At 45.4% G+C, this 72,089-nt stretch overlaps 1 protein-coding gene across 1 annotated transcript; it reads left to right on the top strand.

Moving 5' to 3' along the window:
- Positions 1-37,963: 37,963 nt before the first annotated feature.
- LOC123123129 (indole-3-acetaldehyde oxidase) lies at positions 37,964-49,800 on the top strand. The gene is made up of 7 exons (XM_044543580.1): positions 37,964-38,328; positions 42,630-44,237; positions 46,806-47,068; positions 47,194-47,403; positions 47,489-47,707; positions 47,935-49,095; positions 49,178-49,800. The coding sequence occupies exons 1-7, from the start codon at positions 38,166-38,168 to the stop codon at positions 49,589-49,591; spliced, it is 4,038 nt and encodes a 1,345-aa protein (XP_044399515.1). The 5' UTR covers positions 37,964-38,165; the 3' UTR covers positions 49,592-49,800.
- Positions 49,801-72,089: the final 22,289 nt, after the last annotated feature.

The raw sequence follows: 72,089 nt of genomic DNA, 5'->3' as shown, positions 1-72,089 counted from the left end.
ATCGGTGCAAGCAATAAAAATTGCTCTCTAAATATGTATGACTGATTGGTGTGGAGGAAATAAGCTTTATACGATCTTGTGATGTGGAAGAAATAAAAGCGACGGACTGCATAATAAAGGTTCCTATCACAAGTGGCAATATAAAGTGACGTCCTTTCGCATTAAGATTTTGTGCATCCAACCCTAAAAGCGCATGGCATCCTCTGCTTCCCTCTGCGAAGGGCCTATCTTTTATTATCTTCTACCTTATGCAAGAGTCAAGGTGATCTTCACCTTTCCTTTTTACATTTTATCCTTTGGCAAGCATAGTATGTTGGAAAGATCCTGATATATATATCTAATTGGATGTAAGTTAGCATGAGTTATTATTGTTACATTACCCTTGAGGTAAAAGTTTGGGAGGCGAAACTATAAGCCCCTATCTTTCTCTGTGTCCGATTAAAACTCCGTAACCACAAGTATTGCGTGAGTGTTAGCAATTGTGAAAGACTAAATGATAGTTGAGTATGTGGACTTGCTGAAAAGCTCTTACATAGACTCTTTCTGATGTTATGACAAATTGCAATTGCTTCAATGACTGAGATTATAGTTTGTTGGTTCTCAATAAAGTTTCTGATTCATACTTTGCATTGTGAATAGATTATTACTTGAGCATAAGAAATCATATGACATTATCCATATATGTTGCTGTTATGAAAATAATCATGATGCCCTCATGTCCATATTTTATTTTATCGACACCTCTACCTCTTAACATGTGGACATATTTACCATTATTTGGGCCTAGAGGAAGGCATTGGTAAGTAATAAGTAGATGATGGGTTGCTAGAGTGACAGAAGCTTAAACCCTAGTTTATGCGTTGCTTCGTAAGGGGCTGATTTGGATCCATATGTTTCATGCTATGGTTAGGTTTACCTTAATACTTTTGTTGTAGTTGCGGATGCTTGCAATAGAGGTTAATCATAAGTGGGATGTTTGTCCAAGTAAGGACAGCACCCAAGCACCGGTCCACCCACATATCAAATTATCAAAGTACCGAACGCGAATCATATGAACGTGATGAAAACTAGCTTGACGATAATTCCCATGTGTCCTCGGGAGCGCTTTTCTCTATATAAGAGTTTGTCCAGGCTTGTCCTTTGCTACAAAAAGGATTGGGCCACCTTGCTGCACTTTATTTACTTTTGTTACTTGTTGCTCGTTACCAATTATCCTATCACAAAACTATCTGTTACCTATAATTTGAGTGCTTGCAGAGAATACCTTGCTGAAAACCGCTTATCATTTCCTTCTGCTCCTCGTTGGGTTCGACACTCTTACTTATCGAAATGACTATGATAGATCCCCTATACTTGTGGGTCATCAAGATTCTTTTCTGGCGCCGTTGCCGGGGAGTGAAGCGCCTTTGGTAGGTGGAATTTGGTAAGGAAAATTTATATAGTGTGCTAAAATTTACTGTCACTTGTTACTATGGAAAGTAATCCTCTGAGGGGCTTGTTCGGGGTATCTTCACCCCGACCAATAGAGCAAAGAGTTGCTCCTCAACCTACTGAACCTACTGAAAATGAAAATGTCTACTTTGAAATTCCTTCGGGTATGTTAGAAAAACTGCTAGCTAATCCTTTTGCAGGAGATGGAACAATGCACCCTTATGAGCACCTAATCTGTGTGGATGAAGTTTGTGGATTATTTAAGCTTGCAGGTATACCCGATGATGTTATTAAGAAGAAGGTCTTCCCTTTATCTTTGAAGGGAGATGCATTGACATGGTATAGGCTATGTGATGATACGGGGTCATGGAACTACAAACGATTGAAATTGGAATTTCATCAGAAGTTTTATCCTATGCATCTTGTTCATCGTGATTGCAATTATATATATAATTTTTGGCCTCGTGAAGGAGAAAGCATTGCTCAAGCTTGGGGGAGGCTTAAATCAATGTTATATTCATGCCCCAATCATGAGCTCCCAAGAGAAATAATTATTCAAAGTATTTATGCTCAGCTTTCTGATAACAAACGCACCATGCTCGAGACTTCTTGTGCTGGCTCTTTTATGATGAAGACTATTGAATTCAAATGGGATTTATTGGAAAGAATTAAACGCAACTCTGAAGATTAGGATCTCGACGAAGGTAAGGAGTCAGGTATGACACCTAAGTTTGATTGTGTTAAATCTTTTATGGATACCGATGTTTTCCGTAAATTTAGCACTAAATATGGACTTGACTCTGAGATAGTAGCTTCTTTCTGTGAATCTTTTGCTGCTCATGTTGATCTCCCTAAGGAGAAGTGGTTTAAGTATCATCCTCCAATAGAAGTAAAGGTAGCTGCACCTATTAAAGTTGAAGAAAAGACTATCACTTATAATGATCCTATTGTTCCTACTGCTTATGTTGAGAAACCACCTTTCCCTGTTAGAATAAAGGATCATGCTAAAGCTTCAACTGTGGTTCGTAAAAGCAATATTAGAAATTATACACCTCCTGGGCAAGTTAAAGTTGAACCTAATATTGCTATTGTTAAAGATCTCTTGTCTGATAATATTGATGGGCATGTTATTCATTTCCGAGATGAAACTGCTAGAATTGCCAAACCTTGTGCTAAAGATAAACATAGACCTGTGGTAGGCATGCCTGTTATATCTGTTAAAATAGGAGATCATTGTTATCATGGCTTATGTGACATGGGTGCCAGTGCTAGTGCTATACCTCATGACTTATACAAATAAATTATGCATGATATTGCACCTACTGAGTTAGAAGAAATTGATGTCACAATTAAGCTTGCCAATAGAGATACCATATCAACCATTGGAATTGTTGGAGATGTTGAAGTCTTGTGTGGGAAAACTAAATATACTGCTGATTTTCTTGTTCTTGGTTCCCCACAAGATAGCTTTTGTCCCACTATATTTGGTAGACCCTTCTTGAACACTGTTAATGCTAAGATAGACTGCGAAAAGGATGTTGTTACTATTGGTTTGGGTGATATGTCTCATGAGTTTAATTTCTCTAAATTTAGTAGACAACACCGTGAAGAGGAATTGCCTAGTAAGGATGAAATAATTGGTCTTGCTTCTATTGTCGTACCTCCTAGTGATCCTTTAGAACAATATTTGCTAGACCATGAAAATGATGTGTTTATGAATGAAAGAAGGGAAATAGAAGTATTCTTTAAACAGGAACCTATCCTGAAACACAATTTGCCTGTTGAAATCCTAGGGGATCCTCCTCCACCCAAGGGTGATCCCGTGTTTGAGCTTAAACCATTGCCTGATACTCTTAAATATGCTTATCTTGATGAAAAGAAGATATATCCTGTTATTATTAGTGCTAACCTTTCAGAGCATGAAGAAGAGAGATTATTGAAAACTCTGAAGAAGCACCATGCTGCTATTAGATATACTCCTGATGATCTTAAGGGCATTAGTCCCACTCTATGTCAACACAAAATAAATTTGGAGAAAGATCCCAAACCAGTTCGTGATCACCAACGACAGCTGAATCCTAAGACGAAAGAAGTGGTAAGAAAGGAAATACTAAAGCTCCTTGAGGCAGGTATAATTTATCATGTTGCTGATAGTCAGTGGGTAAGTCCTGTCCATTATGTCCCTAAGAAGGGAGGTATTACTGTCGTTCCTAATGATAAAGATGAATTGATCCCGCAAAGAATTATTACAGGTTATAGGATGGTAATTGATTTCTGCAAATTAAATAAAGCTACTAAAAAGGATCATTACCCCTTACCTTTTATTGATCAAATGCTAGAAAGATTATCCAAACATACACATTTTTGCTTTCTAGATGGTTATTCTGGTTTCTCTCAAATACCTGTGTCAGCCGATGATCAATCAAAGACCACTTTTACTTGCCCTTTCGGTAATTTTGCTTATAGACGTATGCCTTTTGGTTTATGTAATGCACCTGCTACCTTTCAAAGATGCATGATGGCTATATTCTCTGACTTTTGTGAAAAGATTTGTGAGGTTTTCATGGACGATTTCTCCATTTATGGATCCTCTTTTGATGATTGCTTGAGCAACCTTGATCGAGTTTTGCAGAGATGTGAAGAAACTAATCTTGTCTTGAATTGGGAGAAGTGCCACTTTATGGTTAATGAAGGTATCGTCTTGGGGCATACAGTTTCTGAAAGAGGTATTGAAGTTGATAAAGCCAAGGTTGATGCTATTGAAAAGATGCCATGTCCCAAGGACATCAAAGGTATAAGAAGTTTCCTTGGTCATGCCGGTTTTTATAGGAGGTTCATTAAGGACTTCTCAAAAATTTCTCGGCCTCTGACTAATTTATTACAAAAAGATATACCATTTGTCTTTGATGATGATTGTGTAGAAGCATTTGAAATACTTAAGAAAGCATTGATCTCTGCACCTATTGTTCAGCCACCTGATTGGAATTTACCTTTGAAATTATGTGTGATGCTAGTGATTATGCTGTAGGTGTTGTTCTAGGGCAAAGAGTTGATAAGAAATTAAATGTTATCCAATATGCTAGCAAAACTCTAGACAATGCTCAAAGAAATTATGCTACTACTGAAAAAGAATTCTTAGCAGTTGTATTTGCTTGTGATAAGTTCAGACCTTATATTGTTGATTCTAAAGTAACTATTCACACTGATCATGCTGCTATTAAATATCTTATGGAAAAGAAAGATGCTAAACCTAGACTTATTAGATGGGTTCTCTTGTTACAAGAATTTGATTTGCATATTATTGATAGAAAGGGGGCTGAGAACCCCATTGCAGACAACTTGTCTAGGTTAGAAAATGTTCTTGATGACCCACTACCTATTGATGATAGCTTTCCTGATGAGCAATTAAATGTCATAAATCTTCTCGTACTGCTCCATGGTATGCTGATTATGCTAATTATATTGTTGCTAAATTTATACCACCTAGTTTCACATACCAGCAAAAGAAAAAGTTTTTCTATGACTTGAGACATTACTTTTGGGATGACCCACATCTTTATAAAGAGGGAGTAGATGGTGTTATTAGACGTTGTGTACCTGAGCATGAACAGGAACAGATCCTACGCAAGTGTCATTCCGAGGCTTATGGAGGACACCACGCTGGAGATAGAACTGCACATAAGGTATTGCAATCCGGTTTGTATTGGCCTACTCTCTTCAAGGATGCCCGTAAGTTTGTCTTATCTTGTGATGAATGTCAAAGAATTGGTAATATTAGTAGACGTCAAGAAATGCCTATGAATTATTCACTTGTTATTGAACCATTTGATGTTTGGGGCTTCGATTATATGGGACCTTTTCCTGCCTCTAATGGATACACACATATTTTAGTTGCCGTTGATTACGTTACTAAGTGGGTAGAAGCTATTCCAACTAGTAGTGCTGATCATAACACTTCTATTAAAATGCTTAAAGAAGTTATTTTTCCGAGGTTTTGCGTCCCTGGATATTTAATGACTGATGGTGGTTCACATTTTATTCATGGTGCTTTCCGAAAAATGCTTGCTAAATATTATGTTAATCATAGAATTGCATCTCCTAATCACCCATAGTCTAGTGGTCAAGTAGAATTGAGCAACAGAGAGCTCAAATTAATTTTGCAAAAGACTGTCAATAGATCTACAAAGAATTGGTCCAAGAAACTTGATGATGCATTATGGGCCTATAGAACTGCATATAAAAATCCTATGGGTATGTCTCCGTATAAAATGGTTTATGGAAAAGCATGTCACTTACCTCTCGAACTAGAACATAAGGCTTATTGGGCTATTAAGGAGCACAACTACGATTTCAAACTTGCCGGTGAGAAGAGGTTATTTGACATTAGCTCACTTGATGAATGGAGAACCCAAGCTTATGAGAATGCCAAATTGTTTAAAGAAAAGGTTAAAAGATGGCATGACAAAAGAATACAAAAGCGTGAGTTTAATGTAGGTGATTATGTATTGCTATACAACTCTCGTTTAAGATTTTTTGCAGGAAAACTTCTCTCTAAATGGGAAGGCCCTTACGTTATCGAGGAGGTCTATCGTTCCGATGCCATAAAAATCAACAACTTCGGAGGCACAAATCTGAAGGTGGTGAACGGTCAAAGAATCAAACATTATATCTCAGGTAATCCTATAAATGTTGAAACCAATGTTATTGAAACTGTAACCCCGGAGGAATACATAAGGGACACTTTCCGGAACGTTTCAGACTCCGAAAAGGAATAGGTATGTGGTACGGTAAGTAAACCGACTCCAAAATAGTTCTAAAGGAAATATTTCTCCGTTTTGGAATATTTAGAAAAATAGAAAAATAAGAAGCAGTCCGGGAAGGACACGAGGCCTCCACGAGGGTGGAGGGCACGCCCCCTACCTCGTGGGCATCTCGTGTGCTCTCCGGACTCCGTTTTCTTGCACGATACGTATTTTGGTCGGTAAAAATTCATTATATAATCTCCCGAAGGTTTTGACTCCTGTATCACGCAAATATCCTCTGTTTTCGTTTTGAGCTATTTCTCTGACAGATCTAGATCACCATGACGTCTTCAAGCGCCCCCAAGGACATGTTCTTCGAGAAGGTCATCAACCCCTACCTCGCGGAGGTGCTGCAACACCCTCAAACCATTGAGATGCGTGATGGGTTGCTGCACGTCCGCGATGTTGAGGGACCAAGGAAGACCGGAAGCATGGAGACAAGGCTCGAGGCAATGGAGCAACAAGTTTTCAAGTGCCAGGAGATGGTGGAGCGTGGACTTGACTTCAATCACATAATGATCACGGAGTTCACCAACAACCACAAGCTAGATGCCAAGGATATTGGGGAGGCCATCTTCAAGCTCCACGAGAAATCGAACACCTCCAAGCCCAAATCTATGACCTGCAAAACCAAAACTGTGAGTATGAATATAGATTCAAAAGAATGAGTTTGGCTGCAGATTTGAGGATCCCGGAGACTCGATCATCCTTTTATGATGGTGAGCCCATGCCTTGGAAGATGGACGACAAGCCTACTTCATCAACAACCCCATCACCACCACTTCTGAGGAAGGAGACATAATCATATGGGTACGAGCACTCCCCTTGGCAACTGCCAAGCTTGGGGGAGATGCCCCGGTATCGTATCACCACCACATCTCCTATCTTTACCGTTTTTCTTAGTTTGATCCTATTAGTAGTATCTTGATCTAGTAGAATAAAGTTTTGGTATGATCTAGTTTTGAATTTTGCTTTATGATCCCTTTTGTAATCGAGTCCGTGAGCTATATAATAAAGATTAGTGTTGAGTCAAGGGATTGATTATCTTGCTATGATCTTGAGTAAATAAAAGAAAAGAGAAAAGAATAAAAAGAAACAAAGAGATCATATTGATTTTATGGAGAGTAATGACTTCACATAGAAAGAGTATGATGATTAAAAGTTGTTGAGAGTTGACAAACATAGCTTTGGTCATCGTTGCAATTAATAGGAAGTAATAAAGAAAGAGAGGTTTCACATATAAATATACTATCTTGGACATCTTTTATGATTGGGAGCACTCATTAAAATATGACATGCTAAAGAGTTGATGTTGGACAAGGAAGACAACGTAATGGGTTATGTTTTCTTATATCTGAGATAAAGTATATTGTCATGGATCATCCAACATGTTGAGTTTGCCTTTCCCCCTCATGCTAGCCAAATTCTTTGCACCAAGTAGAGATACTACTTGTGCTTCCAAATACCCCTAAACCCAGTTTTTGCCATGAGAGTCCACCATATCTACCTATGGATTGAGTAAGATCCTTCAAGTAAGTTGTCATCGGTGCAAGCAATAAAAATTGCTCTCTAAATATGTATGACTGATTGGTGTGGAGGAAATAAGCTTTATACGATCTTGTGATGTGGAAGAAATAAAAGCGACGGACTGCATAATAAAGGTTCATATCACAAGTGGCAATATAAAGTGACGTCCTTTCGCATTAAGATTTTGTGCATCCAACCCTAAAAGCGCATGGCATCCTCTGCTTCCCTCTGCGAAGGGCCTATCTTTTATTATCTTCTACCTTATGCAAGAGTCAAGGTGATCTTCACCTTTCCTTTTTACATTTTATCCTTTGGCAAGCATAGTATGTTGGAAAGATCCTGATATATATATCTAATTGGATGTAAGTTAGCATGAGTTATTATTGTTGACATTACCCTTGAGGTAAAAGGTTGGGAGGCGAAACTATAAGCCCCTATCTTTCTCTGTGTCCGATTAAAACTCCGTAACCACAAGTATTGCGTGAGTGTTAGCAATTGTGAAAGACTAAATGATAGTTGAGTATGTGGACTTGCTGAAAAGCTCTGACATAGACTCTTTCTGATGTTATGATAAATTGCAATTGCTTCAATGACTGAGATTATAGTTTGTTGGTTCTCAATAAAGTTTCTGATTCATACTTTGCATTGTGAATAGATTATTACTTGAGCATAAGAAATCATATGACATTATCCATATATGTTGCTGTTATGAAAATAATCATGATGCCCTCATGTCCATATTTTATTTTATCGACACCTCTACCTCTTAACATGTGGACATATTTATCGTTATCGGCTTCCGCTTGAGGACAAGCGAGGTCTAAGCTTGGGGGAGTTGATACGTCCATTTTGCATCATGCTTTTATATTGATATTTATTGCATTATGGGCTGTTATTACACGTTATATCACAATACTTATGCATATTCTCTCTTATTTTACAAGGTTTACATAAGGAGGGAGAATGCCGGCAGCTGGAATTCTGGGCTGGAAAAGGAGCAAATATTAGAGACCTATTCTGCACAACTCCAAAAGTCCTGAAACTCCACGAAAGTTATTTTTGGAAATAATAAAAAATACTGAGCGGAAGAAATACGTCAGGGGGGCCTCCACCTGTCCACGAGGGTGGGGGCGCGCCCCCCTGCCTCGTGGGCCCCCTGTTGGCCCTCCGGTGCCCATCTTCTGCTATATGAAGTCTTTTGTCTGAAGAAAAATCATAAGCAAGCTTTCAGGACGAGAATCCGCCGCCACGAGGCAGAACCTTGGCGGAACCAATCTAGGGCTCCGGCAGAGCTGTTCTGCCGGGGACACTTCCCTCCGGGAGGGGGAAATCATCGCCATCGTCATCACCAACGCTCCTCTCATCGGGAGAGGGCAATCTCCATCAACATTTTCACCAGCACCATCGCTTCTCAAACCCTAGTTCATCTCTTGTATCCAATTTTTGTCTCTAAGCCTGGGATTGGTACCTGTAGGTTGCTAGTAGTGTTGATTACTCCTTGTAGTTGATGCTAGTTGGTTTATTTGGTGGAAGATCATATGTTCAGATCCTACATGCATATTAATACTCCTCTGATTATGAACATGACTATGCTTTGTGAGTAGTTACGTTTGTTCCTGAGGACATGGGAGAAGTCTTGCTATTAGTAGTCATGTGAATTTGGTATTCGTTCGATATTTTGATGAGATGTGTGTTGTCTATCCTCTAGTGGTGTTATGTGAACATCGACTACATGACATTTCACCATTATTTGGGCTTAGAGGAAGGCATTGGTAAGTAATAAGTAGATGATGGGTTGCTAGAGTGACAGAAGCTTAAACCCTAGTTTATGCGTTGCTTCGTAAGGGGCTGATTTGGATCCATATGTTTCATGCTATGGTTAGGTTTACCTTAATACTTTTGTTGTAGTTGCGGATGCTTGCAATAGAGGTTAATCATAAGTGGGATGTTTTTCCAAGTAAGGACAGCACCCAAGCACCGGTCCACCCACATATCAAATTATCAAAGTACCGAACGCGAATCATATGAACGTGATGAAAACTAGCTTGACGATAATTCCCATGTGTCCTCGGGAGCGCTTTTCTCTATATAAGAGTTTGTCCAGGCTTGTCCTTTGCTATAAAAAGGATTGGGCCACCTTGCTGCACTTTATTTACTTTTGTTACTTGTTGCTCGTTACCAATTATCCTATCACAAAACTATCTGTTACCTATAATTTGAGTGCTTGCAGAGAATACCTTGCTGAAAACCGCTTGTCATTTCCTTCTGCTCCTCGTTGGGTTCGACACTCTTACTTATCGAAATGACTATGATAGATCCCCTATACTTGTGGGTCATCAAGACTCTTTTCTGGCGCCGTTGCCGGGGAGTGAAGCGCCTTTGGTAGGTGGAATTGGGTAAGGAAAAATTTATATAGTGTGCTGAAATTTATTGTCACTTGTTACTATGGAAAGTAATCCTCTGAGGGGCTTGTTCGGGGTATCTTCACCCCGACCAATAGAGCAAAGAGTTGCTCCTCAACCTACTGTACCTACTGAAAATGAAAATGTCTACTTTGAAATTCCTTCGGGTATGTTAGAAAAACTGCTAGCTAATCCTTTTGCAGGAGATGGAACAATGCACCCTGATGAGCACCTATTCTGTGTGCATGAAGTTTGTGGATTATTTAAGCTTGCAGGTATACCCGATGATGTTATTAAGAAGAAGGTCTTCCCTTTATCTTTGAAGGGAGATGCATTGACATGGTATAGGCTATGTGATGATACGGGGTCATGGAACTACAAACGATTGAAATTGGAATTTCATCAGAAGTTTTATCCTATGCATCTTTTTCATCGTGATCGCAATTATATATATAATTTTTGGCCTCGCGAAGGAGAAAGCATTGCTCAAGCTTGGGGGAGGCTTAAATCAATGTTATATTCATGCCCCAATCATGAGCTCCCAAGAGAAACAATTATTCAAAGTTTTTATGCTCGGCTTTCTGATAACAATCGCACCATGCTCGATACTTCTTGTGCTGGCTCTTTTATGATGAAAACTATTGAATTCAAATGGGATTTATTGGAAAGAATTAAACGCAACTCTGAATATTGGGATCTCGACAAAGGTAAGGAGTCAGGTATGACACCTAAGTTTGTAGTGGTGCTTCTATTTGTTAGTGTATGTTTCATCAACTGTTCCCACTATTACAGTAATCTCACTCTCTCAATATGTGTGCCAACAGGGATGCTCGATTTTGGTGGAACTGCACAAAAACTTTGGGTGCTTCATTGCCTCAACTGCTTCCTGCCTTTCCTGTCATTCGCATATCTCGGCTTGCTTCCTTCCTTTCCTATCAGCCGCTTCGCTTATCTCGGCTTCCAGCCAAAGGAAATAGTAATTGATATGCTACCTCACACAGGTTGGTACCGGTCTTTATCCTGATTATTGTGCTGGTCATATGTATTGGTAATTTGGTATTGTGCTACTGTTTACTGATTTCATAAAGGAGTAACTTGGAGCCTGAACTGGCAGGCAAATCATTACATTGGGCAATTTCAGTAGAACTGCACAAAAAGATCAGATGGAGAGATACTTATGCTGTTGCTATGTAGTCCAAAGTTCACTCAGAGAAGCATCGATGTTGACAAGAAGAAGTGCCTATATTCATTCGAGTATTAACCAGCATCAATCATTTGTCAAATCCCAAGTATTAGGAGTGTGAACGCCAAAAATATTGCTTGGCGCATAGCCCGGAAAAACGCAGTCCAGTCTTTGGTCCCAACTTGTGCCTTTTGGTTATCGGCACATATTGTAGCGAACTGTATGGCATGGAGTCTAAAGATTCTAGACAAGTTGGTTGACGCGTATATTCATCTGGCACTTAATCATTCTGCATGCCAGGGATGCTCCATTTCAGTTGAACAGCACAAAAAATTTGGGTGGTTCATTTTATCAACCGCCTCCTTTCTTGTCTACAATGTAGAATATTGGCGAGCTACAGGACCAAGATGAGCTAGTAAACTAGTTGGATGAAAGTAGTGGCCAAGTTGCTCAAACCTCCCTCGGCACGAGGCCACTATTTCGAGAATAAACCTACAAGCAAAGTTCAGATTGTCTGTGCTGCCTCTTATGTACTCGAAAGTTTACTCGTACAAGCATTAATTTTAGCAAGAAGTACCTCTGACTGAACATCATTTACCAGTCTGTACCCTAGGTAATTAAAGTTTGTCCATGGATGATATTGGCTGTGATCTCAATCATTTGGATGCATAAACATACTGAACATGTGTATATCTGAATCTTTTTGTGAATTATCTATGAATATTGTCTTGTGATCTATCAATGATTTGGATGCATAGACATGCTGAACTTGTGTATATATGAATCTTTTGAGCTGTTGATTGTGAATGTTGGCTATGAATATGAACGTGTCCTGTGAACCTGAGTTTGATACGAATCCTTACCTTTTCTGTTGTACTTGTGTGTGAACTTGTTAGTATGTCTACTGTGGGATTTGTGACGTGTGGGTGTCAACGGCACACCTTCTTCCAGAGAAGAATTGCACCTGCTTGTTAGGTTAGCAACGGCGCATCAACTCTTTTTAATCTTTTTGCTCTGTCTTCCCCCTCCCCCACTCAACCCTTGCCGTAATGTTTTCGGACTCAAAACAAACATAGTACTGCGTTGTTTTTGGGGCTTGATGAAAAATCGAGTGCTGCTTTCTGTACGTCCATTTCGTCCCTAGTTTAATCCAGTTCACTCCATCCCCCAACCGGCAGCACGGGACGGAAGTTTATTTCCCCCTCGCGCCTGCCGGGGGATTGATGAAGCGCGGCATCGAATCCAACACCGGTGATGGCTGCTTGTTCAAGTGATTTTCAGATAAGGAACTGCATGTTTGAGATGCAGAGCATTTAAATCAACAAGCACTTTTCAAACATGGATAACAAAATGTTGGAAATTTTATTCATGGTAAAAAATGGAACTAACAACAAGTTAACATCATGCTGATCAACATTCATGTATAGCACATCTTCATATGATGCAAAGTCAAAAAGATATGCTATTTTCAAAATGGCAAGACAATGTTGAGTGTGCGAAAAACTGGGTAAACTAGGGACAAAATTTTGGCAAGTGTTAGATATTTTTTTCAACTGCACCAGTTGGAATCGAACCCGGGCAGTACAACTTTTGGGTGAGAGGGCTACAGCCACTGGGCTAGTGCGGTATGTTTGAAAGAATGAAGGCGTCTTCCCCGGCTCCGGTTCTTTCCCGTCCGTGTGCGCTCGCCGTGGCACCGCCGTATGCCGTTGTCAACATGCTCAACAAACGAGAGGAATCCGGAGAGGACTATACGCCGAGAGACTGACAGTGGGGACCCACCAGGTCCAAGCCGTACGCAAGCAAGTGCCCCATTGGAAAAAAGCTTCCTCCTAATTGTATACTGACGTTAGGGCCCACGGGTTTGTCAACCTTAGTCAATAAACGAAATAAATTTCCAACGATGACTATCATCGGGGAGCTTTTTTTCTGGGGTATCGGGGATCTTTTTGTTGTTGTTGCGGGAAAGGGGTATCGGGGATCTAGCTGGTATCATTTTTTTCCAGAGGGCGAACAAGTATCAGCTAGGCCGAGGTTTTGTTTTTTAACATGCATAGCCCATGACATACGAAGACAGTGGTTTCAACTTATTTTTTGAGGTCCATCATGTACGTACCGGCCTATGGGCCTCCCAGCGTAGGTTTTACTTTTTCGTAAAGATCGGCAGCCCGATGTATTCTTTTAGTTAAACGCAAATCTCTGTTCTTTTTGTCTATATATAAGAATAATAATGATGTCTCCAATTTATGTTTTCCTTTCTAACCACATTATATATATTTATATTATTACTATTATCGTATATTTAATAGAGACTTATATATACATTATAAAAACATCCCACGTGTTATTAACTTATAAAAGTAAATGTTTAACAGAAGTTGGCAAGGAAAATCCTGGTTGTTTTTGACTCACAGGCAAGGAAAATCCTGGTGATTGCGTACAAAAGCTTGCGAAGATTTTAAGGACCAATGTAATAATAACGCGCTCATTTTTGTTTTAAGTAATAACTCGCTAATTTTTTGATTTTATAAATAAAATATGTGTCGCTCCGGTTTATTTTTTATATTAATTCTCCTTCTAACCTAACATTATATATAGAACGAGCCCAGCTAATTCGTGTATTTCAAGAAAGTGAAAATGGGCTGGGATTTCTTAGAAAATATTAAATGGGCCGCATTGACGCGAAATTATTTGTTCACCCAGCCCAGCAAATGGACTGTAAATTCTAGAAAACATGGGTTAAATATATGCCACTATTTTTGCAGGCTAACATGTGGGCCAATAGGTCAAAGCCTACGCAGGGTGTTGTCAACTTGGTCAACAAATGATTATGACATCCACAACCATTGGATTTATATCCAACGGCTGGCATGCACCTTCAATCTCTCGTCTTCTTCCTCCAGCGCCGCTGGGACCGCCTGCTCCGGCCTCCGGCGGCTCTGCTTAGCACGCATCGCTGCGAAGCGCTACCCCACCGCCGGCCAGGCTATCGCTCCACCCCTCCACACCTCCTGTTATTCTCCACCGACTGCAGCCCCACACTGCACCAGAACCAGTTATAACCCTTGTACTCCTCTCAATCTGCGACTCCACTACCGCGTCTTCCCATCTCCGGCTCGTTCCCGTCCGGGGCCTCGCCGTCGTCCACCGCCTCGCTGCGCTCGGCGCGCCGTGGTTAACAAACAAGAGTGATCAGAAGAGGACTATACGTGGAGAGCCTGACGGCTGGGACCCACGAGGTCCATGGTCGCACGCAAGGAAAGTTCCTCCTTATTAAGCTGAAAAAATATTTCCCCCCTGACAGCTGGACCCACCGGCTGTATCTTCGCACGGAAGGAAGTGCCTCCTTGTTATGCGAAAAAACTATTCCTCCCGATGACAGTTGGGACCCGGCGGATTTGGTGAAGGACTTGTGGGCCTACTAAGCTGACGTGTACGTAGGGCTTTGTCAACTTAATCAACAAATGATTCTAGCAGCTGGACCGTTGGATGTTAATCCAACAGCATTGCTCCTTCTTCAACCTCTGTTCTTGCTCCTGTCTCCCGTGGGTGGCAGTGCTGTCGCGCACCCGAACCAGTCAAGTTTCCCACTCTTCTCCATCTGCGACTCCACTACCGCGTCTTCCCCATCTCCGGGTCGTTCCAGTCTGGGGCCTCGCCATCGTCCACCGGATTTGGTGCGCTCGGCACGGTGTGGTCAACATGGTCAGCAAACGAGAGTCATCAGAAGATGACTGTACGTGAGAGGCTGACAGTAGGGACGCACCACGCCCATGGACGCATGCATGCAACTGCATTATTTTTTCCCTGAAAAATAATGTTTTCTCCCCCTGACAACTGGGACCCACCAGCTACATCTTTGCACGCAAGGAAGTGCGTCCTTATTACAGGCAAAAAAATGATTCCCCCTGACAGCTGGGACCCAGCAGCTATATCTTCGCATGCGAGGAAGTGCGTCCTTATCCTCCCTGACAGCTGGGACCCACCCGGCCGAAGTGTACGTACTGTTGTCTGTCTTGTCGCAAACGTGTACGTACATACTGGTCGATCGGTCGTTCTGCAACGATGAACCGTGGCCGAGTAAGTAGCGGTACATGCCATAGTAGAGCCCCCCACGTAGCAGTTCAGGTTGTCCCTTCTAAAACGTGTACACGTACATACAGCCACACGCCAAAAAATACGTCAATGTACGTACATACGAGCGGGGTCTCAAACGCCTACTCGCGCATACGTACGACCAGGGCTCGTGTACATGGCTGGGTCGGAATGGAGAAACTGCGTCGTCGTGTTCATCGGGAGCCAAAAGGCTTGGATGGAACAACCGATCGAAACGAGGCCTGGCGTACCGCAGAACGGAGGAAACGGCCTTGTGTTCGACCGCCTACGGTTGAAACAGGATCCTGTTCACCGGGAGGGGTGTGGCGTACCACAATACGGAGGAAACGGACTTCTCTTCGACCTCCTACACTCGAAATGGGGTCCCGTTGATCGGAAAGGGTGTGGCGTACCGCAAAACGGAGGAAACGGACTTGTGTTGGAGTGCTACGGTCGAAATAGGGGTCCTGTTCATCAGGAGGGGTGTGGCGTACCGCAAAACGAGACTCCAGGGCTACTGTTCATCTCCACCGTCGACCTCCTCCAACCTCCACGGGCTACTGTTCATCCACCGTCGACCTCCTCCAGCCTCCACCTGCAACTGTTCATCCATGGGCTCCTGTTCATCCAGCCTCCACCGCTCCTCCACCGGCTACTGTTCAACCAGCCCTCTCCACGGGGTCCTGTTCAACCACCCCTCCACGGTCTACTGTTCATCCAGCCCTCCACGGGGTCCTGTTCATCCACCCCCAACCGGCTCGATCGATTGGGGTCCTGTTCATCTAGCGGCAACGGCCTCTACTACCATGGGGTCCTGTTCATCCAACCCCCACCGGGAACTGTTCATCCAACCCCCCCCCCCCCCAACAACGCTCACTGTTCATCAAGAGGCAGCAGGTTCAACCGGCTTCAGTTAGCAGCAGTAGCGAAGGAATCGCTCGATCGGGTTCAGTTAAGAGCCAGATTGATCGATCGCTCGGGTTCAGTAACGTCTAGCCTGCAGTGCAATCGCTCGGGTTCAGTAGGAGCGAATGCCTCGCTCGGGTTCAGTTAGATCCCAATGCCTTGCACCCACGCGCGTACGTGTACGAGAGAAACACGCATCGCTCGGCCTCGACCACCCACCGTAACCGGGAACTCCCCAATATTTTCCTCGCCCTCGCTTGTACCACGGTTTTTTCCGTCATGGACGGCCCAAAGAATGTCATGCAGCTGCGTCTCCGGCCCACCCAGGACAAAAAGCCCATTTTCCCATTTTCTGTCATAAGTAGGAGCCCACCACATCTATGATGATACCGGGTTTTGTCATAATTATCGTCATAGAAGTGTCATAAGCATGACCGGAAAAAAATTCGTTCGGCCCAAAATGTCACGGATGTGTCTTTTTTTTGTAGTGCTTCTTTGTCGTCTGCTAGTTGACGGCAAAGATCTGACTGATGGCAAATTCTATGTTTCCAGTAGTTCATCTTTCTTTTCCATAAGATATTTTATAGCAGCATCATCAGTGTGAACAATAACTTTAGAGTCAACAATGTAAGATCTAAACTTATTACAAGCAAACACCACTGCTAGAAATTCTTTTTCAGTAGTAGCATACTATCCTTGTGCACTGTCTAGAGTTTTACTAGCATAATGGATAACATTTAGTTTCTTATCAACTCTTTGTCCTAGAACAGCACCAACAACATAATCACTAGCATCACACATAATTTTAAAAGGCAAGTACCAACCAGGTGGTTGAACAATAGGTGCGGAAATTAAGTCTTTCTTGAGTGTTTCGAAGGATTCTAAACAATCATCATCAAAAACAAAAGGAATATCCTTTTGCAAAAGATTTGTAAGAGGCCTAGAAATTTTAGAAAAGTCTTTGATGAATCTCCTATAGAAACCAGCATGACCAAGGAAACTACAAATACCTTTGATATCTTTAGGACATGGCATATTCTCAATTGCATCAACCTTAGCTTTGTCCACCTCAATACCTCTTTCAAAAAATTTATGGCCCAAAACAATACCTTTGTTAACCATAAAGTGGCACTTCCCCCAATTCAAGACAAGATTTGTTTGCTCACATCTCTGCAAAACTCGATCAAGATTGCTTAAACAATCATCAAAAGACTTCCCATAAACAAAAAAATCCATCCATGAAAACCTCAACAATCTTTTCACAAAAGTTAGAGGATATAGCAGTCATACATCTTTGAAAGGAACCAGGTGCATTGCATAAACCAAAAGGCATACATCTATAAGCATAAGTTCCAAAATGACAAGTAAAAGTGGTCTTTTCTTGATCAGGTTGAGAAACAGGTATTTGTGAAAAACCAGAATATCCATCAAGGAAGCAAAAATGTGTGTGCTTAGATTATCATTCTAGCATTTGATCAATAAAAGGCAGTGGGTAATGATCTTTGATACATCTCCAACGTATCTATAATTTTTGATTGTTCCATGCTATTATATTATCTGTTTTGGATGTTTAATGGGCTTTATTATACACTTTTATATTATTTTTGGGACTAACCTACTAACCAAAGGCCCAGTGCAAATTGTTGTTTTTTTGCCTATTTCAGTGTTTGGCAGAAAAGGAATATCAAACGGAATCCAAACGGAATGAAACCTTCGGGAGAGTTATTTTTGGAACAAACGCAATCCAGGAGACTTGGAGTGGACGTCAATGAAGCAACAAGGCGGCCACGATGCAGGGAGGCGCGCCCCCACCTTTGTGGGCCCCTCGTGGCTCCACCGACCTCCTTCCTTCGCCTATATATACTCATATACCCTGAAAACATCCGAGAGCACCACGAAACCCTATTTCCACCGCCGCAACCTTCTGTACCCATGAGATCCCATCTTGGGGCCTTTTCCGGCGCACCACCGGAGGGGGAATCGATCACGGAGGGCTTCTACATCAACACCATAGCCTCTCCGATGATGTGTGAGTAGTTTACCACAGACCTTCGGGTCCATAGTTATTAGCTAGATGGCTTCTTCTCTCTCTTTGGATCTCAATACAAAGTTCTCCTCGATTCTCTTGGAGATCTATTTGATGTAATTCTTTTTGTGGTGTGTTTGTCGAGATCTGATGAATTGTGGGTTTATGATCAAGATTATCTATGAACAATATTTCATTCTTCTCTGAATTCTTATATGTATGATTTGTTATCTTTGCAAGTCTCTTCGAATATCAGTTTGGTTTGGCCTACTAGATTGATCTTTCTTGCAATGGGAGATGTGCTTAGCTTTGGGTTCAATCTTGCGGTGTCCTTTCCCAGTGACAGCAGGGGCAGCAAGGCACGTATTGTATTGTTGCCATCGAGGATAAAAAGATGGGGTTTATATCATATTGCTTGAGTTTATCCCTCTACATCATGTCATCTTGCCTAATGCGTTACTCTGTTCTTATGAACTTAATACTCTAGATGCATGCTGGATAGCGGTTGATGTGTGGAGTAATAGTAGTAGATGCAGAATCATTTCGGTCTACTTGTCACGGACGTGATGCCTATATACACGATCATGCCTAGATATTCTCATAACTATGCGCTTTTCTATCAATTGCTCGACAGTAATTTGTTCACCCACCATAGAATTTGCTATCTTGAGAGAAGCCACTAGTGAAACCTATGTCCCCCGGGTCTATCTTCCATCATATTATTTTCATATCAATTTACTATTTCTTCCACCGTTTATTTTGCAATCCTTAATTTCCAATCTATATCATAAAAATACCAAAAACATTCATCTTATTATCTCTATCAGATCTCACTTTTGCAAGTGGTCGTGAAGGGATTGACAACCCCTTTATCGCGTTGGTTGCAAGGTTCTTATTTGTTTGTGCAGGTACAAGGTGACTTGCGTGTAACCTCCTACTGGATTGATACCTTGGTTCTCAAAAATTGAGGGAAATACTTACGCTACTTTGCTGCATCACCCTTTCCTCTTCAAGGGAAAACCAACGCATGCTCAAGAGGTAGCAATCTTTTCTAGTTGCTTTGTTTAATTTTCTAAAATCAATTACCATTCTATAGCTTGTAACAATTCTTTGTGGAATAAGTTCATTCTTATCATTAGGAACAACAGTAATACCTCCCTTCTTAGGGACACAATGAACATGACTTACCCATCTACTATTAGCTATAGGATAGATTATACCTGCTTACAGAAGTTTTAATATTTCCGTTCTTACCACTTCTTTCATCTTAGGATTTAACCGGCGTTGGTGATCAACAACGGGTTTAGCATCAGGTTCCATATTAATCTTATGCTGACATAGAGTGGGACTAATGCCCTTAAGATCATCAAGAGTATATCCAATAGCAGCTCGGTGCTTCCTTAGAACTTTCAATAATCTTTCTTCTTCATGTTCTAAAAGGTTAGCACTAATAATAACAGATATATCTTCTTCTCATCGAGATAAGCATATTTCAAAGTGTCTAGCAATTGTTTTAATTCAAACACAGGATCACCTTTAGGTGGAGGAGGACCTCCTAGAGTTTCAATAGGCAAATTGTCTTTAAGCAGAGGACGTTGTTTAAAAAAATCTTATCTATTTCATTTCTTTCATGCATATGCAAGTCATTTTCATGGTCTAGCAAATATTGTTCTAGTGGATCAGTAGGAGGTACAACAATAGAAGCAAGACCAATTATTTCATCCTTACTAAGCAATTCTTTCTTATGATGCTTTCTACTAAACTTGGAGAAATTAAACTCATGAGACTCATCACCAAAACTAACACCGACAGTTTGTTTCTCACAATCTATTTTAGCATTAGCGGTGTTCAAGAAAGGTCTACCAAAGATAATGGGGCAAAAGTCATCTTGTGGGGAACCAAGAACAAGAAAATCAGTAGGGTATTTTATTTTCCCACACAAGACTTCAACATCTCTAACAATCCCAAGTGGTGTGATGGTGTCTCTATTAGCAAGTTTAATAGTAACATCTATGTCTTCTATTTCAGCGGGTGCTATGTCATTCATAATTTCTTGATATAAGGTAAAAGGAATAGCACTCACGCTAGCACCTATGTCGCATAAACCATGATAATACTGATCTCCTATTTTAACTGAGACAGCAGGCATGCCAACAACGGGTCTATGATTATCCTTTTTATCGGGTTTGGCAATTCTAGCAGCTTCATCACAGAAGTAAATAGCATGCCCATCTATATTTTCTTCCAGGATATCTTTAACCATAGCAACACTAGGTTCTACCTTGATTTGTTCAGCTGGTTTAGGTGTTCTAATATAAATTTTGTTGACCACAGTTGAAACTTTAGCATGTTCCTTCATCCTAACAGAGAAAGGTGGTTTCTCAATATAAGCAGTAGGAACAACTGGATCAACATTATAAATAATATTTTCATCTTTAACTATTACCGGTTCTTTAATTTCTTCTTTGATAGGTGGGTGATACTTAAACCACTTCTCCTTAGGGAGATCAACATGAGTAGCAAAAGATTCACAAAAGGAGGCTACTATCTCAGAGTCAAGTCATATTTAGTGCTAAACTTTTGAAAAGCATCGGTATTCATAAAAGATTTAACACAATCATACTTGAGTTTAATACCTGACTCTTTACCTTCGTCGAGTTCCCAATCTTCAGAGTTGCGTTTAATTCTTTCCAAACGATCCCACTGGAATTCAATAGTCTTCTTCATAAAGGAACCAGTACAAGAAGTATCGAGCATGGATCGATCATTATGGTAAAGCCGAGCATAAAAGTTCTGAATAATAATTTCTCTTGAGAGCTCATGATTGGGGCATGAATATAACATTGACTTAAGCCTCCCCAAGCTAGAGCGATACTTTCTCCTTCACGAGGCCAAAAATTATATATATAATTCTGATCACGATGAACTAGATGCATAGGATAAGTTTTTTGGTGAAAATCCAATTTCAATTGATTCCAATTCTAAGATCCAATATCATCTCATAGCCTATACCATGCCAATGCTTTTCCCTTCAAAGATAAAGGGAAAACCTTCTTCTTAGTTTCATCTCCGCGTCAACCTGCAAGCTTAAATAATCCACAGATTTCTTCCACATATATCAAGTGCATATCAGGATGTTCAGTTCCATCTCCTGCATAAGGATTAGCTAGCAGTTGTTCTATCATACCCGAAGGAATTTCATATTCAATATTTTTAGTAGGTGCAGTAGGTTGAGGGGTAACTAATTGTGGTTCCAGTCGAGGTGAAGATACCCCAAACAAACCCCTCAAAGGATTGTTCTCCATAGTAACAAGTGACAATAAATTTCAGCACGTAGTAATAATTTTTCCTTACCGATTTCCACTTACCAAGAGCGCTTCACTCCCCGGAAACGGTGCTAGAAAAGAGCCTTGATGACCCACAAGTATATGGGATCAATTGTAGCCTTTTGATAAGTAAGAGTGTCGAACCCAACGAGGAGCAGAAGGAAATGACAAGTGGTTTCTAGTAAGGTAATGTCTGCAAACGCTAAAATTGTAAGTAACAGAGTAGTTTGATAGCAAGATAATTTGTAACGAGCAAGTAACGGTAATAGTAACAAAAGTGCAAAAAGGTAGCTCAATCCTTTTGAGGCAAAGGACATGCCAAAACGGTCTCTTATAATAAGCAAAGCGTTCTTGAGGGTACACGGGAATTTCATCTAGTCACTTTCATCATGTTGATTCGATTCGTGTTTGCTACTTTGATAATTTGATATGTTGGTGGACCGGTGCTTAGGTGCTGTTCTTAATTGAACAAACCTCCTACTTATTATTAACCCCCTCGCAAGCATCCGCAACTATGAGAAAAGTATTAAGAATAAATTCTAACCATAGCATTAAACTTTTGGATCCAATCGGTCCCTTACAGAATAGCGCATAAACTAGGGTTTAAGCTTCTGTCACTCTCGCAACCCATCATCTAATAACTCCTCCACAATGCATTCCTTAGGCCCAAATATGGTGAAGTGTCATGTAGTCGACGTTCACATGACACCACTAAGGGAATCACAACATACATATTATCAAAATATCGAACACATATCAATTTCACATGATTACTTGCAACAAGATTTCTCCCGTGACCTCAAGAACAAAAGTAACTACTCACAAATGATAATCATGCTCAAGATCAGAGGGGTATTGAATAGCATATTGGATCTGAACATATAATCTTCCACCAAATAAACCATATAGTAATCAACTACAAGATGTAATCAACACTACTAGTCACCCACAGGTACCAATCTGAGGTTCCGGTACAAAGATTGAACACAAGAGATGAACTAGGTTTTGAGAGGAGATGGTGCTGTTGAAGATCCCTCCCCAAGATGGGAGAGTTGTTGGTGATGATGATGACGATGATTTCCCCCTCCGGGAGGGAAGTTCCCCCGATGGAACCGTTCCGCTGGAGGGCAAAAGTGCTCCTGCCCAAGTTCCGCCTCGAGACAGCGGCGCTCCATCCCGAAAGTACTCTCCTTATTTTTTCTAGGTCAAAATGACTTATATACCAGAAGAGGGGTACCGGAGGTGCGCTGGGCTGAGCACAACCCACCAGGGCGCGCTTGGGGGGCCAAGCGCACCCTGGTGTCTTGTGCTCACCAGGTGCCCCCCTCCGGTAGTTATTTGCTCCAGTATTTCTTATTTATTCCATAAAAATTCCTTGTGAAGTTTCATCTCATTTGGAGTTGTGCAGAATGGGTAGCCTGACGTAGCTTTTCCAGGTCCAGATTTCCAGCTGCCGGAATTCTCCCTCTTTGTGTGAACCTTGCATATTATGAGAGAAAAGGCATTCGAATTACTCCAAAAAGCATTATTATGCATAAAAAATTATAAATAACAGTAGGTAAACATGATGCAAAATGGACGTATTAGAATCAAACTTCTCATAGTATTCAATGCACTTTATATGAAAGTTTTTATTATATCCCTCTTGGATGCCAATCATATTAGGACTAAATTTATAACCAAAGCAAATTACCATGTTGTTTAAAGACTCTCAAAATAATATAAGTGAAGCATGAGAGTTTATTAATTTCTATAAAATAAAACCACCGCCGTGCTCTAAAAAGATATAAGTGAAGCACTAGAGCAAAATTGCCTAGCTCAAAAGATATAAGTGAAGCACATAGAGTATTCTAATAAATCACGATTCATGCGTGTGCCTCTCAAAAGGTGTGTACAGCAAGTATGATTGTGGCAAACTAAAAAGCAAAGACTCAAATCATACAAGACGCTCCAAGCAAAACACATATCATGTGGTGAATAAAAATATAGTCTCAAGTAAAGTTACCGATAGACGAAGACGAAAGAGGGGATGCCATCCAGGGCATCCCCAAGTTTAGGCTCTTGGTTGTCCTTGAATATTACCTTGGGGTGCCTTGGGCATCCCCAAGATTAGGCTCTTGCCACTCCTTATTCCATAGTCCATCAAATCCTTACCCAAAACTTGAAAACTTCACAACACAAAACTCAACAGAAAATCTCATAAGCTCCGTTAGTATAATCTATACTACTATATAGTGTACCAGTAACACAACATATGAGCCGTTGGATGTCTACAATCAAGGGCTCTCATTGATTGTCTCAAACTCAGTGAAACGTGGCACCATACATGCCTTTGGATCTTTCAATCCTGCGGCCAATAGTTCAAGGATTCGCAGGAGGACTCCCAATGCCCTGCCATCGTACCCACACTCTAGAATCCACCATGCCTTACCTTCGTACCATACCCACACTCCAGAACCCACCATGTCCTACCATGGGACCCACACTCTAGAACTTTCTTACGATTGTAGCTAGGTGGACTCAGAGTACATGCATGGGGCTGTGTTAAAAAAATGGTACAACATGGTTGTAGCCCGGACAATGAGGGAGAGAATTTTAAAATTGGTAAAAGTGTCTCGGCAAGCCCACATGTCTATCTAGGCTAGCACATACATATATCAGGCCTTTCCTTTTTCTTACCCATGACAATAGCGATTGCAATCAGAGGCACAAATGTATGAACAACGTATGGAGAATTACTACTATGTATTGTGTTGAACTGAATGTTTTGAGTCGATCTACATAAATATATGAACAACGTGTTTCACTATTTTTAAGCGCAATGTGTAACTTTTTGTGTGGGAACACTCTTTTTATACGTTGAACTGGATGTTTGAAGTCGATCTAGATGCCCTTGTGGCAGAGTATAAACAAAATAATAAGGAAAATTATGAAAATGTTCTGAAATGGCAGAAGGAAACTATAAAAATGAGAACGTGGAAATTTATTATTACTTCAAACTTCTTATTTCCCTTTCATTTATTGATAAATTATTTTGAATTTAAAATTTGAGAAATTGTAGGATTTCAAAGCACATCTGGAACATCTTTTTAAAAGGATTTTTTTTGCATAATAAGCTCCACGAATTTTCTATAGGATTTGAACAATATATCGTCATTTGAACACTCACTTAACTGACTTGGCGTTGCACCCATACATATTAGACTGACGTGCAGAGCACGTGCAAATTACTAGTAAGAAAATAAATCACCACCTTTCATACTGTTGTGAACTCATTCTTTATTTATATTGGTGTAATATCTATTGTATTCCAACTTATCCATGGTTCATACCCCCTGATACTACCCATAGAATCATCAAAATAAGCAAACAACACATAGAAAAGAGAATCTGTCAAAAACAGAGCAGTCTGTAGCAATGTTGGGGATATCGCTTATCGGGAACTTAACGGTTGACCCATGATAAGGGGTAAATCGGCCAGTTTATCGGCATATCGGCCGATTTACTGCCATATCGGCTGATTTATCGGCCGATTTATCTTATCGGTCAAACAACGGTAAGCGATAAATCGGACGATTTATCGGAATATCGGAAGATATCTTGAACAGTGGTCTGTAGTAATCTGGATAGTTCAAACACTTATGTAACTCCAAAAATTCAGAAAATTAGGAAAACAGCGGCAATTTGTATATAATTCTTGTGTAAAAAATTCAGAATTTTATCACGCTTCTGTGAGTTTTTAAAAATTATGGGACTGGGTGCAAAAGTTTCTGTTTTTCAGCAAGATCAAATCAACTATCACCATAAGCTATCCCAAAGGTCTTACTTGGCACAAACACTAATTAAAACACAAAACCACATCTAACCAGAGGCTAGATGAATTATTTATTGCAAAACAGAACCTAAAAAGCAAAAACAAAAAATAAAATTGGGTTGCCACCCAATAAGCGCTATTGTTTAACGCCCTTAGCTAGGCATAAAACACGAATAGATCTAGGTATAATTGTAGTAATGATAAGGCAAATCTCAAAAACTCATCTCATACTCCCTTCGTTCAGCAGCAAGTTTTCTTTGTGGTAAGCAAAAGTAATCAAAAGGGCTAAATTTAATGGGATAAGAATCCCCAAGATCAAGCTCTGCCCTTCATATTGTATAGCCAACTTATCATTGTAAGAGTTCTTTTGGCAAAAATTCATGAGCTTGTGTCCAAGAGAGAAACCCAATCCATTGTTTTGTATAGCAAAATTATCATTAAGCTCAGAAATTTTATCAAGTAAAACATCGGTAGGGACCCTCTTTCTTAAATTTTCATTATAAGCAACATGATCTAGAGATCATAAACGCATTATGTCCTCTGGGTTGAAGTGAATTCCCTCTATGGGAGGACGTCCACCATCTACTTTATAATGAACGAAAATTTCACTAGCTTCTTTCATAATAAATCTAAACTCATGTGCTAGAAATATAGTGGCGGCCCGCTTAACAGAAGAATGCTCAATATTAGAAAACTCTAGAAAAATCCTTTGTATGGATGGATGCATATGAACAAATTGTCTTTCGAGTTCAACTACGAGCAAAGATATAGCATCCGCAAGACTACTAGTTTCATGGAGAATAGATCCACCTAACGTGGGTAACGCACCGGCACAAGTAAAGAAATCTTGAATAACCCTTTTTCCAATAATATTGCCGCTACCTATGCGAAGTTTTTTAGTGTCCAAGATAGTAGATTCTTCATGAGGATTAGTATTAGCAAAAGCATCAAAGTTTCCCCCATCGTTACTACTATAGTTTTCAGCGATAACCTCTCCAATTTCAGACATGGTGGCAGCAAACGAACAACCCAAAAGGCAAATGAAGAAGACAAACGGAAGAGGGGCGAAGAAAAGGAAAATCTTTTCGAAAATCATTTTAGAAGTGGGGGAGAGGAAAACGAGAGGCGAATGGCGAATAATGTAATGCAAGAGATGAGAGTTTATGATGGGTACTTGGTATGTCTTGACTTGGCGTAGATCTCCCCGGCAACGGCGCCAAAAATTGGCAAGTTGACGAGAGACGAGTCTTGATTTGGCGTAAATCTCCCCGGCAACGGCGCCAGAAATTCTTCCTACTACTTCTTGAGCTTGCGTTGGTTTTTCCCTTGAAAAGGAAAGCGTGATGCAGCAAAGTAGAGATAAGTATTTCCCTCAGTTTGAGAACCAAGGTATCAATCCAGTAGGAGACAACGCACAAATCACCGAATACCTGCACAAACAATCAAACAACTTGCACCCAACACGATAAAGGGGTTGTCAATCCCTTCACGGTTACTTGCAAAAGTGAGATCTGATAGAGATAGATAAACAATAAGGTAAATATTTTTGGTATTTTTGGTTTATAGATCAGAAAGTAAAAGATTGCAAAAAAGAGTAGATCAGAAACTAATATTGTAGGTTGGAAACTTATATGATGGAAAATAGACCCGGTGGCCATAGGTTTCACTACAGGCTTCTCTCAAGATAGCAAATAATACGGTGGGTGAACAAATTACTGCCGAGCAATTGATAGAAAAGCGCAAAGTTATGATGGTATATAAGGCAATGATCATGAATATAGGCATCATGTCCGTGTCAAGTAGACCGGAACGATTCTGCATCTACTACTATTACTCCACACATCGACCGCTATCCAGCATGCATCTAGAGTATTAAGTTCATAAAGAATGGAGTAATGCATGAAGTAAGATGACATGATGTACAGGAATTAACTCAAGCAATATGATGAAAACCCCATCTTTTTATCCTCGATGGCAACGTGCCTTGTTGCCCCTACTGTCACTGGGAAGGACACCGCAAGATTGAACCCAAAGCTAAGCACTTCTCCCATTGCAAGAAAAACCAATCTAGTTGGCCAAACCAAATCGATAGTTCGAAGAGAATTACAAAGATATCAAATCATGCATAAAAGAATTCAGAGAAGATTCAAATAATATCCATAGATAAGCTGATCATAAATCCACAATTCATCGGATCTCGGCAAACACACCGCCAAAAAGTATTACATCGAATAGATCTCCAAGAACATCGAGGAGAACATGATATTGAGAATCAAAGAGAGAGAAGAAGCCATCTAGCTACTAGCTATGGACCCGTAGGTGTGTTGTAAACTACTCACGCTTCATCGGAAGGGCAATAGAGTTGATGTAGAAGCCCTCCGTGATCGAATCCCCCTCCGGCAGGGTGCCGGAAAAGGTCCCTAGATGGGATCTCACGGGTACAAAAGGTTGCAGCGGTGGAAAAGTGTTTTCGTGGATGCCTCTGGTGGTTTAGGGATATATGGGAATATATAGGCGAAAGAATTAGGTCAGGAGGTGCATGGGGGGCCCACAAGGGTGGCGGGTGCGCCCTACCCCCTGGGCGCGCCCTCCATCCTTGTGGCCGCCTCGTGGCTCCTCCGACTTCATCTTCAAGTCTTCTAGTCCAAGAAAAATCATCGCGAAGGTTTTATTCCGTTTGGTATTCCTTTTCTGCGAAACTCAAAAATAGGGAAAAAACAGGAACAGGCACTGGGCTATAGGTTAGTCCCAAAAATAATATAAAATAGCATATTAATGCATATAAAACATCCAAAACAGATAATATAATAGCATGGAACAATAAAAAATTATAGATACGTTGGAGACGTATCATTGCACCTGCTGAGATGGAAGATATTGATGTTACTATTAAGCTTGCCAATAGAGATACTATATCACCAATTGGTATTGTTAGAGATGTTGAAGTCTTGTGTGGGAAAATAAAATACCCTACTGATTTTCTTGTTCTTGGTTCCCCACAAGATGATTTTTGTCCCATTATATTTGGTAGACCTTTCTTGAACACTGTCAATGCTAAGATAGATTGTGAGAAAAAAATTGTTACGGTAACTTTTGGGGTTGCGTCTCATGATTTTAATTTCTCTAAATTTTGTAGACAACCCCATGGTGAATAATTGCCTAGTAAGGATGGAAATATTGGTCTTGCTTCTATTATCGTGCCTCCTGCCGATCCTTTAGAACAATATCTGCTAGACCATGAAAATGATATGTTTATGAATGAAAGAAACAAATTAGATGAAATATTCTTTATCCAAATGCCTATTTTGAAACACAATTTTGTCTGTTGAAATCCTTGGGGATCCTCCGCCACCCAAGGGTGATCCCGTGTTTGAGCTTAAACAATTACCTGATGCCTTGAAATATGCTTATCTTGATGAAAAGAGGATATATCCTAATATTATTAGTACTAACCTTTCAGAACATGAAGAAAAGAAATTATTGAAAACTCTGAAGAAGCATCGTGCCACTATTGGATATACTCTTGATGATCTTAAGGGCATTAGCCCCACTCCATGTCAGCACAAAATTAATATGGAGCCTGATGCTAAACCAGTTGTTGATCATCAACGACGGTTAAATCCTAAGATGAAAGAAGTGGTAAGAAGTGAAATACTAAAGCTTCTGGAGGCAGGTATAATTTATCCTATTGCTGATAGTAGATGGGTAAGTCCCGTTCACTGTGTCCCTAAGAAGGTAGGTATTACTGTTGTTCCTAATGATCAGAATGAATTGGTCCCACAAAGAATTGTTACAGGTTATAGGATGGTAATTTATTTTTGCAAATTAAACAAAGCTACTAGAAAAGATCATTATCCTCTACCTTTTATTGATCAAATGCTAGAAAGACTATCCAGACATACACATTTCTTCTTTCTAGATGGTTATTCTGGTTTTTCTCAAATACCTATGTCAAAAGAGGATAAAGAAAAAACCACTTCACTTTCCCTTTCGGTACTTTTGCTTAGATACGTATGCCTTTTGGTTTATACAATGCACCTGCTACCTTTCAAAGATTTACGACTGCTATATTCTCTCACTTCTCTGAAAAGATTGTTGAGGTTTTCATCGATGATTTCTTCATTTACGGAACTTCTTTTGATGATTGCTTAAGCAAACTTGATCGAGTTTCGCAGAGATGTGAAGAAACTAATCTTGTTTTGAATTGGGAGAAGTGCCACTTTATGGTTAATGAAAGTATTGTCTTAGGGCATAAAATTTCTGAAAGAGATATTGAAGTAGATAAAGCCAAAGTAGATGCTATTGAAAAGATGACGTGTCCTAAAGATATCAAAGGTATTAGAAGTTTCCTTGGTCATGCTGGTTTATATAGGAGGTTTATTAAGGACTTCTCTGAAATTTCTAGGCCTCTCACTAATCTCTTGCAAAAAAGGTTCCTTTTGTTTTTGATGATGATTGTGTAGAAGCATTTGAAATACTTAAGAAAGCCTTGATTTCTGCACCTATTGTTCAACCACCTGATTGGAATTTACCCTTTGAAATCATGTGTGTGATGCTAGTGATTATGCTATTGGTGCTGTTCTGGGACAAAGAGTTGATAAGAAATTGAATGTTATTCATTATGCCACTAAAACTCTAGACAGTGCCCAGAGAAATTATGCTACTAATGAAAAAGAGTTTTTAGCAGTTCTATTTGCTTCTGATAAGTTCAGATCTTATATTGTTGATTCCAAAGTAACTGTTCACACTGATCATGCTGCTATTAAATATCTTATGGAAAAGAAAGATGCTAAACCTAGACTTATTAGATGGGTTCTCTTGCTGCAAGAATTTGACCTGCATATTATTGATAGAAAGGGAGCTGAGAACCCAGTTGTAGACAACTTGTCTAGGTTAGAAAATGTTCTTGATGACCCACTACCTATTGACGATAGTTTTCCGGATGAACAATTAGTTGTCACAAATGCTTCTCGTAGTGCTCCATGGTATGCCGACTATGCTAATTACATTGTTGCTAAATTTATACCACCTAGTTTCACATACCAGCAAAAGGAAAAGTTCTTCTATGATTTAAGACATTTCTTTTGGGATGACCCACACCTTTATAAAGAAGGAGTAGATGGTGTTATTAAACGTTGTGTACCTGAGCATGAAAAGGAACAGATCCTACGCAAGTATCACTCCGAGGCCTACGGAGGACACCATGCTGGAGATAGAACTACACACAAGGTATTACAATCTGGCTTTTATTGGCCTACTCTCTTCAAGGATGCTCGTAAGTTTGTCTTGTCTTGTGATGAATGTCAAGGGATTGGCAATATTAGTAGACGTCAGGAAATGCCTATTAAATCACTTGTTATTGAACCATTTGATGTTTGGGGCTTTGATTATATGGGACTTTTTCCTTCCTCTAATGGGTATACACATATTTTAGTTGCTGTTTATTACGTTACTAAGTGGATAGAAGCTATTCCAACTAGTAGTGCTGATCATAACACTTCTATTAAGATGCTTAAAGAATTTATTTTTCCGAGGTTTGGAGTCCCTAGATATTTGATGATTGATGGTGGTTCACATTTTATTCATGGTGCTTTCCGTAAAATGCTTGCTAAATATGATGTCAACCATAGAATTGCATCTCCTTATCACCCTCGGTCTAGTGGTCAAGTAGAATTGAGAAATAGAGAGATTAAATTGATTTTGCAAAACAATGTTAATAGATCTAGAAAGAATTGGTCTAAGAAACTTGATGATGCATTATGGGCTTATATAACTGCTTATAAAAACCCTATGGGCATGTCTCCGTATAAAATGGTTTACGGAAAAGCATGTCACTTACCTCTTGAACTAGAACATAAAGCTTATTGGGAAATCAAAGAGCTAAATTATGATTTCAAACTTGCCTGTGAAAAGAGGTTATTTGACATAAGCTCACTTGATGAATGGAGAACCCAAGCCTATGAGAATGCCAATTTGTTTAAAGAAAAAGTTAAAATATTGCATGACAAAAGGATATAAAAGCATGAATTTAATGTAGGTGATCATGTCTTGCTATACAACTCTCGTTTAAGATTTTTTGCAGGAAAGCTTCTCTCTAAGTGGGAAGGTCCTTACATTATCGAGGAGGTTTATTGTTCCGGTGCCATCAAGACCAACAACGCCGAAGGCACTTACCTGAAGGTGGTAAACGGTCAAAGGATCAAACATTATATTTCAGGTACCCCCATAAATGTTGAAACCAATATTATTAATACCATAACACCGGAGGAGTACATAAGGGAGACTTTTCAGAACGATTCAGACTCCGAAAAGGAATAGGTATGTGGTACGGTAAGTAAATCGACTCCAAAACGTTTCCAATGGCAATTTTTCTCAGTTTTGGAATATTTAAAAAATTAGGAAAATTAAAAGTAGTCCGAAGAGTGCACGAGGAAGCAACAAGGTAGGGGGGCGCGCCCTACCCCCTGAGCGCGCCCATGTGCCTTGTGGCCACCTCGTGTGCCCTCCGGACTCTGTTTTCTTGCACAACACTTCTTTTGATCAGTAAAAATTCATTATATAATCTCCCGAAGGTTTTGACCACCGTACCATGATGAAATCCACTGTTCTTATTTCGAGCTGTTTTTGGACAGATCTAGATCTCAATGACGTCCGCAAGTGCTCCGAAGGACATGTTCATCGAGAAGATCATCAATCCCTACCTCGCGGAGGTGCTGCAACACCCTCAAACCATCAAGATGCATGAGGGGTGCTGCACATCCGCGATGTTCAAGGGCCAAAGAAGACTGGAAGCATGGAGACAAGGCTCGAAGCAATGGAGCAACAAGTCTTCAAGTGCCAAGGGATGGTGGAACGCGGACTCAATGACAATCACTCCATGATCGTGCAATTTACCCGTGACCACAAGTTGGATGCAAGAACATCGGAGAGGCCATCTTCAAGCTTCACGAGAAAATCGAGCATCTCCAAGCCCAGATCTATGACCTGCAAAACCAAAAATGTGAGTATGAATACAGATTTAAGAGGATGAGTTTGGCTGTAGATTTGAGGATCCCGGAGACTCGTTCATCTTTCTATGATGGTGAACCTATGCCTTGGAAGATGGAGGACAAGCCTACAACATCATCAACTCTATCATCACCACCTTCGAAGAAAGAGATCTAAATACATGGGTATGGGCACTCCCCTTGGCTACTGCCAAGCTTGGGGGAGGTGCCCCGGTATCGTATCACCATCACACCTTTACCTTTATCGTTCTTCTTAGTTCGATCATTTTGGTTATATCTTGATCTAGTAGAATAAAGTTTTTAGTATGATCTAGCTTTGAGTTTTGTTTTGAGATCATATAATGGTCTTATGGGGAGTGATGACTTCACATATAAAGAGTATGATGAATAAAAGTTGTTGAGAGTTGACAAACATAGTTTTGGTCATTGTTGCAATTAATAGGAAGTAATAAAGAAAGAGAGGTTTCACATATAAATACATTATCTTGGACATCTTTTGTGATTGTGAGCACTCATTAAAATATGACATGCTAAAAGGTTGATGTTGGACAAGGAAGACAACATAATGGGTTATGTTTTCTTATATCCAAATAGAAGTTATATTGTCATGGATCCTCCGACATGTTGAGCTTGCTTTTCCCTCTTATGCTAGCCAAATCCTTTGCACCAAGTAGAGATACTACCTGTGCATCCAAACATCCCTTAACCCAGTTTTGCCATGAGAGTCCACCATACCTACCTATGGATTGAGTAAGATCCTTCAAGTAAGTTGTCATCGGTGCAAGCAATAAAAATTGCTCTCTAAATATGTATGATCTTTTAGTGTGGAGAAAATAAGCTTTATACGAACTTGTGATATATGGGAGAAATAAAAGCGACGGACTGCATAATAAAGTTCTTTATCACAAGCGGCAATATGAAGTGACGTTCTTTTGCATTAAGATTTTGTGCATCCAACCCTAAAAGCGCATGACAACCTCTGCTTCCCTCTGCGAAGGGCGTGTCTTTTATTTTTACCTCTTACCCTTACAAGAGTCATGGTGATCTTCACCCTTTTCTTTTTACACTTTTTCTTTTTTAGCAAGCACTATGTGTTGGAGAAAGATCCAAATATATATATCCACTCGGATGTAGGCTATCATAAAGCATTATTGTTGACATTACCCTTGAGGTAAAAGGTTGGGAGGCGAAACTATAAGCCCCTATCTTTCTCTGTGTCCAACTGGGGCTTTAAAGTCATAAGTATCGCGTGAGTGTTAACAATTGTGAAAGATTAAAAGATCATTGAGTATGTAGACCTGCTACACAAAAGCTCTTACATTGACTCTTTTCCGATGTTATGATAAATTGCAATTGCTTCAATGACTAAGATCATAGTTTGTTAGTTTTCAATGAAGTTTTTGATTCATACTTTACCTTGTGAATGAATTGTTACTTTAGCATAAGAAATTATATGATAATATATGTTGTTGTTCTAAAGATGATCATGATGCCTTCATGTCCGTATTTTATTTTTATCAACACCTCTATCTCTAAACATGTGGACATATTTATTGATTTCGGCTTCCGCTTGAGGACAAGCGAGGTCTAAGCTTGGGGGAGTTGATACGTCCATTTTGCATCATGCTTTTATATTGATATTTATTGCATTATGGGCTGTTATTACACATTATGGCACAATACTTATGCCCTTTCTCTCTTATTTTACAAGGTTTACACAAAGAGGGAGAATGCTGGCAGCTGGAATTCTGGACTGGAAAGGAGCAAATCTGAGAGATCTATTCTGCACAACTCCAAAAGTCCTGAAATTTTACGAAGAATTATTTTGGAATATATAAAAAATATTGGGCGAAGAAAGTACCAGAGGGGACCCACCAGGTAGCCACAAGGGTGGTGGGTGCACCCCTGGCTTGTGGGCCACCTGGCAGGCCTCTGGTGCCCATCTTCTGCTATATGATGTCTTTTGACCTGGAAAAAAATCAAGAGGAAGCTTTCGGGACGAAGCGCCGCCGTCTCGAGGCGGAACCTGGGCAGAAGCAATCTAGGGCTCCGGCGGAGCTGATCTGTCGGGGAAACTTCCCTCCCGGAGGGGGAAATCGAAGCCATTGTCATCACCAACGATCCTCTCATCGAGAGGGGGTCAATCTCCATCAACATCTTCACCAGCACCATCTCCTCTCAAACCCTAGTTCATCTCTTGTATCCGATCTTTGTCTCAAAACCTCAGATTGGTACCTATGGGTTGCTAGTAGTGTTGATTACTCCTTGTAGTTGATGCTAGTTGGTTTATTCTGTGCAAGATCGTATGTTCAGATCCTTAATGCTATTCAATACCCCTTTGATTATGAACATGAATATGCTTTGTGAGTAGTTACGTTTGTTCCTGAGGACATGGGAGAAGTCTTGTTATAAGTAATCATGTGAATTTGGTATTCGTTCGATATTTTGATGAGATGTATGTTATCTCTCCTCTAGTGGTGTTATGTGAATGTCGACTACATGACACTTCACCATGATTTGGCCCTAGGGGAAGGCATTGGGAAGTAATAAGTAGATGATGGGTTGCTAGAGTGACAGAAGCTTAAACCCTAGTTCATGCGTTGTTTCGTAAGGGGCTGATTTGGATCCATATGTTTCATGCTATGGTTAGATTTATCTTAATTCTTCTTTCATAGTTGCGGATGCTTGCGAGAGGGGTTAATCATAAGTGGGAGGCTTGTCCAAGTAAGGATAGCACCGAAGCACCGGTCCACCCACATATCAAATTATCAAAGTAACAAACGCGAATCATATAAGCATGATGAAAACTAACTTGACAATAATTCCCATGTGTCCTCGGGAGCGCTTTGCATTATATAAGAGTTCGTCTAGGCTTGTCCTTTGCTACAAAAAGGATTGGACCACCTTGCTGCACCTTTGTTACACTTGTTACTTGTTACCCGCTACGAATTATCTTATCACAAAACTATCTATTACCGATAATTTCAGTGCTTGCAGAGAATACCTTGCTAAAAATTGCTTGTCATTTCCTTCTGCTCCTCGTTGGGTTCGACACTCTTACTTACCGAAAGGACTACGATAGATCCCCTAACTTGTGGGTCATCAGTTCCCCTAGAACCCAAATCAAGGTGTCCAAGCTGCCCAAAGAGAGACGCCAGAAGCAGACCCGCACGCAACGGAGGCCCTACCACCCAAGCACCGTCGCCGGCAGCGGCAAGACATAACGCCGGACGAGAGATGTTGGACGAAGGCGCTGAACCACGAAGAAGGCCGAAAATGGCAGCACCATACACCAGTCAAGGATAGGAATCGCCGGACCACCGGCGTCGAGAAGGATACCGATCCCTTTACACCAATGGCCGGGACCAACCACACCAGGGACAGAGCAGGCGCCGGAGATGTAGCCTGGCCACACCGTCATCAAACCACCGCCACCTCCACCACCGCTTGAGCAGCCCCCGAACGACGCCTTCAGGAAGGAGCACGCCACCACGGTGTCGTCGTCGCTTGGAACAGAGGGTTTGAGGCTTTCACCTGAGCTCCTGGGAGGGATGGAAGGAAGGGGATCCTCTCCGAAGCCTCCAACAAGGGGAACAACACCCAAAGGCACCGCCTTCGGAGTGGCCGCTGCGCCGGCCAAGGGATTCCCCCGGATCCACTTCCAGCCATCAGATCCGCAAAGCTAGCACTCAAGATCGGCAGCCGAAGCCACCAGGGGCTGGATCCGCTGCAGATCGGGGTTGAGAAAGAACATCTCCATGGCGACCAGAAACCAGCGGGAGGCTGCCGCAGCAGCCGACGCCCACCACCTTCATGCCGCCCACACGATCGGGTAGTTGACCCACCAGCACCCGCCGACACCGGCCGCCGCACAGGCCGCACCGCACGCCACCACCCAGGGCCGCCGCCCTGGAAGCCGAGGCCCTCCACCCGAGATGAAGACGAAAGGATCCCCACCGCCAGCTTCACCTGTACCACGCGGCCACGCCGGTGGGCACCTGGGCGGCGGCAGAAAGGAGAGAAGTGAAGGGGGACGAGGTGGAGGAGCTAGAGTTTGCCCCCGAGTCGTCTCAGAGGCGGGGGCGCGGGGGAGATAGAGATAATGAGTCGGACTTGACGGAATGACGTCTGTTCTTCTCCGCTCCAGTTCAGTACAACTTCAGGCCTATTCAGATGCTACATGGGCTAGCGATCCCTCATATTGCCGTTCATTTTCTGCTTATTGTGTTTTTCTTGGTGGTTCTCTTATTGCCTAGAAGACGAAGAAACATACTGCATTTCCCGTTCAACAGATGTTGAGTTGCATGTTGTGGCTCTTTTGACGGTAGAGATGACTTAGTTACAGTAGTTACTTCAGGAGTTTGATGTTTCTGTCACTAGACGTACTCTGTTATTGTCTGACACCACATGCTCTATTAGTATTGCACGCGGCCCTGTGAAGTATGAGCTCACCAAACATATTGGCGTTGATACTTTTTTGTGCGCGCTAGTGTGTAGGATCATGATATTGCTCTTTAGTATGTGTCTTTGAAGATACAGTTGACGGGTTACTTTACGAAAACTCAGAGTATAACACAATATGGCTTCTATCTCTTCAAATTTAATATTGTTGGTCCACCATCAGTTTAGGGGAAGGGAGAGGTTAGAGTTATATATTTAGTCGTGTTCCTCTTTGTCTTTTCTATTTTACAAGGAGGTTTATGCATATTTTACCATATGTACATACTGCATATTTCCTAACAACCCGATTCTGAAATAAGCCCGTCACAAGTCACCTCACTTCTACTCCCTTCATTTCATAATATAGTGCGTCCACGCTTTTCGAGATTTAAATTTAATCATAAATTTAACCAAAGAGGTCGACTGCGGCGGGAGCAAAAATTATACCACTAAATTCGTATCGAAATAGCGAACTTAGTGGTATAATTTTTTGCTCCCGCCGTAGTCGGTCTCGCTGGTTAAATTTATGGTCAAACTTAAATTTCGAAAAGCGCGGGCGCACTACATTATGAAACAGAGGGAATACTGGTGATGCAGCACAGCGCTGGTTAACCTCATGGTGACCAGAAACAAGAACATTAGTGATCATTATTTTGATCCCTTCAAAGTACTCCTTTTTTTCTTTTTATACTCCACCAAAACATACCTTGGGACTCTGGTCTTGTTTGTCTTTGCTAATTCTCGGTGTGTTTTTGTGTGCACGCGTTGATTTTGGCTGTGTGCTTCCTAATGACTACGCAAAGGTTAAAAGTGTGCTTATTGTGTTTGAATCCTCTCGATGTTTTATTGTAAGCTAGTAATAAAATTCATGATTTGTCGAAAAAACCCTAAACGAGAACAAAAGCAAACAAACCTGGGCTGACAGTGTGTCATCTTCAGATCAATTGTGACCTTTCCCGTCCTTTTGATCTCTCGTATATTACTACCGATTGGCTGATGCTCCTGCGGCAGCAGAAAAGTCCACGAGAAGCTAGCGTACCGCCTCGGTCAGTTCCGCCGGACGCCTGTCTGGACCGGAGAGTGTACACGCACCGTCACCGAACACCAATCTCGCGCCCCTTGACATCCAGGTAGCGATCGAAATCGCGCTGTAAAAAGGGCCTCCGTCTGTCTTCCCTGCGCGCACTTGGTGGGTTGCGTAGAGCGATGGGGTCGCTGGGGAAGGACGCGGCTGCGGCGGCGGAGCGGGTGGTGCTGGCGGTGAACGGCGCGCGGCACGAGGCAGCCGGCGTTGACCCGTCGACGACGCTGCTGGAGTTCCTCCGCACGCGCACGCCCGTCAGGGGGCCCAAGCTCGGCTGCGGCGAAGGTGAGCACCCGTCCACCACTCAATTCATATCCGCTCGTTTTAATTTTTCCTTCAGTGGTTCGTTCCGATGGGAATACGCGGATCGAGGCAGCTCGACCGAACCAACGTCACAGATGATGGTTCATCATCCTTCACAGCTCGAACCAACTATGGATCTCGGTATTGACTTTTCAGCCAGCTCAACACTCACAGACGATCGGACTGACCGCTGCTCTTTTATTTCCATATTTTTCCTTAATAATAAAGCACGGATTGACTTTGTCGGGTTCACCATCACAATAGCTTCTTCCCGTGATTTTACGCTTTCAGTTTAAATTTAAAACATATTCGAGGTGGTATTTTTCACATCTACCGTCAAAAGTTTCGTACGTCGTCGTCCGCGTACGTGGTCTGGAGCTTCGTAAGTCTCATGGGCCAGAATTTAAGTTTCTGTTATGGGCCGCTACCAAAATAGTTGCTCCATGTGATAAAATTTTGTACTCCTTTTTTAATCAATAGTCCCACCCTGCTCTTTTAGATCACATCTTAGCAACTTAAATACGTTCTCAAATTGCATGAATCAAACAGGCCAAAGCAGGAAAAAAGACGAGACCTGCAGCATATATGCATCATCAGCATATATGCATACATGCATGCAGAGACAGAGTGGCCGTCGGTGCTGGAGCTTGAGCGACGGAAAAAAGGGGAGCAACGGCGACTTGGCAGATGAGCGGGGGAGGGTACGGGGGGATGTTGGAGATGCCCTAAGAATTAGGCAATAATCTAAATAATTAAGAGAAAAGCAAAATCATTAATTGTGTAGTTTTTGCTGATATACATTTTGACCTTGGCGTGCGTCTCTATGTCGCCGTTGGGTGGCACTTTTCGGATTCTGGCATGCCGCATTGATGAATGTTTATATGGACACATAAAATCTCTCACCCGTTGCAACGCACGGGCATATGTGCTAGTAATAATAATGTTGATTTGAATTTTCCGAAATGTGAAGACATAATCTGGCCAATCAGGCAAGTTCACGCGTATAATTTCAAGTAGGAGTATATAATTCGACTTTGTAGTTCAGTGGTAGTAATTTTTTTTCCCTCAAGTTTAATTTGACTTTTTTTAAGAATGAATTTTAATTTAGCTTTACCTACTATCAAATAACGACTAGTCGACCACCAACGATATTGTATAACAGTTGGCGGAAATAACCTTGCCCAACACGTTATTTTCAGTACACCCGGCCTAGCGATGGCATTGAGATATATCACTATTTTCTTAACTTTTATCTAAGATTACATATACTCAGCAAGAGCAAGCAATGCTACATTCTTGGACAAGGGTGGAAACCGCGATAATACTACACACACGCGCAAAACAGACGGACTTTCACGGACCCTGCCGCCTGGCCTTCACTAATTGGGCCCCCCTGATTTTAAGTCGTGGGCCCGCCTCACTCTATCAAATCTAAGCCAATCATATCCTAACCACCCCGTAAAACCAAGTAAAGCCTCCGTGTGTGTAGCATCTCTCTGGAAACAATTAAGAGGAAGATTACATAGCATTGCCCGTAACAGCCCGTAGGTGTAGGATTATTGGCCACTCAGCTCAGGCATGACAGAGACAAAAGGATCAAAAAGGATACCTTGCCGTTGTACTTTTCCCATAGTGGAGCAATCATACACCCATCCAAAACCATTGGACCATGACTCTCTTATTTGTCAATGTTACTTTTTCATGTTTGGTGATCAGGCCCCATCCATGTTCAACTACCGATGTTACTAGTTTACTAAAAACTTTGGCGCTTGTTTCTGTTCGCCACATAGCGAAATTGTGTAAGAGCATCTCTAGCAGACCCCTTAAAGTGGTCAAACCCGTAAAAAAAGTGTTTACAGTTTCATTCGGAAAAACGGCGTCTAGCAGATCCCATAAAACTCGTTCGGCCCTTAAACTTTTTAAAGGGTACTAAAAATTCATCCGCGAAAACCTCATATGTATAGTTTCGAAGACAGTATACAGTTCAACCCGCAAACCGATCAAACCTCGTCGGAGCAGACGTGTCGCCGTCGAACTGGCTAGAATCTACCAGGAACTCATCGGAATCCGTCGTCACCCGTCGGAAGAAGCCACCACCGGTCCGAATTGCGGCCAGCTCGACCTCCACTGCCCGGGCGAGGCCGTCCACGGGCAGGGCGAAATAGGCCACCGGTGGCCCGAATCAGGGCGGGCGGCTCCGGAGAAGGGCGGGGGAGGGGGGAGGGGCTCGCGCGGCCACACTGGGGAGCGTGCGCACAGCGGCGGGCGGTGTCGCGCTCAATCAGGGACGGGCAGGCGCGCTAGGGAGCGCACGGTCGGGGCGGGCGGCGCCGAGGCAAGGCACGCCGTGACCAGAGACGAGCTCTGTCGGGACGAGAGGAAAAAGGAAAAAAAGGCTATAGTAGGATTATACCTGGCCATACCTCGGGCCGGGCCAGGCTTCGGGCCGGGCCTAGCCAAGCCCGACGCAAAAAACCCAGGCCCGAGCCCGGCCCGGCCCGGGCGTCGGGCCTGTTTTTTGGGCCCGAGCCCGGCCCGAACACGTAAAAGCCCGTCCGGCTTCGGGCCGGCCCGGCCCGTCCTTCAGGAAAACGCGAAAACGATGGGCCCGGGCCCGGCCCGGCCCGGTCTTCGGGCTCAAAATCTAGGCGGGCTTTTTCGGGCCGGGCTGCCCGTGGCCAGGACTAAGTGGGATACACTTTCATTTACGAAGTCTGCTCTGTCCGGGGTAATTTCGCTCCGTAAAATGCCCCTTATCGGTTTGCGGGTCAACTTTTGCTCGTATCACCTTTGGCAGATGCTTTATATTGATATTTATATATAGATTCACATAACTTGACACTGTACAGAAATAGCCCAACAAACGGGGTAACTAGTGGGACCAAGTGCTTTGCAATTGCCTTGGCTTTTAGTTTTTTTGTAGGGAATCGCCTTGCTTTCTACTCCAGTATTTAAGTACTATATCTTCTCCAACTTGTTCTTTTACCTAGGAAAAGGTAAATAATCCTAAAAAAGAAAAAGGTAAATAAAATAAGGACGTGACTAGATGGCGCATGTGTGTTATCAGATTTTCGAGTAAACACGTATGGAAAGTTTATCCTTTGTATCCTCTAACGTGCACAAAACATAAACGGTAATTTTACCTGGTGAACGAACGTTCTGTGCAAGGGGGATGACAAGCCAACCATCTTTGCTAGCAGTTTTAGTTGTAAAAAATGAGATCAAACGAGGGTAGTTTAAAAATTGCCTTCTCGGGGGTTTCTTTTGAAAAAAATGACAACTCTTCCCACTTCATCACAACTAAAACTGTCATCGAACTGCTCGCATGTGCCACCTCCTCTCACGAACATTCGCCAGTTAGGAGGGCCCAAAATAAAAGGGGGTCTTCTGCATGTAGAAATTTCCCTATATGGTTGCTTCCTCACATGCAAAGATTCGATGTAATTTTGAAATTTTGTAATTACATATGCATGTCTCTGGCATCATGTATTTTTGTATGTATCTGATGATTTTACTACTACCCCATGTGTTGTTCCTGCGTGCGCCTCGGAAAATGAAAGTGCCTGTGCGCTCATATTTTCTTTGCGATAAACAATAGTACTCGAAACAAAAGGTTATACTTTGCTAATTAAATACACAATTAGGCAATTTTAGCCACAGCAGTGCTATACACACGATGCAGGCAGACGATTTATGGACGATAGCACATATCAATGCGTCCATTCATATTATCAAAGTGGAGCGGACGGCAAGATTGACATCATGCAGCTGTCGTGCATGTAGTGCGTCGTTTTTATAGTAGTTTCGTTTTAGCCAAAAGGTTATATACAAGTTTGTACTATCAATTTTGTTGGCGGGTATTTTTTGTACTATCATTTTGGGTAGACATGAACAATTGATTGCACATTTTGCACCAACCGGTGATTTGATGGATCTTAATCGGTAGGATCACTTCACTCTCCAGTGTTTGTATCCTTGCTGTTTACATTTAGGTTGTAGCCTAGTGGCAAGGTGGGCAGTGGCTCACCCTGCGACCAGGGTTTGAACCTCGTCGGGGTTGATTTTTCTGGTGCCTCTCTCAGGTGGGATTCTTCTATAAAACTAGTGTCCATGTTTTTTTTTTTACTTTTACATTTACGGACAACCGTTGTCTTCAGCCTGAAATTCTGTGAGATTTTATCTTCAGTTTCGGTCGATTCTAACTGAAATTAACAAATCCCTCAAAAAAAAAAACTGAAATGAACTAACAACGTGTGTTAACGTTGCTGCGTGCATGCATGCAGGTGGATGCGGCGCATGCGTGGTCCTCATTTCCAAGTACAACCCGGCCACCGACGAGGTGACCGAGCACTCGGCGAGCTCCTGCCTGACGCTCGTCGGCAGCCTAAACCACTGCTCGGTCACCACCAGCGAGGGCATCGGCAACACCCGCCATGGCTACCACCCTGTCCAGCAGCGCCTCGCCGGCTTCCACGCTTCCCAGTGCGGCTTCTGCACCCCCGGCATGTGCATGTCCATCTTCTCCGCCCTTGTCAAGGCCGACAAGCCCGACGGCCCTGCCCCGCCAACGGGATTCTCCAAGCTCACCTGCTCCGAGGCCGAGCACGCCGTCTCCGGCAACCTATGCCGCTGCACTGGCTACCGGCCCATCCTCGACACCTGCAAGAGCTTCGCCGCTGACGTTGACCTCGAGGATCTCGGCCTCAACTCGTTCTGGAAGAAAGGCACTGACCGCGCCGACGTCGGCAAGCTGCCGGAATACTCTAGCGGCGCCGTCTGCACCTTCCCTGAGTTCCTAAAGTCTGAGATCAAGGGTCAAATGAACGATATTCCAGCGGCGATCGCCGGCCAAGACGGCTGGTACCATCCCAAGAGCATCGAGGAGCTTCATAGCCTCTTTGATTCCAACTGGTTCGACGAAAACTCGGTCAAGATCGTGGCGTCCAATACCGGCGCCGGAGTTTACAAGGATCAAGACCTGTACGATAAGTACATCGACATCCAAGGGATCCCGGAGCTTTCAGTCATCGACAGGAGCAGCAAGGGGTTGGAGATCGGGGCAGCCGTGTCCATCTCCAAAGTCATCGAGGTCTTCTCCGATGGCACTCCGGTGTTCACAAAGATCGCCGGTCACCTCAGCAAGGTTGCCTCGCCGTTCGTCCGGAACACGGCGACTGTCGGCGGGAACGTGATCATGGCACAGCGGCTGCAGTTTCCGTCGGATATCGCCACCGTTCTTCTCGCCGCGGGTTCGACGGTCACAGTCCAGACGGCTTCCAAGATGTTGCGCCTGACGATGGAGGAGTTCTTGGAGCAGCCTCCCTGTGATGCCAAGACCATACTGCTCAGCATATTTGTCCCGGATTGGGGTTCAGACAATGTCATCTTCGAGACCTCTCGTGCATCCCCGAGACCGTTCGGCAATGCTGTCTCCTTTGTGAATTCTGCATTCCTGGCAAGGACTTCAGGGCAGCTCGTAATTGAGGATATCTGCCTCGCATTCGGCGCTTACGGTGTCGATCACGCCACCCGGGCTCGGAAAGTTGAGGAATTCCTGAAGGGGAAATCAGTGAGTGCAGCGGTGATACTTGAAGCAGTTCAGTTGCTGAAAGATGTTATCTCGCCGTCAAAAGGCACCACACACCCTGAGTACAGAGTCAGCTTGGCTGTCAGTTTCTTATTCAGTTTCCTTTCTTCACTTGGTAACAACCTGAATGAACCGGCGAATGCTATTGCTCCCAATGGGTCATGTGCTAATGGCCCCGAGAAGCATGGTACTGTTGGAAGCGACGACTTGCCGGTTCGCTCAAGGCAAGAACTAGTTTTCAGTGATGAATACAAACCTGTCGGCAAGCCTATCACGAAAGCCGGGGCGGAGCTGCAAGCTTCTGGTATATTCCTACAACTCTTATTCCAATGTTTTATTTAGCTTACAAGTATTTCCTTCAATTGATTTGTACTCTTCAATTACAAGTGTTAGTTTTTTTATATATAGCTCATCATTCATGCCGAATGGTTAAGAAGTGCTTACTAGTACTTGACAGTGTTAGTAAGCATTGTTTATACTAATACTTTCTTCTACATACTTCAAGATCATTTGGGAGTTCTTTTTGTTCATCTTCAGTACACTGGTTCAATCAATGTTGAGCCATCTCATATGCTTTATTCCTGAATATATTTCTTCAAAAAGAAAAATGTTGGCACATCTAAATTCTATCCTGAAACATGGCTTGACAATATTCTCGCTTGTTTCCAATTTTGTTGGCCCCTGTAGTTTCTATTCTTTTTTTTTTTTGAGCAGTCAATGGGGGGCGATCACCCACCTGAACTCAGTTTTGTATTGATAATAAAAGACAGCGGGTCGGTAAATACACAGCTCTGCAGAGTCGAGAGAGGGCATAGTCTACGCGGGAGGGGGCCCGGACCACCCACAAGCGGAGGTGCTCCTGGATCGAGTGCCGCAAGTCAAGATCCAAAACCCGGATGTTATTGAACACCATCCGGTTCCGGGTCTTCCAGACAACCCAAAGGACACGACACATCGTCGTGCTGAGAAGCGGACAACTCCAGGAAGGGTGACAGGCGGTGAAGGCACGCCAAACGTTTTCCACACGGCGAATGACGGGCATACCGTGGCGGCCGAGGACGTGCGCCCACATTGGTTGTAAGCGGGGGCACTCGAGGAATAGGTGCATGATTGTCTCAGGCCGCCCGGGGCAAAAGGGGCAGTAGTCATGCTCGAGGAAGCCGATCCGATGAAGGAAGTCCCGCGTACGAGTGTTACCATGCCGTATAACCAGGCGAACACCTTGACCTTGACGGGCATGAAGCCATCCCAATTGAGATCATGCAGGGGGAGCTCATGGCCGGAGAGTTTGATCATGCGGTACACCGCACTCGCCTTGAACCAAAGGCTCCCACCCCAAGCTAGGATCCGCTCATCATCAACCGCGGAGAGCTGGACGTGGTTAACAGCTGATCGAACCAAGGAGACTTCCAAACCTACAGTTCTAGACAAACGGTCATGCACGGGGACTGCATCAGCACCAAGCTAACCAAAGTCCCCCAGGGTTGCATCGAGGCGGAGACAGTGTGAGTAAGCCGCGGGGAGAGCAGCCGCCAAATGACCCAACGAGGTCCAGTTGTCATGCCAGATGGAGGTGTGCTCTCCATTGCCAAACCTCATCGACGTAAGCGAACGATAGAGCGGGACAAGGGAGGCAAAAACTTTCCAAGTGGGGGTAGAGGCCGCTGGTCGATCACCCAGGTACCAGCGTCGAACCCAAACGGTCCACGGGTTACATACACCACTGAAGATTTTATGAACCATTTTGGCCAGAACATGGCCCTACGGGGGCGGTCCATCTTGGCCATAGTGCCCTTGGAGAGGGGGAGCACCGACATGGCATGGGTAGGGATCGCGGAGAGCACCGCAGAAGTGGGTGTCAAATGACCCCCTTGGTCGACGAAACGCGTGCGCCATCCAGGGATGCGCCGCTCAATCTTGGTCGGCAAGAAGTCCAGGGCGCTAGCAGGTAACTTCATATGGGAGAGAGGTAAGCCGAGGTACGTCTGGGGGAACATCGACAGTGGGCAGCCAAGCTCAGCAGCCAGGCGGGTGGCACGGGCGGGGTCCACGTTCACCGGAACAAAGGTGCTTTTGTGAAAGTTGATGGACAGCTCCGTGGCGGCAGAGAATGCATCCAGAATAGACTTGAGCCGCGAGAGTTGTCCCTGTTCAGCAGGGACCAAGGGGAGGGTATCGTCCGCATACTGAATAACAGGACACGACAAATCGTCGACGAGCGGATGCAGCAACCTGGACGAGGAGGCATCCCTGGCAATCATCTGGTGGAGAAGGTCTGCAACGATCAAGAAGAGGTAAGGCGACAACGGGTCTCCTTGACGCAACCCCATTTTACACTGAATCCATCTGCCGGGCACCCCATTCAGCAACACCGCAGTTTTGCCGGTGGCAAGGATATTTCAGATCCAAGAGCGCCAACAGTCGCCAAAGCCACGTGCCTGCAAAATAACATCCAGTGCTACCCAACTAACCGAATCGAAGGCCTTCTTGAAATCCAACTTCAAGGCAATCGTGGGTGTTTTGCGGAGACGACAGCTCTGCAACAAATCGGCAGCATACAAGAAGCTGTCGGCGATGCATCACCCGGCAATAAATCCAGACTGTTCAAAGGACACCAGGAGCTCAAAAAATTTCTGCAGCCGCGTGGTCAAGATCCGAGAGACAATCTTCATGACACAATTCTGGAGGGAAATGGCTCGGAACCCATCAGCGGAGAGCACCACGTCGCATTTGGGCAGCAGGTGATGAAAGCACGGTTAACACCATCCAAGTCCGCAACCCTAGAGAAGAAATCATTCAAGAAGTCCAACAAATCGTTTGGTAGTTCCTATTCTGAATCATTAACTTGACAATATTCTTGGTTCTTGTACAGGGGAGGCTATGTATGTTGATGACATCCCTGCTCCCAAGGATTGCCTCTATGGAGCATTTATCTACAGCACACACCCTCATGCCCATGTAAAAAGTGTCAACTTCAGATCATCTTTGGCTTCAGAAAAGGTCATCACGGTTATCTCCGCAAAGGACATTCCAGTTGGTGGTAAAAATGTTGGATCCGGCTTCAGGATGCTAGGAGAGGAAGCTCTTTTCGGTGATCCGGTATCTGAATTTGCTGGTCAAAATATTGGCATTGTGGTACCTACTTCTGAACCACTTGAACTCAATTTCAGGAAAATGCATAACCGGTGGTAGTCTATTTTTACCCTATATTTTGCGAGGTCGTAGAACTTACCATATTGTGTTGCTTTGACATCACTCAGATTGCTGAAACACAGAAGTACGCCTATATGGCGGCGAAGCAAGCTGTAATCGATTATAGTACCGAGAACCTTGAGCCGCCGATTCTGACAATTGAGGATGCCATCCAACATAACAGCTATTTCCAAACTCCACCATTTTTGGCTCCTCGGCCAGTTGGGGACATCGACCAAGGGATGTCTCAAGCTGATCACAAGATCTTATCAGGAGAGGTACACATTTGATATTATTAGCATGCTGCATTTTCAGACATGATCCCAGTTGTAACACCTAGTGTCTTTTGTTAATTTCCGACAGGTGAAACTTGAATCACAGTACTACTTCTACATGGAGACTCAGACCGCATTGGCCATTCCCGACGAAGATAACTGCATCACCATCTACTCCTCAACGCAGCTACCAGAGATCACGCAGAATGTCGTCGCGGACTGCCTCGGCATTCCATACCACAATGTTCGCATCATCACGAGAAGAGTTGGAGGCGGCTTTGGTGGAAAGGGACTGAAAGGAACCCATGTAAGTGCCCCACTATAAAAAGCACCCCTTATCTGAATATTTTTTTTGCAAGTGCCCCACAATATAAGCAGAGATTCATGTGTGTGTACTTCAGATTGCATGTGTGTGTGCTTTCAGTTGCAGCATTCACAGGAAAAAAAATGCAAGTGCCCCAGGAATGTTACAATAAGTTGTGCATTTCAGTTGCACAATCTTCTGATGATGGTGCAATTGGTTTCTGTATTCAGGTAGCATGTGCGTGTGCAGTTGCAGCTTTCAAGTTGCAGCGCCCTGTCCGGATGTACCTCGACCGCAAGACGGACATGATCATGGCGGGAGGGCGGCACCCGATGAAGGTGAAGTACTCCGTCGGGTTTAAGTCGGACGGCACGCTCACGGCTCTGCTCGTCGATCTTGGGATCAACGCCGGGATATCGCCGGACTTGAGCCCGTTGATGCCAGGTCACACCATCTCTTCTCTGAAGAAGTACAACTGGGGCGCCCTCGCCTTCGACATCAAGTTGTGCAAGACGAACGTGTCGTCCAAGTCGGCGGTGCGAGCGCCCGGCGACGTGCAGGGCTCCTTCATCGCCGAGGCCATCATCGAGCACGTCGCGTCCGCGCTCGGGGCCGACACCAACGCCGTCCGGAGAAAGAACCTCCACAGCGTCGAGAGCCTCAGGACGTTCTACGGCGACGCCGCGGGGGACGCCCCGACGTACAGCCTCATCGACATCTTCGACAAGCTGGCCTCGTCGCCGGAGTACCGGAGCAGGGCGGAGGCAGTTGAACGGTTCAATGGCGGAAGCAGGTGGAAGAAGCGCGGCATTTCGTGCGTGCCGATCACCTACGAGGTGACCCTCCGGCCGACGCCGGGGAAGGTGTCCATCCTGAACGACGGCTCGATCGCTGTGGAGGTCGGCGGCGTGGAGCTCGGGCAAGGGCTGTATACCAAGGTGAAGCAGATGACGGCGTTCGGGCTGCGGGAGCTCTGTCCCGACGCCGACGGGCTGCTCGACAAGGTGCGCGTCATTCAGGCCGACACGCTGAGCTTGATCCAGGGCAGCTTCACCGGTGGGAGCACCACCTCCGAGAGCAGCTGCGAGGCGGTCCGCCAGTCGTGTGCCGTGCTCGTCGAGCGCCTCAAGCCCATCAAAGAGGGCCTCGAGGCCAAGTCAGGCGCTGCGGCGCCATGGAGCGCCTTGATCGCCCAGGCGAAGATGGCGAGCGTGAACCTGTCGGCCCACGCCTACTGGAAACCCGACCCAGCCTTTGTAAAATACATCAACTACGGAGCCGCCGTCAGCGAGGTGGAAATCGACGTGCTGACCGGAGCGACGACGATCCTGAGGAGCGACCTGGTGTACGACTGCGGGCAGAGCCTGAACCCGGCGGTGGACCTTGGCCAGGTGAGCTCGCCGCCGATCGGCACATCCACTTGCTATTGCTGAAGAATGAAGATCGTTGTCATCTGAATTCGTTTTGGATCAGGTGGAGGGCGCGTTCGTGCAAGGGGTTGGGTTCTTCACGAACGAGGACTACGCGACGAACGCCGACGGGCTGGTGGTGAACGACGGCACATGGACGTACAAGATCCCTACGGTTGACACCATCCCTAAGCAGTTCAACGTGGAGCTCATCAACAGCGCGCGCGACCAGAAGCGCGTGCTCTCCTCCAAGGCGTCCGGCGAGCCGCCGCTGCTGCTGGCGGCGTCGGTGCACTGCGCCATGCGGGAGGCCATCAGGGCGGCCAGGAAGGAATTCAAGGCCAACTCGCCGCTGACGTTCCAGATGGACGTGCCGGCGACCATGGCTGACGTCAAGGAGCTGTGCGGCCTCGACGTCGTCGAGAGGCACCTTCAGAGCCTCACTTCCGCCGCCGCCAGCGCCGCAGTGAAGGCGTGATCGTATTTGCATGTAAGTTGTGTCGAAACGTGGGCATATGTACTGCTGCAATGACACGATGAAGGTGTGGGACGCTGAACAATGTCCGGTTTGCCTGTGTGCTGCTGTGTATAGAAGAGAGGAGATAAAACAGCTATCGACGTGGATCTATCATAAGCGTTGGGTTTTCATCTAACGGCAGGCATGCACGTGCTGCGATTCTGCTTATAATGTAGTATATTTTTACTAAAAAAATGAATATCTTCAATTCCTGTTATAAATAAAAGGAAATCTAATCCCCGAAACGTTTTCTAGGGTTTTGAGTGGACCGGTGGCGCTCGGTCTGTTAGAGTTGTGTCGAATATTGTGTACAAGGTAGGTTACAGTTGGACTTATAGTTGTATTGTGTTTAGATAGGATATGGAGTCGTGTCCTAGTAGGTCACTTGTATCCTAGGCCTCTCATATATATAGTGGGGGTAGACACACGATGTAACCTATGCCAACATAATAGCACAGGCACGCAAGGGGGAGCCGGCGGAGTGTGCCAGCGCCCGGGTGGCCGGTGTGCGGTATTGTGACGGTGTCACGGGGAGGAGCGCCCGTAGTCAAGCCCCGGGGATGTAGCCATATCGGTGAACCTCGTTATCAAATCTCGGTGTCGTGCTCGCGTGATTACTTGGTCCTCGGATAATCGACGATATGCCTCGAATTTATTCTAACAAGTGATATCATGAGCTAGGTTGTTCGAAGGTTGCTGGATTGTCGATCTAGAGGTGGACGCATGGAAGTTGTCAGCGAGATCTTGCAAGATGCAATGTGTACAATTGGAGGCATGGCAGCGGTAGTTGTCGTGTCGGTGGATCGAGTTTGCTGAGATAAGATTCGTGGAAGACGACATCGTGTTTGATGGAAAGAGCAATCGGAAGCAGCGCTTTTGTTCGGAAACTCGGCGAGATCGGCATCCGCATTTGCTGGGTTCGTGGTGGTATGATCCGAGCGGAACACGTACAGGCGGTGGCCACCAGGTGCGTGTGCAGGGCTGCAGGCAAAGGGTTGGACGCACGCGCAAAGCCGAGGCGGCTCGTGGGCATGCCTAGGGCGTAGCTGGCTGGCCCAGGTAGGGCTGGTCGTGTGCGTGCTTGGTGGGCAAGGCCCTTGTGTAGCCACGAGGTACAGGCGTGCAGTGGCCCAGGAGCAGCAGCTGGTTGTGCAAGGCCGAAGGAAAGCCACGTGCGCGGAGCTGAATTCCAGGAGAGTTGGCATTGTGCCGGGACTAGAGCATTGCATGCACTAGAGATTTGTTTGGCGAAAAAAAATTACGGCACAAGGGCTTAGTCAGATCGTGATGCTGTCATGGAGAGGCCAGCTACAGACGTGTGATGAATCAGGTGTTTGAGCTAGTTAGCTTTGTTGATCTGATTTGGTATGTTCACACGGGAAGGCTATGTGGACTTCATTTTGTTTTTCTTTGTTGGTACACATTTGTGTTTGGATGGCGATAGTCACGGTGACGGCTTGAGGAGTCTGGAATATGTCTGCAGTCGAATAAGTTTGGCTGGGTTGGACTAGATAGTTTGATGGATCGACGCGAGTCGGTTGATACAGAAGACGGTGGTGAGATCGGCGATGACGACATAGGAGCGTGGTGCTGATAGTGACCGACTTCTGGGCATGGAAACACGTGGCGCTGGCCGAGGGCTTGTGCGGCTTCGACAAGACTATGGCGCGGGGTTGATTCAAGACGGTGCATATGAGAGCTTGGAGTCAACAAGGCGCGGGGTGGCACCACTAGTAGAAAAGAGGGTTTTGGTTCAGGCCGGGTCAGCCCATTAGTCCCGGTTCAGTCCAGAACCGGGACCAATGGGGGCACTGGTCCCGGTTCGTGAGGCCAGGGGCCTGCCGGGCCTCGTGGGGGCATTGGTCCCGGTTCGTCTGGCCCCTTTGGTGCCGGTTGGTGGGACGAACCGGGACCAATGGGCCTCGCTCCTGGCCCACCACCATTGGTCCCGGTTGGTGGCTTGAACCGGGACCACAGGCTGCCCTTTAGTCCCGGTTCATGCCATGACCTGGGACCAATGAGGTGCCTATATATACCCCTCGCCCGCGAGCAGAGCACTCCAGTGCTCTGTTTTTCTCTGGCCGGCGAGGGGAGGGCTTTGTGGTGCTCTAGCTCACCTCCTATGCACATGAGGTGTTCGATGAAATGCCCGAGCCACACTAGTTAAGCTTTCTCCTCTCGAAGCTCGACCTCAAAGCTCCATTTTCCTCGAGATTTGTCTAGGTTTAGCGGCCCGTCACGTCCCATTCCCGTCTTCACCGCCGTCGATCGCCCGCGCCGATCTCGTCGCCGGCACCACCGTGGTGAGCCTCTTGTTCTTATCTTCTTTCTGAAAGAAAAAAATTCTTACTTTAGATAGATACTTGTCTAATTTTCTTACTATTTTATTGCTTGTTATTATATAGTGCGATGGTTTTGGTATCCGCCCCCGTCGGCCCTCGTCCTGTCTATGATTCGGATGTGGTATATATTATCTTTATAACTATTGGTTCATTTATTGTTTATGAAAATTATGCCGACCAACGTGACATAGATTTTATTTATCTAGGAGGTATGTGAACCGGAAATTCCAACCGACCCTATTGTCGAGAGGTTAAATTTAGTTGAAGAAGAAAACAATTTCTTGAAGGAAAAAATAAAAAAATTGAGGAGGAGAAGATGATATTGGAGTTGCATGTTGCGGATGTCGTCGATGATCACAAGATCAAGATGGATGCAATGCGCTTGAAGATTAGAAAGATTAGAAAATATGCCATTCATACCGAGGCTTGGTATCATTATGCCGTTGGATCAATTGTTACCTTGGTTGCGATTATGATCGCATTTGTTTTCGCATTGAAATGTTTTACATAGTTTCAATGTATGGTTTAATTAATTAGATGCTCTGGAGAGCTATATGTTGTTAGATGAGTACTATGTATGTACTTTGGTTTTAATGTGATGATGAACTTCTATTAATTTGGTCACTTAATTATCTATTCATGATGTTCTGTAATGGTTTTTGACACACTTAATTATATATAATGCACGCAGATGAACCGGCAATGGATGTACGGTGACAGACACACCTCCGAGTACATTAAGGGCGTGCATGATTTTCTCGAAGTGGCTGAGGCAAACAAGCAGAATGGTTTTATGTGTTGTCCATGCCCTAAATGTGGGAATACGAAGTCTTACTCTGACCGGAAAATCCTTCACACCCACCTGCTTTACAAGGGTTTCATGCCACACTATAATGTTTGGACGAGGCACGGAGAAATAGGGGTTATGATGGAAGACGGCGAAGAAGAAGAGGACGATGACAACTATGTGCCCCCTGAATACGGTGATGCTGCAACGGGGGAAGCTGCTGAAGATCAAGAGGAACCAGACGATGTGCCCAATGATGCTGCAACGGGGGAAGCTGCTGAAGATCAAGAGGAACCAGTGCCCGATGATGATGATCTCCGCCGGGTCATTGTCGATGCAAGGACGCAATGCGAAAGTCAAAAGGAGAAGCTGAAGTTCGATCGCATGTTAGAGGATCACAAAAAAGGGTTGTACCCCAATTGCGAAGATGGCAACACAAAGCTCGGTACCGTACTGGAATTGCTGCAGTGGAAGGCAGAGAATGTTGTGCCTGACAAAGGATTTGAGAAGCTATTGAAAATATTGAAGAAGAAGCTTCCAAAGGATAACGAATTGCCCGACAGTACATACGCAGCAAAGAAGGTCGTATGCCCTCTAGGATTGGAGGTGCAGAAGATACATGCATGCCCTAATGACTGCATCCTCTACCGCGGTGCGTACAAGGATCTGAACGCATGCCCGGTATGCGGTGCATTGCGGTATAAGATCAGACGAGATGACCCTGGTGATGTTGACGGCGAGCCCCCCAGGAAGAGGGTTCCTGCGAAGGTGATGTGGTATGCTCCTATAATACCACGGTTGAAACGTCTGTTCAGAAACGAAGAGCATGCCAAGTTGATGCGATGGCACAGTGAGGACCGTAAGAAAGACGGGAAGTTGAGAGCACCCGCTGACGGGTCGCAGTGGAGAAAAATCGAGAGAAAGTACTGGGCTGAGTTTGCAGCTGACCCAAGGAACGTATGGTTTGGTTTAAGCGCGGATGGCATTAATCCTTTCGGGGAGCAGAGCAGCAATCACAGCACCTGGCCCGTGACTCTATGTATGTATAACCTTCCTCCTTGGATGTGCATGAAGCGGAAGTTCATTATGATGCCAGTTCTCATCCAAGGCCCTAAGCAACCCGGCAACGACATTGATGTGTACCTAAGGCCATTAGTTGAAGAACTTTTACAGCTGTGGAATGGAAACGGTGTACGTACGTGGGATGAGCACAAACAGGAGGAATTTAACCTGCACGCGTTGCTGTTTGTAACCATCAACGATTGGCCCGCTCTCAGTAACCTTTCAGGACAGACAAACAAGGGATACCACGCATGCACGCACTGTTTAGATGACACTGAAAGTATATACCTGGACAAATGCAGGAAGAATGTGTACCTGGGCCATCGTCGATTTCTTCCGACCAACCATCAATGTCGAAAGAAAGGCAAGCATTTCAAAGGCGAGGCAGATCACCGGAAGAAGCCCGCCATGCGTACCGGTGATCACGTACTTGCTATGGTCAATGATTTACACGTAATCTTTGGAAAGGGTCCCGGCGGACTAGCTGTTCCGAATGACGCTGAGGGACACGCACCCATGTGGAAGAAGAAATCTATATTTTGGGACCTACCCTACTGGAAAGACCTAGAGGTCCGCTCTTCAATCGACGTGATGCACGTGACGAAGAACCTTTGCGTGAACCTGCTAGGCTTCTTGGGCGTGTATGGGAAGACAAAAGATACACCTGAGGCACGGGAGGACCTGCAACGTTTGCACGAAAAAGACGGCATGCCTCCGAAGCAGTATGAAGGTCCTGCCAGCTACGCTCTTACGAAAGAAGAGAAAGAAATCTTCTTTGAATGCCTGCTCAGTATGAAGGTCCCGACTGGCTTCTCGTCGAATATAAAGGGAATAATAAATATGCCAGAGAAAAAGTTCCAGAACCTAAAGTCTCATGACTGCCACGTGATTATGACGCAACTGCTTCCGGTTGCATTGAGGGGGCTTCTACCGGAAAACGTCCGATTAGCCATTGTGAAGCTATGTGCATTCCTCAATGCAATCTCTCAGAAGGTGATCGATCCAGAAATCATACCAAGGCTAAGGAGTGATGTGGCGCAATGTCTTGTCAGTTTCGAGCTGGTGTTCCCACCATCCTTCTTCAATATCATGACGCACGTCCTAGTTCATCTAGTCGACGAGATTGTCATTCTGGGGCCCGTATTTCTACACAATATGTTCCCCTTTGAGAGGTTCATGGGAGTCCTAAAGAAATATGTCCGTAACCGCGCTAGGCCAGAAGGAAGCATCTCCATGGGCCATCAAACAGAGGATGTCATTGGGTTTTGTGTTGACTTCATTCCTGGCCTTAAGAAGATAGGTCTCCCTAAATCGCGGTATGAGGGGAGACTGACTGGAAAAGGCACGCTAGGAGCGGACTCAATAATATGCAGGGACGGGCATTCTTGGTCTCAAGCACACTACACAGTTCTACAGAACTCTACCTTGGTGACCCCGTATGTCGATGAACACAAGAACAGTCTGCGCTCCAAACACCCGGAGCAGTGCGACGACTGGATTACATGTGAACACATCAGGACTTTCAGCAGTTGGTTGGAAACACGTCTCAGAGGTGACAACACTGTTTGTGATGAGCTGTACTCGTTGTCCAGGGGACCATCTTTGACTGTATTGACTTACAAAGGATACGAGATAAATGGGAATACATTTTACACGATCGCCCAAGATCAAAAGAGCACCAACCAAAACAGCGGTGTCCGCTTTGATGCAGCAACCGAGAGGGGAAAGGACACATATTATGGTTACATAGTGGACATATGGGAACTTGACTACGGACATGATTTTAAGGTCCCTTTGTTTAAGTGCAAATGGGTCAATCTGTCAGGAGGCGGGGTACAGGTAGACCCACAGTACGGAATGACAACAGTGGATCTGAAAAATCTTGGGTACACTGACGAACCGTTCGTCCTAGCCAATGATGTGGCACAGGTTATCTATGTGAAGGACATGTCTACCAAACCGAGAAAAAGAAAAGATAAGGAAGCGAATACATCATACGATGAGCCAAAGCGCCACATAGTTCTTTCAGGAAAAAGGGACATCGTGGGAGTGGAGGGCAAGACAGACATGTCTGAAGATTATGAAAAGTTTCATGAAATTCCTCCCTTCAAAGTCAAGGCTGACCCAAGCATCCTGATAAACGATGAAGATTATCCATGGTTACGGCGCAATAAGCAAATGACACAAGCGAAGAAAAAGTGAAGACTTTCTCCCGCAACTATTATGATGATACCATGCCAACTTTGTAACAGACGAGTATGATACCATTGTCCGTTTTGTACACGAAGTGCATCCAGTTTTTGCCGTAACCCTCTCAACTTTCTTGCACATGCTATGTGGATGAAATGATGATACCATGCCAACTTTCAACCTTTTCAGAGTTCATTTGAAATGCTTTTCAATTTCAGGGTCTTATAGCTCAAAATAATCAATAAATGCATGAAAAATAAGAAATGAAGTCAGAAAGGGTTGAAAATTGATGATGTGGCTTTGAATGGTGCATTTTGAACACACAAAAAGTCAGGAGTTCAAATAAGTTTTAAAAAATAAAATCCCTTTGTAACAGACGAGTTTCCGTATGAAATCCTGATACTTCGAAAGAGATTGTCCGTTTTGTACACGAAGTGCATCCAGTTTTTGCCGTAACCCTCTCAACTTTCTTGCACATGCTATGTGGATGAAATGATGATACCATGCCAACTTTCAACCTTTTCAGAGTTCATTTGAAATGCTTTTCAATTTTAGGGTCTTATAGCTCAAAATAATCAGTAAATGAAAATGGCATGAAAAATAACAAATAAAATAAATAAGTAATTAGAAACAAAATAATATAAACTTTAATAAAATATATAAGTACAAACAAAATAAAATAAACTTTAATAACATAAATAAAATTTATGAAACTAAAATTATCAAAGTATTTTCTGTTCAAAACATTATAAGCAACCTCTAGTATTATTGAAACTAAAATTATATAAAATTGATGCAACTAAAATTATCGAAGTATTTTCTGTTCAAAATCATTGAAAGCAAAAAGAATTTTCATAAAGAACTTTTTTTGTTAGAAACTTTAATAGCAAAAATAATTATCATAAAGTAAAATAAATAAGTAATTCGAAACAAAATAAAATAAAATAAATAAGTTTTTTGTTGTAAGTAGAAACAAAACAAAATAAATAAAGCAAAAAAGAAAAAGAAATACAGGCAAAAAAAAATATGCCACCTACTGGGCCACCACGGCCTGAATACGACTAGAAACCCATCGATGGGCCAGGATTCAGGCCCGCAGAAGGCCCAGTAGGCCCATCAGGCATAGCAGTGACAATTAGGCCCGTAAGTCTGCAATGGAGAAGAGCGCGAGAGGGGAGCGGCAGTGGGGCTTATAAACCACTGCGCGCCCCTCTCAACTAGCGAGGTGGGACTAAACTTTCAATGCGGGCGCAACAGCACAAGGCCTTTGGTCCCGGTTGGTGGCACCAACCGGGACTAAAGGGGTGCATTGGTACCGGTTCGTGGCACCAACCGGGACCAATGCCCCCCTTTAGTACCGGTTGGTGCCACCAACCGGAACCAAAGGCCGCCGCTTCCCGCCCTTTGGGCTGCTGAAAAGAGGCCTTTGCTCCCGGTTGGTGCCACCAACCGGGACTAAAGGTGGCATTGGTACCGGTTTGTGCCATGAAACGGTACCAATGCTCTTCGTATATAAGCAGTACTTGTAAATTTTCCAGTTCCATCGAACATTTGCCCCTCGACGACGCCAAACTCATCGACGCCGCCAGGCTGCCCGTGCTCGCCGTCGCCGCCACGCGCCCTTGCTGCCCGTGCTCGCCGACGCCGCCAGGCTGCCCGTGCTCGCCGTCGCCGCCCCGCCGCCCGCTCCTCGTCACCGCCCACTCCTCGTCGCCGTCGCCCCGCGACGTTGCCCTGCCCCGACGCGCCGCCCCGGCCCGCGCGCCCCTGCCCCGACGCACCGCCCCGGCCCGAGCCCCTGCACCGACGCCGCCCCACGCCCCCGGCCTGCCCCGACCACACGCCGCCGCCACGTTCGGTCCGGCCACCGGCCTTCCTCTCTGTTTTTGTTCATATATATGATGATTTGTTTTTTGCATTTTTATAAAAATGTATATATGTATGTATGTTCTCTGTGCATATAAAAGTTAGGTTTTTAGTACATTTGGGTACATTTTAGGTTAGTTTCATTTTTAGAAAGGTTTTATATATTTATGAAAAGAAGGGAGAGAAGGAAGAAGGAAGAAGAAGAAAAAGTTTTATATATGCAAAAGTTACATTTTTAGAAAAGTATTATATATCTAGCTAGGAAGATAATGAAGAAGAAAAAGAAGGAGAGGAAAAGGGAAAATAAGAAGAAGGAAAAGGAAGAAAAAGAAGAGGAGAAGAAGAAAGGAATAGAGGAGAAGAAGAGAAAATAGAATATTCTCTTCTGCTCCTCTTTTTTTCTTCTTTTTTTTCTTCAATCTTCTCCTCTATTAATATCTTCTTCTCCTCTTTTTATTTCTTCTTCGTCTTCTTATTTTTTATCGGATATGTCGTTGTCGATATACCCCGTGTCCCGATAACTTCAACACGAGGGGGGGGGGTTCGACCTACCCCCTCCCCGATAACATTATTTTCCCATGTATGTATGTCGTCGTTGTCGATATAACCCCCTCCCGGATAACTTCGACCGTGATAACTTATACCACGGGAGCACCCCCCGGCCCTCTCGCTCGACCAAAACTCTCGAGGACACCCAAACCCTAGAAAAAAACGATGTCGGTCTCCTACCCCCTCCCGCCGCGCCCCTACCCTTGAAGCGTTGCCGAGGCCACCCCAAACCCGGAATAAGCTAGGTCTACGTTTGCACTAATATATCCACCTGCTGTCATGTTTGTGTAATAATTGCCATGTTGTAATATTTGCAGAAACAATGGAGCACGGACGAGACGAGGAAGCAGAAGAGGTGTTGGGGGACATAATCTTAGCCGGAGGTGATGTCTTGTCGTATCTTAACGACAATGATGGTCTGGAAGAACAGGGTGAAGAAGCAGGCTACGGTGATCGAAGAGTGGAGGAGGAAAGACATGATTATGATGGCTCCGGTGACCCAATGCTGGTGCAAGAAGGAGCCCGTGGTGACGGCTCCGGTGACCGAACAGAGTCCGGCCAGGTAAATATATTAGTTAAGCCTGTGCTGACTAGCTAATTGATGCATTCATTGTTTTGGTATGTACACATATTAATTAACTCTCGTCTTTCTTCTTTTTTCTAGCCCTCCGGATCGAGCACAACTTCGGTAAAGAGACGAGGCCCGAAGAGAAAGTTGCGCTCGGATGAAAGGTTTGAGATCACAGCAATCGCGCGCGACGGCCAACCGATTGAACCCATCCGGACAAAGGAAGCATTTGCTGCTCAGTGCGGGGTTCTTGTTAGGGACAAGATCCCGATCAGCATCCACCAATGGTATAAGCCTAAGAAGGAAGACCCTGAGGTGTCTTATGTCAATGATATGCAGAAAGATGATCTTTGGACTGAGCTGAAGGCAAATTTCACCCTACCGCCAGAGGAGGATCCGGAGAAGCCAGTTAAAGAGCAATTAATCAAGTCTCATGCTCTTAAGAAGATGGCAGACCTATTCAGGAGGTGGAAGAATGAGCTGAAAACGTTTGTCGACAAAGAAGAGACACCAGAATTCATCGGCAAATATGAGAAGATCAGAGATCACTGGCCCGCATTTGTGGCCCACAAGACATCGGAAAAGAGTAAGAAGTTGTCAGCGACAAACAAGAAAAATGCTGCGAAGAAGAAGCTTCACCATCGCACGGGGTCAGGTGGCTACCTCAAAGCCCGGCCTAAGTGGGCCAAGGCTGAGAATGATCTGCTTGATAAAGGGATCGAACCAGAGACAATGAACTGGCCAGACCGTTGCCGGACTTGGTTCTTCGGGGCTGGCGGAACCTTGGACCCTGTATCAGGGAAGTGCGTTTGGACGGACGAGCAAATGAGAATACCAGTCAAGAGGCTTCAGCACTATATCGATGCAGCGCACCAAGGGACGTTCGTTCCAGACAGAGAGAACGACGAGCTCACAATGGCCCTCGGGAATCCTGAGCACCCTGGACGGACACGAGGCACGCCAGGCTCCGTTCCGTGGAAGGCTGGTTTTCCGGACGCAGGCGGTTACAAAAGCCAGGAGAGGAGGAAAAAAGTGGAGCAGACCCAAATTCAGAAGCTGCACGAAAGGGTTCAAGCGCTAGAGGAACGAGACGTAGCTCGCAGCAATCGACCTGCCGAAACTACCCCCGAAGCTACCCCGCCATCTCAGCGGAGAAGCAGCGTGGCTTCCACCGAGCTGCTTCAGCCGGAGCATGTCTTGACGGCTCCTGCTAGCTACCCCGTGGATGCTATCACGGAGTCTCAACATTGCCACCTTATGACGCGATGGGAGAACTTCAAAGTCAAGGCGGCTGTCGGCTCTGTTTGACCTCCTGAACCCGGCGCAACTTTTCACTCTCATCCGATTCCAGAAGGATATGCTAGGGTGACGATGGACGAAATAACGGAGGGATTTGAGGACCTCCAGCTTGACCACCCTACCGGTGAAGGGGAGACTCGGCTAGGTTCTGCTCTGAAGACTCCATGCCTATGGCGGAAGGAGCTCATCAACCTTCCGAACTGGACGCCTCCGGCGAGTAAGGGCACTCCGCCTCCTCCTCTGGCGAGTGATCAGGGCACTCAGCCTCCTTCTCCGGCGCGTGGCGGCACTCCGCCTCCTCCTCCGGTGAGTGATCAGGGCACTCAGCCTCCTTCTCCGGCGCGTGGCGGCACTCCGCCTCCTTCTCCACCTGTGCCGGCGCGCCGGAGCAGCCAACCTCCTCCTTCTCCGCCTCGTCAGCAAGGGCGGAAGAGACCCGCCGCCGCTCCGGCTGCTCCGGCGCGTCGTAGTCCTTCTCCTCCGCCTCGTAAGCAAGGAAAGAAGACAGCCGCAGCCGCTTCGTCTGCTCTGCCGGCGTCTAGCAGTACAGCCAGAGGCGGGAGGCAATACAGATTCGGTCCTTCTCTGAAGACTCTAGAGAAGTTACCATACGAGAGGACCGAGGAGGAAACCACGAAGATCGTGCGAGCCAAAGTGAAGAACTTCTTTGAAGGGGTGAAAGCAAAGAAACATCCACCTTCGGAGGAGAAGGTAGATCCGGTGAAAGCGAAGCGCACTCTGGCTGCCCTGACAAAACCACCAAAGTCTCCGCCGAAAGGCAACTATGAGCGCATTATTGGAAAGACATTTGCCGAAGCGGAGCGGTCGGGAAGTACTGTCAGTGATCAAAGGTTAAAAGAACGACGAGCTGGGAAAAAATTGCCCAGCTCGGCGAACAAGCGAACCAATCGTGCCCCCCGCTCAATGTGTCTAGTGACATCGTCGCTAATGATCCGAGGATGGTGGCCGGTTATAGCAATCTTGGAGATTACCTGCCCGACGATGTACATTATGATTTCTTGGAGGTGGACGAACACAAATACCATTACGGGAAGCCTCTCGTCAAAGATGAAAGATCTCTAACAACGATGATGCGAAGATTACATGATTGGTACATGAAAACCTGCAGAGAGTCTGGGGGGAGGGATACTTTGATGCTGAGAGTTAAAGAGGAGCATGACCTCGTTGGAATTGAACTGTTGAATGTTCCATTTGAGGAGTTCTTCCAGTTTTTCAATCAAAAGGCCCTCGATAAATCAACGGTCACTTGCTACTGTCTGTAAGTAGTACTACTTCTGTCATTAAGTCTCTCTATATAGGTCAGCTCTTTCATTGCATGTATTTATAATTATCCTCACTATATTATGCAGATTGAAGATCGCCGAATTGAAGAAAAGACAAATCGGTGATATTGGATTCATTAACACAAATCTCATAGATGCAACTGAGGTTAAATATCATGCCGAAAATACCGAGGCCAACTTGCTACGATCGTTGGTAATAAATGAAAACAAAGATATAATACTCTTTCCTTACAACTTCAAGTGAGTGTTACTGTCTTGTGCATATTCGGTTTCCCTTATTAGTCCAGGTTATAGTAATGTAATTGATGACTTATGCATGCGTGCGCAGCTTCCACTATATTCTCCTAGAGATTAAGCTTGAGCAGGGAGTAGTAACCGTCTTAGACTCGAGACGAAAAGATCCCCAGGACTATGCGGACATGACTCAAATGCTCGAGAAGTAAGTTAAATCGATCATTATCCACCATATCAGCAACTTTGTTCATTTCCTGATATCAAGTAATTGTTTTCTTTGTCTGGCAGGGTTTGGAGAAAATTCACCAAAAAAGCTCCGGGACTGCCGAAGAAGCTGCAATTTAGACACCCGAAAGTAAGTACTATAGTAGCATGTTCCGCGCATCTCCTAGTGATTCAAGCGCTAGTTTCATCAATACCATTTAGCATGCTTGCTTATCAGTTTGATTGACCTCTATTTCTTGTAAAGTGGTTGTGGCAGGAACAAGGGAATGATTTCTGTGGATACTACGTTTGCGAGTCCATCCGCCACACGACCTGTGAGCAGGGCTACTCTGACGAACAATATGAAGTGCGTAAGCAATAATATTCACAATTTTATTTTATTACCATCATTTGTGTTGAGTTTCATTTATTCATATATATGTATTGACCCCCTTCTTCAAATTAGATCTTTCGGATGCGGGATGAACTCCTAGCACCAGATCGTATGCGAGCAATTCAAGAGGAATTGGCGGCATTCTTCCTTGACCACGTGATCGCTGAAGACGGAGAATACCATGTGGACCCTGTGTTCATATATAATTAGGAGATTATATTGTAAGAGATAATTATTGTATATATGTAGCCAGTAGTGTCGGATAGATATATGAGAACTTGTTGTTCGACCAATCTCTCGGAGAAGGAGAGGTGGTCGATATCACTTCTCTCTGTATGCATATGTTCATGACGATCTTCTGTTTCCTTCATTTTCTTACTAGCTAGCGTGTCTAGTCCTCTCTATACGTATATAGTACGTAGCCTCGACCAAGCACGGAGATAAGAGAGGACACTTCTCTCTATTAATTAGCTAGCTAACACAATATATGAAACACCTAAATTAACCCCCCAAAACCCCCAACCCCCCCCCCTTTCAAAAAACAAAAACAAAAACCCCAGCCCCTGAAATGCTGACGCGTGGATGCCTATTGGTCCTAGTTAGTGCCACCAACCGGGACCAAAGGCCCTCCTGCCTGGGCTCGCCGCACCGGCCACGTGGAGGCCCATCTGTCCCGGTTCGTGTAAGAACCGGGACTAAAGGGCTAGGGCATTAGTAACGACCCTTTAGTCCCGGTTCAAAAACCGGGACAAAAGGCCCTTACCAACCGGGACAGATGACCCTTTTTCTACTAGTGCACGTACAACCACCATGGAGTCATGTTGAAGGTGGAGCTGGATTGAGGGGCTACGGCGTAAGTGCTCAGAGAGTCGAAGCCTATTCAGCGGCGGGAAAAACTGAGTGACATGCAGTTCGGACTGGAGCCCAGTGGTCTGATGGAAGCATGAAACTCGTCATCGGTCGGTGATGATCGGTGGTACTCTACAGTGGGGTTGAGTGGTGTGGTCTCGCGACCCTTGAGGCTCGACCAGGACAGTAGGGGCTCGATGCGGTAATAGCGGCGAGGCGTGCGGTATGCACGGGGCATGGAGACGGGCCAGGGGCTCTGGTGGTCATACATGTGGTGAGAAAACTGCAAATTTGACTCGGGATGACTAGAAGCAACGGTGAAATTTCTTCAAGTTTCAGACAGATGGTCAAGAAAGAAGAGCGGCGACGTTCAGTTTAGGTAACTCTTATGTGTGACACCCAATATGTGAGTTTTTCACTTTCACGCAGATCAATGATCAATGTGTGATGGCTTTGGACGGATACTCTGGAAGTTGGAAGCATAGACTAGAGTAAAGATGAACTTAATTTTGCTCGAGTGTTGACTGTGGTCAAGAAAAGAAGGAACTATAAGTTGCAGGTGGAGTCACATGGAGTCTTTGGAGTAGCAGTGGTACACATGGGATAAGTTCAAGTCCAATGTACATGGAAGTTTGATGCATGGACAAATCCAGGGAGGTGGAGAATATTCTCCAAGGTGGAGTTTGTTAGAGTTGTGTTGAATATTATGTACAAGGTAGGTTACAGTTGGACTTGTAATTGTATTGTGTTTAGATAGGATATGGAGTCGTGTCCTAGTAGGACACTTGTATCCTATGCCTCTCATATATAGTGGGGGTAGACACATGATGTAACCTATGCCAACATAATAGCACAGGCACGCAAGGGGAAGCCGGCGGCGTGTGCTAACGCCCGGGTGGCCGGTGTGCGGTATTGTGACGGTGTCACGGGGAGGAGCGCCCGTAGTCAAGCCCCGGGGATGTAGCCATATCGGTGAACCTCGTTAACAAATCTCGGTGTCGTGCTCGTGTGATTGCTTGGTCCTCGGATGATCGACGGTATGCCTCGGATTTATTCTAACACGGTCGACTCTATCTCCCGAGGCGCGATCGTGAGATTCCGGCCGCGATCTCCTACCATATAGGCTCTACCTCTCTCGGACGCTCTTGGTTAGTGTGTTCGGGGTGATCATGGGGGGTCCTGGCGACCCTGCCAACCCTTGGTACACACTGGACAGTTGAGGGAGAAATCAAGGGGGATCGACGGTGATGGCTAGTTCGTCAACGAACACTGGTAAGGAGAGAGAAGGGATGGATAAGATGATGGAGAGAATGAATCTGACTGATAGGGAAAGTGTAAAACTCGTGATGGACGATCAAGAGGAAACACATGACTCTACTAAAGAGTATCCAAGATGTTGCGTGGAGTCTTTGTTGAGCAGGTTACTCGTGCTCATTTCTCTTGTCCGGGTGCTCATGCTCAGAATGGTATGGCTGAGCGCAAGCATCGTCACCTTCTTGAGATGGCTCGTGACTTGATGATCGCCACTGAAGGAAATATGACCTAGAGGCAATAATAAAGTTGTTATTTATATTTCCTTATATCATGATAAATGTTTATTATTCATGCTAGAATTGTATTAACCGGAAACTTAGTACATGTGTGAATACATAGACAAACAGAGTGTCACTAGTATGCCTCTACTTGACTAGCTCGTTGAATCAAAGATGGTTAAGTTTCCTAACCATAGACATGAGTTGTCATTTGATTAACAGGGTCACATCATTAGAGAATGATGTGATTGACTTGACCCATTTCGTTAGCTTAGCACTTGATCGTTTAGTTTGTTGCTATTGCTCTCTTCATGACTTATACATGTTCCTATGACTATGAGATTATGCAACTCCCGAATACCGGAGGAACACTTAGTGTGCTATCAAACGTCACAACGTAACTGGGTGATTATAAAGATGCTCTACATGTGTCTCTGATGGTGTTTGTTGAGTTGGCATAGATCGAGATTAGGATTTGTCACTCCGATTGTCGGAGAGTTATCTCTGGGCCCTCTCGGTAATGCACATCGCTATAAGCCTTGCAAGCAATGTGGCTAATGAGTTAGTTATGAGATGATGCATTATGGAATGAGTAAAGGGACTTGCCGGTAACGAGATTGAACTAGGTATTGAGATATCGATGATCGAATCTCGGTCAAGTAACATACCGATGACAAAGGGAACAACGTATGTTGTTATGCGTTTTGACCGATAAAGATCTTCGTAGAATATGTAGGAACCAATATGAGCATCCAGCACTACAGGAAACAGCTATTTTGCCGTCTGCCACGGCGGACGGCAAAGGCTCGAACGGCGGACCGCAAAGGCCTTTGCCGTCAGCCGCGGACGGCAAAAGGCACCGGCAAAGTAGGCTACGGTAAACAGCTGCTTTGCCGTCCGCTTCCTGGCGGCGGACGGCAAAGGCTCTTTGCCGTCTGCCGCGGACGGCAAAGAGAGCGGACGGCAATAATTGCGCTGTCAGTCCGTTAAGTGGCTAACGGAAGGCCTTTGCCGTCCGCCGCTGACGGCAAAATTTCTATGGTGTTTGCCGTCCGCCGTATGATGTCATCTACACGTCACTAGATGGCAGGTTCTTTGCCGTCTGCCGCTGATGGCTTTTTGCCACTTTTAGAATTTTCTATAAATTTTTCACTTGGTCGGCCCCGGCGCAGTGAGACGTCCCATCGGCGGCGGCGGTCCGCGGGCGGCGCCGATTCACACGCCACCGCCCGACGCCCGCCTGCGCACGCCACCGCTTGACCGCCCGCGCACGCCGACGCCTGGCCTCCTGCGCCCTTGACAGCTCGGCATTAATCGCCGGCGCCGATTCGCACGCCGCCGCCTGGCCTTCTGCGCCCTTGACCGCTCGGCTGGCCCGGCATTGATCACCGGCACCCACCCCGCCCACCACGCCTATAAAAAGCGCCTCGCCCCGCCGTGGCTCTCACACAGCCCCTCGCCTTCCCTCTCCTTCTCCCCCTGCCGCCGGCATCGCCCCTCTTGCGCCCTACCTCTCCCTCTCGCCGGCGATGGCCCGCTCCACCTTGACCCTCGAGGAGGCGGAGGAGCTCGCCCACTTTGTCATCCCCGCCGCTCCCGACGTGCGCCTCCCGGCGAGGTGGCGCCTGAGCGTCGACGGCGTGCCGGTGGCGCCGGTGCCCGAGGTCGGCACCCACCTCTTCGCCCGCGCCGTCGGCCTGTACAGGGCGCGCCTCTCGCCGGAGGAACTCGCCGACCCCCAGTACGCCCCCAACAACCCCGGCTGGGCGGACCGCCTCGCCGACGACCACCTGCGCCGCCTCCACGCGTACGCCGGCCCGCGCCCGCCGACGAAACACAACCGCGCGCGGCGGCATCAGCTCTGGGACGGGCGCACCTTCGAGGAGGTCGTCGCGCCGTACCGCGTGCAGGCGGCCGCCGGCGCCGTGCCCGCTCCGCCGGGGTACGGCTACGCGCTGTTCCTCCGCGGCGAGGCTCGGTCCACCCGCGAAACCGGCGGCGCGCGCATGAACGTCGGCCCGCGCCCGGCGCCGCGCTGGCCCCTCGACGGTGACCGCGGCGCTGACCGCCTCGGCAGCGGCGACCGTCGCACACGCGCGCGGGACGGCGCCGGGTCGTCCAGCTGCGCCCCTCCGCCAGAGCCGGCGCCGGAACCTGAGCCGGCGTTGCTGGCCGAGTACAGGCGGCTGGCGGCGGAGGCCGGCGACCCGGAGGACATGCCGGGCTACCTGACGGCGATCCGGGAGTCGGAGAACGCGCCGATGCCGCCACCCCTCGTGCAGGAGTACATGCAGCTCGCCCCGGTCGCCGTCCACCCAGAGGACCCGCCGGACTTCCCCGGCTACCACGCCGCTGTGGCTGACTCGATGGCTGCGCCGGTGGTGGACCTGGACGATAGCAGCAGCGACAGTGGCGACGACAGCGACGGGCTCTACGACGAGATGGACTTTGGCGGCGTCGAGGACGAGTAGTTTAGTTTAGGTTATTTTCGAAATAACGTTTAGTAATGTTTAATTATTTTCCTAATGTTGTTTAGTTTAGTCAAGTTTAATTTCTAGTATTATGTAAAATATTTATGAAAACTATGATGAAATATCGAGTGTGTTTGCGTGGTTTTAAATTATTGTTTGCAAATTGAATTTTCGAATTAATACTATTATGTTTGCAAAAAAAGTTTGAAAATTAGGATAGAAAATAAAAAAGAAAAAAAGAGGACAGCTAAATAATATTAGCAAAATAGAATGAAAATAAATTTTTGACCGGTCAGTGTTTTAGGATTTTTGACCGAAAAAATTATAGAAAATTCTAAAAGTGGCAAAAAGCCACGAAACTTGTCATGCATCCTAGTCATGATGATACAACATTACAGAAAAAAATTAGGCTCATTTGAAGGATGTCGAAAAAAAACTCATTTTCGAACGGGGCCTTTGCTCCTACCCGAACGGTGTCCGGAGAACGAGGTCGATTTTTTGACATCTTCAGAATGGCCTGAAATTTTGCATGTGAGTCAGTATGCCCACTCCCACACGGAATCCAATAAGTGAGCGTATTTCGAAACGAAGAGCACGTTGCTTCACGTCCGGTCAGTGTTTTAGGATTTTTGACCGAAAAATTTATAGAAAATTCTAAAAGTGGCAAAAAGCCACCAAAAAAAGAGGAAACTTGTCATGCATCCGGTCTCGGGGTCGGGGTGTCGGGTCGGGGTGCCGGGTCGGGGTGCCGTCTCGGGGTCGGGGTGTCGGGTCGGGGTGCCGGGTCGGGGTCGGGGTGACGTGTCGGTGTCGGGGTCGGGGTCTCGGGGTCGGGGTGTCGGGTCGGGGTGCCGGGTCGGGGTCGGGGTGCCGTGTCGGTGTCGGGGTCGGGGTGTCGGGTCAGGCTCGGGGTCGGGGTCTCGGGGTCGGGGTGTCGGGTCGGGGTGCCGGGTCGGGGTGTCGGGTCGGGGTGTCGGGTCGGGGTGCCGTCTCGGGGTCGGGGTGTCGGGTCGGGGTGCCGGGTCGGGGTCGGGGTGTCGGGGTCGGGGTTGGGGTCGGGGTGTCGGGGTCGGGGTCTAGGGGTCGGGGTGTCGTGTCGGGGTGCCGGGTCGGGGTCGGGGTGCCGTGTCGGGTCGGGTTTTTTTCCCTCTTTTTTCCTTTTCTTCTTCTTCCTATTCTTCCTTTTCTTCCTCTTCTTCTTTTTTCTTCTCCTCCTCCTCTTCTTCTTCTTCCTTTCCTTTTTCCTCTTCTTCTTCTCCTCCTCTCCTCTTTTTTCTTCTTCTTCCTTCTTCTTTTTTATTCTCCTCCTCCTCTTCTTCTTCTTCCTTTCCTTTTTCCTCTTCTTCTTCTCCTCCTCTCCTCTTTTTTCTTCTTCTTCTTCCTCTTCTTCTTTTTTCTTCTCCTCCTCCTCTTCTTCTTCTTCCTTTCCTTTTTCCTCTTCTTCTTCTCCTCCTCTCCTCTTTTTTCTTCTTCTTCTTCTTTCCTCAAACTAAACTAAACTTAAAACTAAACCTAAAACTAAAACTAAACCTAAAACTACAACTAAAACTAAATCTAAAATAAAACTAAAACTAAAAAGGAAAAAAACAGAAAAAAGAAAAAGAAAAAAGAGGGGCTCACCTGGGGGTGGAGGAGGCCGGTGAAGGAGGGGGGCGGGGCGGTGGAGGAGGCGGCCTGGGGCGGCGGGGGGCCGGGCCTGGGGCGGCGGGGGGCCGGGCCCTGGCGGTGGGGCGCGGGGCGGCGGGGGGCCGGGGCGGTGGGGGAGACGGGGCCCCGGGGCGGCGGCGAGCCGGGGCGGCGGGGGCGACGGGGCGGCGGGGGGCCGGGCCCGGGCGGTGGGGCGCGGGGCGGCGGGGGGCCGGGCGGGGGGGACGACGGGGCGGTGGGGGCGACGGGGCGGGGGGCGGCGGCGGGGTGGGAGGAGAGAAACGGCGAGGGAGAGAAGAAGTGAGTAACGGGCGGGGGGTACGGGCCGTTAGGTAGTGAGCTCTTTGCCGTCCGCCCCTCTTTGCCGTCCGCTTTTTTGCCTCTTTGCCGTCTGCTAGCGGACGACAAAGAGGTGGCCCGTTAAGTTTCCCAAATGGGCGGGGGGTGGGGGCCACCTCACTCTTTGCCGTCCGCCAGCGGACGGCAAAGATTCTTTGTCGTCTGCTGGCAGACTGCAAAGAGCTGGCAGATGGCAAAGAGCTTCTTTGCCGTCTGCCCTTTCTTTGCCGTCTGCTTTTGGGTAGCTGATGGCAAAGAGCTTCTTTGCCGTCAGCTAGCAGACGGCAAAGAGCTGGCAGATGGAAAATTAGCTGATTCCAGTAGTGCAGGTTCCGCTGTTGATTATTGACCGGAGATGAGTCTCGGTCATGTCTACATAGTTCTCGAACCCGTAGGGTCCGCACGCTTAACGTTCGATGACGATCGGTATTATGAGTTTATGTGTGTTGATGTACCGAAGGTTGTTCGGAGTCCCAGATGTGATCACGGACATGACGAGGAGTCTCGAAATGGTCGAGACATAAAGATTGATATATTGGAAAACTATATTCGGACACCGGAAGTGTTCCGGAGAAGTTTCGGATAAAATCGAAGTGCCGGAGGGTTATCGGAACCCCCGGGGGAACTAATGGGCCTCGATGTGCCTTAGTGGAGAGAGAGGGGCGACCAGGGCAGGCCGCGTGCCCCCTCCCCCTTGAGTCTGAATTGGACTAGGAAGGGGGGGTGCCCCCTTTCCTTCTCCGTCTCCCTCTCCTTCCTTCCCCCTCTCTCCCTCTTGGTAGAAACCTACTAGGACTTGGAGTCCTAGTAGGATTCCCCTCTTGGGGGCGCGCCAAGGAGGGCCGGCCGGCCTCCCCCCTTGCTCCTTTATATACGGGGGCAGGGGGCACCCCAAGACACACAAGTTGATTGTTTAGCCGTGTGCGGTGCCCCCCTCCACAGATTTGCACCTCGGTCATATCGTTGTAGTGCTTAGGAGAAGCCCTGCGTCGGTAACTTCATCATCACCGTCATCACACCATCGTGCTGACGAAACTCTCCCTCGAGCTCAGCTGGATCTAGAGTTCATGGGACGTCACCGAGCTGAACTTGTGCAGATCGCGTAGGTGCCGTACTTTCGGTGCTAGGATCGGTCGGATCTTGAAGACGTACGACTACATCAACCGCGTTGTTATAACGCTTCCGCTTTCGGTCTACGAGGGTACGTGGACATCACTGTCCCCTCTTGTTGCTATGCATCAACTAGATGGATCTTGCGTGTGCGTAGGATTTTTTTTTGAAATTACTGCATTCCCCAACAGTGGCATCCGAGCCAGGTTTATGCATAGATGTTATATGCACGAGTAGAACACAAAGAGTTGTGGGCGATAATAGTCATACTGCTAACCAGCATGTCATACTTTGATTCGGCGGTATTGTTCGATGAAGCGGCTCAGACCGACATTACGCGTGCGCTTACGCGAGACTGGTTCTACCGACGTGCTTTGCACACAGGTGGCTAGTGGGTGGCTGTTTCTCCAACTTTAGTTGAATCGAGTGTGACTACGCCCGGTCCTTGTTGAAGGTTAAAACAACACACTTGACGAAAAATCATTGTGGTTTTGATGCGTAGGTAAGAACGGTTCTTGCTAAGCCCGTAGCAGCCACGTAAAACTTGCAACAACAAAGTAGAGGACGTCTAACTTATTTTTGCAGGGCATGTTGTGATGTGATATGGTCAAGACGTGATGATATAAATTGTTGTATGAGATGATCATGTTTTGTAACAGAGTTATCGGCAACTGGCAGGAGCCATATGGTTGTCGCTTTATTGTATGCAATGCAATCGCCATGTAATTGCTTTACTTTATCACCAAGCGGTAGCGATAGTCGTAGTAGCAATAGTTGGCGAGACGACAATGATGCTTCGATGGAGATCAAGGTGTCAAGCCGGTGACGATGGTGATCATGACGGTGCTTTGGAGATGGAGATCAAAGGCACAAGATGATGATGGCCATATCATATCACTTATATTGATTGCATGTGATGTTTATCCTTTATGCATCTTATTTTTGCTTAGTTCGTCGGTAGCATTATAAGATGATCTCTCACTAAATTTCAAGGTACAATTGTTCTCCCTGAGTATGCACCATTGCGACAGTTCGTCGTGCCGAGACACCACGTGATGTTCGGGTGTGATAACCTCTACGTTCACATATAACGGGTGCAAGCCAGTTTTGCACACGCAGAATACTTGGGTTAAACTTGACGAGCCTGCAGATATGGCCTCGGAACACTGAGACCGAAAGGTCGAGCGTGAATCATATAGTAGATATGATCAACATAGTGATGTTCACCATTGAAAACTACTCCATCTCACGTGATGATCGGACATGGTTTAGTTGATTTGGATCACGTGATCACTTAGATGATTAGAGGGTTGTCTATCTAAGTGGGAGTTCTTAAGTAATATGATTTATTGAACTTTAATTTATCATGAACTTAGTACCCGATAGTATTTTGCATGTCTATGTTGTTGTAGATCAATGGCCCGTGCTGCTGTTCCTTTGAATTTTAATGTGTTCCTAGAGAAAGCTAAGTTGAAGGATGATGGTAGCAACTACACGGTCTGGGTCCGTAACTTGAGGATTATCCTCATTGCTGCACAGAAGAATTACATCATGGAAGCACCCACTACAAAAAAATACACTTCCGTGATGATACGTGTTTGTCACAGTAGGTCGCGTTTTTATTCATGCATGTACATCCATGACAAATTTATGACAGAATCAAGATAGTCATACCTGTGCTGTCGTAGAAGTGTTCCATGACATTACCAAAA

Source organism: Triticum aestivum, chromosome 5D, assembly GCF_018294505.1.
Source record: "Triticum aestivum cultivar Chinese Spring chromosome 5D, IWGSC CS RefSeq v2.1, whole genome shotgun sequence".
In the NCBI taxonomy this organism is placed as follows: Eukaryota; Viridiplantae; Streptophyta; class Magnoliopsida; order Poales; family Poaceae; genus Triticum; species Triticum aestivum.
This window is presented reverse-complemented; position numbering and strand designations above follow the sequence as displayed.

Bases quoted from the DNA above. Each gene is read 5' to 3' on its own strand.
- LOC123123129 (XM_044543580.1), top strand. From the start codon at position 38,166: ATGGGGTCGCTGGGGAAGGACGCGGCTGCGGCGGCGGAGCGGGTGGTG. The intron at 38,329-42,629 runs GTGAGCACCCGT...GCATGCATGCAG, and splicing joins CAAGCTCGGCTGCGGCGAAG to GTGGATGCGGCGCATGCGTG. The intron at 49,096-49,177 runs GTGAGCTCGCCG...GTTTTGGATCAG, and splicing joins CGGCGGTGGACCTTGGCCAG to GTGGAGGGCGCGTTCGTGCA.